The following is a 71485-nucleotide window of genomic DNA, read 5'->3' as shown; positions in this document are numbered from 1 at the left end:
TCTACATAGATGGTCCTTATCGTATCACGGCTCCTGACGTTGACATGTTTATCTGCGTGTCCTAGTCGTACGTGTGCTCCGCTCACGACCGCAGCTCTGAATTCCCTCGGTAGGTACGCAGGTAGCTCCCTCCATGCCGGTAGTCGTTGGCATGTAGTCTAGCGTCTAAGTACTAATCCATTACGGATGTGCTTGGCACTTGACAATGATCAAGCACCAAGATTTGCTTCTGTTTTAAAATTGACTCTTCAGATAAAATATGCTGCTTTCTCTCATCATGTTGTTAGTTGCTACCATGGAGTAGAGTAGAATAGATTGATTTGCACTCCAGAGTCTTCATTCGTACTCTAATTTTGGAAGTGTTTCTTTAACCGCTCGGGTGGCATGTGCTGGCTTAGTCCGAGTCCACGTATCTCCAGAGTCTTCATTCATGATTTTGCAAGTGTTTCTTTTAAACTCATGGTTCTGACATTCAGTTCTTCTCCTTGTGTGCTTGAGCAGCTCTGAACGAGGCGCTGACAGGCGAGGTCCAGCGCCTCAAGATCGCGACCATCGAGCTCGGCATCGGCGACTCCTGCTCCTCCAACGGCATGGCCCAGCAGCACAACCTCATGTTTCAGCAGCAGCAGCAGCTGCAGCAGGCTACACCCATACCATTCTACCAGCTGCAGCACCAACAGCAGCAGCAGCAGCAGCAGCAGAACGGCACAGCCAGCAAGCATGAATCAAGAGAGTGATGGCGATGATGGCAGAAGCATTTGATTGGACTAGAGAAGAAACATTGCAGATTGCAGACCCAAAGGAAAACCTTGGTTTAGAGTTGAACTGTGAATTCATGTGGTTTTATTGACTCTTTTGTTTTAATGTCGTCGTTAATAATCGTTGTTGTTTTCCAGGCAGTGAGCCCTGCCTGTACTTTCTTTTTCTTTCTTATTATGTTCATTGGTTCTGTGGATATGTTACCTTTCAGTCACCAAAACTGGTGGAGCAGTAGTTGATTAATAACATATTCTTTTGTAGAACTAGTTTCTATTTGTTGGGTATTTTCTGCCTCTTCGTCGCTTCGGAATACACCTAACATCTCTGTTCCTAAATACAAGATGTTTTGGCCTATAAGTGAATAGCGTGCGATTTCAAAAAAAAAAATGCCATGCTTTACCACATTCTTATTTAGACAAAATATGAATGCGGTAAGCATGGCATTTTAATTTTTTTTGAAATCGCACACTATTTCACTTATATTTGTTATTATCCGACTCCTACAGTTATACTATCTTCAGACAAACACCCATGGGTTTGTAGGTACTCCCTCCGTTTTTATTTACTCCAATCAGCTTTGACTGAAGTCAAACTTTTTGGAGTTTAATCAAGTTTGTAGAAAACAATACAAACATTGACAATAATAAACGTATATGGTGCAAAAATATATTCAATAGTGAATCTAATGGTATTGATTTGGTGGTGTATATGTTAACATATTTTTCTACAAACTTGATAAAGTTTATAAAAATTGACTTTAGACAAAAGCTAACATGCAAAGTAAATAAAAATGGAGGGAGTACATATAACTACTTAACTGGAGTAATAACAATTGCCATGATATTCCCTTTTAAGAATCCATAGAACGAATGTCATGGCAATGCCAAAAACTAACAACAAGAACTAGATATTTCAGATTGGACTAGTGATACAAAGAAGTCAGAAGCACAAGGAGACACAATGATAAATGCTCATAAACCGACTCAAAGGGTGCAGAAACTTAAAAATCGACATATGTACGAGGAAATCAGTTGTTTTTAGGCCTAACCCACAGAGTCCTCAACCATGGCTTCACTGTCAATATCTGCATCCCCGGCCTCGCTACCGTCCCGAGTCTCAGCATCAGACTCACTATCTTCAACGAAGTTTCCTGGAAGCTTCTTTTCAGGATCAAGAAGTCCAATCATATGATTAATAGCACGACGACCATCCGCATTAGTCTGGCTACCCGCTGAGTGGCCATCAGAGTTCACCAAACTGGTCAGGGCATCAGCTGCTGTTCTTTCCCCTGCGTCATCATCGTGTCCTTCAGAGGGGTCACCACCCACGTCTTCCGAGCAGCACGGGGACTCATTCTCCCCATTGACAGACGGTCCTGTTTCCACTGCCCAGCTACCGGCAACTTCTGAGGCCAACAGATCAGCTGTGCGAATAGTTCCATCCTGCGTGTCGTCAGGTTTGCTCGCAGAGCAGTCGCCCTCATGTTTCCCTTCAGAACACTGACCAATGCCATCTTTGAGGGTTAGGGATTGCTGTTCCTCATTAACTAGTGGCCGCCCTCCCTCTTTTGGAATCAAGTTAGATTCCTCGGTTTCTTGTTGTGCCTGCATTTCATCCTCTAGCTGCAAAGTCTCTCCCCCCATAACGCTGTTAATGGAATTATGATCATTGCAGCCAACATTACCGATTTGGCTTTCAGTCTCCAGAACTTGCTCGGTCTCTTGCTCAGGAGCTGTTGCAGTGTGGTCACCATGAGAATCAGATCCGATTTTCTCTATTGTCCTTTCTGGACTGGTGCACTCTAAGTCTTGAGTGCCCCCTTCAATTCTGGTACCACCGTCCTGCTGCTCGGTCATTTCTTCATCGGTGGAACTACGTTCACTTGCTTGGGTATTCTCTGCTGAAGCACCCGACATTGTATCTTTTGCATAGTCTACTGGCTTTGCACGGGCAACATCGGTGTTCACATTTGCTACTGGTACTTCATTGAGATCAAGACCCAGCAAGGTGCTCTCATAGTTCTCTTCGTCCTCTAAAGTTCTCTGCATAGCCTTAAGCTGTTCCTGCTGTTTCGCAAATAGAGAAGAGATCTCTTCCGTAGTTGAATAGAAAGCACGCAGTTGGGTCTCTCTGCAATTAGCAACAGAGGAAAGGGATTGTAGAAAAAGTTAGTTCCACAAGCTTGGACTCATATTGCCTATATATGATGCTGAAATTAAATGCTTACCGTAAAATAACTCTTTCTCTGGCCCCTTGATACCTACGTTTTTCAATTGATAGATCTCTCATTGTAGCAGCTACTTCAAGCTCAAGAGATGAGACCTTTGCCCACGCTTCTTCCCGAGCAGCCTGCTAACGAAGCACATGTATTATCAGATTGTAAGTAGAGGAGTGTAGCCTCTCAAACGATGAATAGAATAAATTTTTGCTGTCTGAAATATATGATACAACTTCGAACCCATGAACACCAGAGGCAAAAGCACAACAGAAAAGGAACTCTAGCCTTATGAAGAAAGCAAAAGAAAACCAATATAATTTGCTCATGTGATGAAACATCAGAGAAACAGAAAGAGTCCCATTATGTGACTGGAACATTTTTCTACCTTTTCGTTTTCAAGTTCTTTCTTGAGCTTTCGCAGTTCAGTTTCCAGATTATCAGATTTCTACAATTGCAACAGCAAGAAATAGAAAAAAAATGTTATACACAATTACAAAAGATAAAAATACTTTTCACAGATGTAAATTGTACAAAGTATAACATGTGCGGAACCTCATGATACCTTTTGACTTTTAGCAGACACGAGTTGCTCATCCTGGAGTTGAGTTTCCAGTTCTCGCACTTTTTTCTCAGATGTTACAAGGCTTTCACGAGAGTCTTCCTGCATGAGAGTGCAGCAGTTGAAGTACAGTAATGGAACGACATAACTTAATATGAATAATGCAACCAAAATAATTGTGCATACCAGCTTGGACCTCAATGCTTCCACAAGCAAACGGGTTTCCTTTTCCGATTCCTGAAAAATAATGAAACTCTATTTTAAGTATGTGATATCACGAACATGAATTAGTCACCTGAACTTTGACTAGAATTGGAAGAGGGTTAAACCTGAAGCTTGACGATAAACTCTTTCTGTTCCTTTTGTTGTTTAAGGTAAGCCTCTGTCTGTCTCTTCATTTCGTCTTGAGCCTCTGCTTGTACTTTATGCAGCGCAGATTTAAGGTCTTCTGTAGCCTTATCACGCTCCTCTATTCTTAAGTTTCTCTCCTCGCTTAGCTGTTCCTCAAGCTCACATATATTTACCTTTTGGCTGCAAGCATTTCAACTTTATATAAGTGGTGCTAGTACCAGAGCTCATACATGGCAAAAAAAACTAATTTATTTATTTTCATAAGGTTAACCCTTCATCAGCGGAACAACAAAAGTGCAGTATGGAAACTTAGAGTTGGCCTGTTCGGAACGCATTTCACAGCTTATTTGTAGGGAATATAGCAATTCCTCTGGACTTCCTCCTATCAAAATCATGATTCCTACCCAGGAGTTTTTTCACAGATTATGGAATATATGCACCCTTATGATATAGAAAGTTACAAGCAAAATCCTCTGTATTGTCAGAGTGGTGGTGCAAAAAATCGATCCAACAGCTATGAAGCTCACCTGTGAATTATCTCGTCAGCATCAGCACGTGATTGCTTAGATGCACTAAGCCTCTCATCCAGATCTTTAATGGAATTCTGCAACTCTGTGTTTAATGTACTAAGAGAATCTAGCTGTTTCTGTTTCCCCTCTAGTGCTAGCTGAAGAGATTTAGTTTGCTCGAGATAAGAACTTGATGTAGTTTCTTTGAACTCCTTTAGTTCCTGCATCATCAGATTTGCACCAAAAATTTGGTTACAGGGAAGGGCAGTCATGCGTATAATTTGATAATCATATAGTTGCTGAAAACAGATGGATAAGTTTAATCGAAAAGGGACCAAAATGTTTACATTTGAAATCGGAATACATACTAGTGTATTACATCAACAAGGCAGTAAATATAACTTGGCAACACCAACAATCTTTCTTGACATTAGAATATACAAGAGCATTATTGTCTTATTACATTGACTGAAGAAAAAATAGAAATGACCCTGTGACATGCGGTACACTCATGTATCCTCCAAAACTATAAGCAAGCAATTATCTGTGTTTGTAGATACCTTTTCATGCTGCGCTTCAGCTGTTTTGCTTTCAGCTCTCAATGTCTCAATTGTCACAACATGTGCCTCGAGTTGTTCCCTGAGCTCCTGCATGGATTTTAGCTTCATAAGATAATGGAGATACAAGGGAGATTAACTTTTGCCATCTTGAAGGAGCAAACTTACTGCATTAGATTTTTCTAGTCTTCGAATATCATCTAGTGAAACAGGACCATCAGATGAACCAATGCCCAGACCTTTTAGCCTCTTGCTTTCAGAACCAACCTCCCCTTTAGGATCAAGTACAAATGGACGGCCATATCTCAGAACATGCAGTGTAGTTGCCAAATGTGATGAGCAAACATAGGACACCATATTCCCTCTTACCTGATTTTCTTTTGAGTATGGTAGTACCATTCCCTACGCAGCTGACCGCATTAACTTCCCGATAGACAAATGCATAAGAGGCATCTGTAAAATCAATATACAAGTTAAATGGGCATCAACAGGTAATATCACTTCTATAAAATTAGAGTGTTCATGCATGCAAGAGAAACCAGAAGCATGACAGTGACAACATAATTAAGTGCACGGAAGTAAATAAGGAGGGACGGGCACAAAATGTGAGGAAACACGAAAAATGCTTATAGAGAACAGCAAGCCAGACAGCACAGACCAGGTACAGGCCAATGGATAACATACCCCAACAAAACCAACGAGGATTAGACTAGTAAAAGCGGAATAAGCAGAAACATTTTACCGTGATGAGGAGGTTGGGTAAATGATATGATGTCCCCATGATTAAGCTTGGTTGGAGGTGATCGTTTCGTAACCTTATTCCAGTTGACATATGTGCCATTCGTGCTGCACAGATACAGCAAGTTAATTTAAGAAAAGGAAATTATTGTTGTCAGATAGAGCAAGATCCAGAAGCAAAAGAAACCTCGTGTCCTTGAGGTAAACAGGCACAGGTTCATCGCGTTGCAGCTCCCCTATCACAGTGTCCTTATATATCTTGCAATGATTCCCACTGACTGCCAAAACAGAAATCCTGAAGCGCGGGTTCTCGGTCGTGCGGCCCAGAATGTGCTCGTCAGCACTCAAAAGAATGTTCATCCCCTAAGATTCCAATCAGCAAATTTATGCCTCCTCATTACAGTGGTGGTATGCATAACACAAGTAAAGGCCACTATGTCTCAACTCTCAACCATTGACTAATCAACAACATATGTCTGAGCTTATGCCAAGAAAGTTCCTTGAAGGCAAAGCTTTGCACTACGAATTAGACCAAGCCGGCTATTCGCCGCAGATACAGCTTACTAGCAGAACCAAAGCTGCTAGACTGTTACTCTAGTGGTATCAACAATTAAGCAGATAACTGTACCAGGGCCAGACATGCGAGGTAAATTCTTCACAGGTAAAGAGTACAATGCCTGTTTCTGTCCATGGACCATGGGTGGTATTGTCCATAAATAAAACAGATTAATCAGCAATGCGGACAGGAACATGGCAGAATGACAGCAATGCCGAGTACCCCACCCAAAAATAAAAAGACGAAATATTGGATTCTGGGTCTAGGGTTTAAGAATGGGAGGGAGTGGACCTCGGCGCGGAGGCGGGCCTTCTTGGAGATGGCGGTGAGGACGGCCCAGACGCCGGGCTCCGGGTTCTGCACGGGCTGGTCGGCGAACTTGCGCGCGACGGCGCGCATCTCGTCGGCGCCCACCGGCGAGGGCTTGGGCGGGGTGCAGGAGACGGGCGACTCGGCCTTGGAAGCCATCTTGGGCGTCACCAGCATATCAGGCGCGCGCGTGGGGGGCGCGGCCGGCCGGCGGCGGAAGAGCGGGCCGGGATAGCGGGGAGGGGCGGGGAAGGGGGGACGGCGGCGGCGCGAGTGGGGTGGTGGCAGTTGGTGGGCGCGGGGCCGACGGCGGAACCCCTCGGCGTGGGGGCCGCGTGGCGTGGAGTTGGGCTGGTGGGGTGCCTCGGAGAGGGCGCAGAGGGTTATGATTTGCGCGGGTGAAGGTTAAGATTAGTTGAGAGGATTTGCGGGAAGATGATGGTGACTGTGTTGTGTTTGAGAAGGAACCGAACTGATTGGGATGGTCAAGAGACACGGCGCGTTTGGCAACTGGAAATGGCGATTTAGTAATTAGTAGCAGAGACATTAAAACTGCGCAACTTTTCATCTCAGGTCATTAACATTCACAGCCGTCGGATTTTCGGTGTTAGGACACTTCCGACCGTCCGATCAAGCTCTGTTACAACGCTTTTTTTTTGCAAGGTGGGCTGGGTAGCTGCTCCCACAACAAAATTGGAGGTATGCGGTTGAGTGGGTCCCCCTCGCTCACACGAAGCCCCTTGTGGGCTAAATGTCTTGCTTTTCCACAAGAAAAATCGCAAACCATACAGCAAAGCGAAGAAAGCCGCCCCTTCCCCTCACTGACCTCACGTCTCTCTCCCACGATGTATGCGATCATCACCGCCGCAACTCCGCCAATGTAGGCCCGCTGCACATCAGGTTATCCCCATCGTCGCATCCTCACTTACGCTCTTGCGGAAACGATGGTGACCTAGGCGCTCCCTTCCCAGACAAGACCTCCTTCTCGACCTCTCCTTATCTCTACCGACCGACGAACATGTGGTCGCCGTCACAAAGCGTAAGCCGACGAGATCTTGCATTTATCCACAAAGCGCACTGTAATGCCCCTGGATCGGATCTGAGAATTTTGGGTGAGGAAGGAGAGAACAGAGTAGGTGAGGGGCAGACTTGGAGGAAGGGAAAGGAGTTCATTCATCACACGCTGCCAATCTCGTTCGGTGGTTCGTACATTTGTAGATGCCCCCTTGGGCCACCCTTACATGGCCTCTGGCCCAACGCACACACACACTGGCCCAAGGCCCACACACATGCACGTTGCAGTTTAGTTATCTGAATAACTAACTGCACTCGTTCAGTCCGCTACTGATGCATCAGTAGGCGTGACATTGTCCTCCTCTTGAGATGGAGCCCCGTCCCAGACGCCGGCTGCTGGATAGCGCTGGCGAAGAACATCATAATCTTCCCAGGTGGTGGCTGTAGGTGGCATGTTTGTCCATTGGACACGGAGTTGCACCACTGGTGCATCACCTTTCTTCATCATCCTTCGCTCCAGAATCGCCACGGGCTCTGTTTCACCGCCAGTGAGCTCTGGGACTCGTGGCAGCTCAGCGAAGACTGGAGTGTAACCTGGGGTGAAAGGCTTGAGCTGAGAGACATGAAATACCGGATGGATGCGACTGTCCGGCGGCAACTGTAGGCGATATGCCAGGGTGCCAACCCGCTCTGTCACCTCAAACGGACCGGAGAACTTGTAGAGAGCTTGCGGCACGGGCGGTTGGCGACTGTTGATTGCGCGTACGGCTGCAGCTTGAGGAGAACCTGTTCGCCGACGTCGAAGGCGCGTTCTGCGCGGTGGCGATCGGCTTGCTTCTTGAAACGAGCTTGGGCGCGCGCAAGCTGTGCGCGCAGCATCTCGGTGTGCGATGTCCAGTCCAGTTCGGGCGAGGCCGCTTGATCTTGCAGGGAGGAGCTCAGGTGCGGCAGGCCGCCCAGGTTCGGTTCCTTGCCGTACAGCGCCTTGAACGGCGAACACTTGAGCGAGGAGTGGTGAGCGGAGTTGTACCAGAATTCTGCTGCGGGAAGCCACTTGCGCCATTGCCGCGGCGTATCGTGAACTGCGCACCGCAAGTACATCTCGAGGCACTGGTTGACGCACTCCGTCTGGCCGTCCGTCTGGGGGTGGTACGCCGTGGAGTAGAGCAGTTTGGTGCCGGCAGCGGCAAGCAATTCACGCCACATGGCGCTGGTGAAGATCTTGTCGCGATCCGAGACGATGGAGTGAGGAACGCCGTGCAGCTTGATGACGTGCTCCCAGAATGCTCGGGCAACTTGAACCGCCGTGAAGGGGTGATGAAGAGGGATGAAGTGCGCATACTTGGTTAGGCGGTCGACGACAACCATGATGGCGTCAGACCCCTCGGACTTGGGCAGCCCTTCGACGAAATCCATGGTCAAATCATGCCATGGTTCGGTTGGAATTGGTAGTGGCTGAAGCTTGCTGGCGGGGTGCGAGTGCTCGTGTTTTGCATGCTGACAAACGGCGCATTGCTTGACAAAATCCTCCACGGCGCGCTTTAGGCCCGTCCAAGCAAACAGCTTCCGGACACGATGATACGTGGTCGTTGAGCCGGAGTGGCCACCGACAGCACTGTGATGCAGAGCGGTGATCAACTTGGTCTGCAGCGCAGAGTTGGCCCCGATCCACAGGCGCCCATGTTGTCGGATCACACCATTCTGAAGAGTGCGCCCTTGATCATCAGAAGTGGTGACTGCCAGCTTGGCCAGGAGTTCTTGCGATTCAGGATCGGTTTCATAGGAGTTGGCGACCTCTTGCAACCACTATGGCTGACAGACCGATAGTGCATCGAGTGTCAACAGATGCCCAACCCTGGAAAGCGCGTCAGTGGCGCCATTGTCGATGCCTTTCTTGTACCTGAAGGTGAACTGCAGACCCACCATCTTGTACATGGCCTTGTGCTGCAGCTCAGTCACCAGCTGTTGATCGCTGGGCGTGCAGAGACTCTTGTGGTCGGTGACGATTTCGAATGGAGCGCGCTGCAAATAAGGCCTCCACTTGTCGATGGCCATCATGACTGCTAAGAACTCCTTTTCATACATGGACAACTTCTGGTTCTTGATCCCCAAGGCCTTGCTGAGGTAGGCGACGGGGTGGCCATCCTGGGTGAGCACCGCGCCCACTCCCGTGTCGCACGCGTCGGTCTCGATGGCGAAGGGGCGTGAGTAATCCGGGAGCGCCAGTACTGGTGTGCTCACCATCGCTTGTTTGAGCATGTCGAACGCCTGATGGGACTTGTCGTTCCATTCAAATCCCTTCTTGGTCAGGAGCTGAGTGAGCGGCTTCGCGATGATGTCGTAATGCGGGACGAACTTGCGGTAGTAGCCCATGAGACCAAGAAATCTGCGCAGTTCAGTTGATGTGGAGGGCACTGGTCACGCTTGCATCGCTCTCGTCTTGCTTGCGTCTGTGGCTACTCCAGCCTGGGAAATGACGTGACCCAGGTACTCGATGCTCCTATGGGCGAACGAACACTTCGACGCCTTGGCGAACAACTGATGCTCGCGGAGCAGCTCGAGCGTGAGGCGCAGATGTTGTTCGTGTTCCTGCAGGTTAAAGCTGAAGACCAAGATGTCGTCAAGGAAAATGATGATGAACTTACGGACGTAGCGGCCGAATATGCTGTTCATCAGGCATTGGAAGGTGGCCGGCGCGTTGCAAAGACCAAACGGCATCACTCTGAAGTGATAGTGCCCGTGGTGGGTTTTGAATGTCGTTTTTGCTTCGTCCTCTTCGTGCATACGGATCTGATGATACCCCGTGCGTAGATCAATTTTAGAAAAGTATTTCGCTCCCGCGAGTTCATCCAGGAGCTCATCCACAATGGGCAGTGGAAATTTGTTCTTGACCGTAGCAGAATTCAGTCGACGAAAGTCAACACAGAAGCGCCAGCTCCCGTCCTTTTTCTTCACTAATAGAACTGGGGCGGCGTACAGACTCATGCTGTGTGTAATGACCCCGGACTGCAACATCTCGTGCACTTGTTGCTCGATTTCATCTTTCTGTGCTGGCGAGTACCGGTATGGTTTGGTGTTGATTGGTGTAGTGCCCGTCTCTAGGTGTATGTCGTGATCATACTGACGATGAGGAGGCAGTGACTTGGGTTCAGCAAATACATCTTGATATTCAGAGAGCACTTTCTGAATGTTGGGAGGTACTGGCTCATTGTTCACCTTAGCTGGTGCCTCAACAGTAACCAGCGCTGCCGTCCAGATGTCATTGGCGACTTCCATTCGGTGAAGTTCATAAACATCCAGTGCAGACGTGGGCGAGAGATTGGTGGTGCGAACCCCTTGCAGCTGCACCATTTTGCCTTCTGTTTCAAAGGATATCCGCTTCAGTTTCCAGTGACAGTTCATCGGACTGTGGTCCGAGAACCAATCCATGCCCAAAACTGCATCATATGCGCTCAGCTGTAGTACTCGCAGATCCGTGTGGAACGTGTGTCCTGGTACTTGCCATGCCAATTGCTTCACCATCTTGTTACAGTGCAGGCGTTGACCATTTGCTACCCGAACAGAGATGGGTGGCAGAGCTTGAGTATCGACTGCAATGCGCTGAATAAATGCCTCACTGACAAAGCTATGGGAACTGCCCGAGTCCACCAGGAGGAGCATCACTTGATCCCCAACTTGTGCACGGAGACGAACGGTGGCCGGCGCGTCTTCGCCGGAAATCGCGTGCTGCGATAGGGTACATCACTCCGGCTCGGGAGGGGCCGGCTCATCGAGCAACTGCAGCGCATGCACGGTGTCGTCCGAGAGGATCTCGCCGAAATCACCCACCTCGATCATCAGGATTTGTCCCGTGCGCTTGCACTGATGTTCACGGGAGTACTTATCGCCGCAGCAAAAACAGAGTCCATTGGCTCGCCTGAATTTGCGCAGCTGCCGCTCGCATGTGTATTCGTCTCCGCCCGGTCGTGGGGGAGGTGTTGCACGCCCTTGGTTGGAGTTGGGTGTTGCTGGCGGTGGTCTGCCCACTGAAATGATGCGCGGGCGCTACACCCTTTGCTTCTCCAGTTCGTCTTCCTGAATCCGTGCGAAAACAGCTGCCCGCGTGATGCTTGTTGGGGCTTGCAAACAGACGCCCAGTCGCAGTTCGTCTTTCAGGCCGAGAAGGAACTGGGAGATGAAGAATTGAGTGCTCAAGGTTGGATCCAAGGACAGCAGGTGATACATGGAAGTCTCAAATTGCTGACGATACTCCTGCACGCTCCCTGTCTGACGCAGCTGCACTAGCTGATGCATTTGGACTTCAAATTCTTCAGGTCCGAACTCTGCTTCCACTGCTGTTCTGAAAGCAGGCCATGTCAGAGCAGGATGCGTCTGTCGGTACGCCTGAAGCCACATCGCTGCGAGACCATCCATGTACAGGCCGGCAGTGGTGACCCAACTGTGCTGAGGCACCCAGTAGAGCTCGAAGTAAGAGAGGCAGCGCTCCAGCCAGATGCGCGGCGCGGCGCCGTCGAAACGAGGGAAGTCGTGCTTGGGCGGCTTGGTGTGGTGCTCAATGCCCCTCTCGTACGTTGTGGGCGAATTTTGCAGCAACAGCGGCGGCCCGTGGTTGACCAGGCGAGCAAACGACAATTGGGCAGCGCCCTCTGTGTAGAGCGGTGGTGGCGGGGGTGGGCGAGTTGTCGGCGGCAGAGGTGGTGGTGTAGGGTGGAAGGGGCCTGAGGTCGTCGACGTCCCTGATGCAGATGCCCCGAGGTTGCTTGCCGCGGCGGGATCGAGAGGCGGAGGGGATTTGCGGGCCTCGTCCACATCCGCTTGTGTGAGATCGATTTGCTTCGCTAAGTGCTTGAGCTCGGTGGAGACTTGGTCGTTGTAGGCGACTTGCGCTTGATGGCGCTCGTCGGTGGTCTTCTGGCTGTCGTCGAGGTGGCGGAGGATGGTCTCGAGGAGGCCCTGCATCTTGTCCGTGGTTTCCGTCATCGCATCCAGTATGCGGCGGGTTTGCGCTGACAGCTTGGACGGCGCCATGGTTGCTCGCCGGATCTGGCGAACCCCAAGTAGGATTTCGAGCGAGCGCGTCGGAGCAGCTCGCACCTATCTCGGTGGGTGTTACCGCCGGATCACGATGCAGCAGACGGCGGGGGGGGATTTTTTTGAGAAGGCTTTGATTACCAGATTGTAATGCCCCTGGATCGGATCTGAGAATTTGGGGTGAGTAAGGAGAGAACAGAGTAGGTGAGGGGCAGACTTGGAGGAAGGGAAAGGAGTTCATTCATCACACGCTACTGATCTCGTTCGGTGGTTCGTACATTTGTAGCTGCCCCCTTGGGCCACCCTTACATGGCCTCTGGCCCAATGCACACACACTGGCCCAAGGCCCACACACATGCACGTTGCAGTTTAGTTATCTGAATAACTAACTGCACTCGTTCAGTCCGCTACTGATGCATCAGTAGGCGTGACACGCACATGGTTGCACCTTTGTGGCCTCGATTCCATGTACCGCCATGACGCTCACCTCCTTGAGGTCTTCATGCCACACACAAGATGACAGATGGTGGTACCCCATGAAGGCCCATTGGGTGGTTTGATCTGTCACCTTGACTCCTCTCCATCACCGCATCATTATTGGATTTGAGACTTAAGGTCGGGTTGGATTTGTGGGTTAGTTTAGAAACTCGTGTTTTTCAAGAAGAAGACATGTACCGAAGTGTATGCTTTCATTCTATACGTTGGATATCTTCTCATTGGCATTGCCTTTGGAGACCATGCCTTCATATGTTCGCTTTGCTCATACCATTTTGTTTGGCCTCGTCAACGGGGTGGAGGAGGTCGAGACAACGGTCTCGAGTTTGCTGGTTGGATGCCGGGGCGGCGGCTCCGAGCTTCGGTGCGACAATGGCCCTATTTGGTGGGTTGTGGCTTATGCATCATGTTGGGGGCGTTCCGGGGATTCGAGGGTGGCAAGGTATGTCATGGTTGTGGGGTTTTGCATGATTGTCCCTTTATCAATCATCTGGTCTGGTCTTTTGCACGGTTGGTCCTTAATCAATCATGTGGTCGGTTTTTTTGCACGGTTGTCCCTTATCAATCGTGTGGTAGTTATGCGTGTGTGTGTGTGTGTGTGTTCGTATCAGGTTTTCGCCTGGTTATCCCTGATTAACTGGGTAATTCTCTTCTTAATGAACTGCAAGAACCCCCTACCCGTCTTGAGGTGTACTAAAAAGGACATATTTCACACTTAATATGACACTTGGATTGTTAGATTTGGTTTTTGGAGTTAGTCAGTGTTGACATAGTTCTAGATTAATGCATCAAATAAAATTTATTAATATGTTGTGCACCACATACGAAAATTGGTAATGTGCATGGACCGCAAGAGGGCTAGAAATTTTCTTAATGTGCCCTGGTTGTAGGACGACTTTATTGATGCTCTGAATAAAAGTTATGGTCTTCCAAGGTGAAAAAGACACTGAAGGCTGAAGGCCGATACATTTTGATATGGAGAACAATGCCATACAAGGTGAAATCGTCACTCCTACTTTTTAATTTAGAAGAGGTCATCTTTGTTACTGCTACTTCAGATGGATTGGTACCTCTATCATCAAAAAACCACATGAATTATCATTTATAACATTCATTCATGTAAATGCTGAAAATGCATTTGATACGCCAAATTCACATGTCTAAAGATCACATTTTGCTTGTTTTCTGTAGATGAAAGACAAAGTCAAGGAGCCTTCCGCGAGCGCCATAGGTCGGGTAAGCTTCATTTTTCTGACTAATTGTGTAGGTCATTGTTGCATAACATTGACATTGACCAAGTGTTATCCATTCGAACTTTCAGGTAAGGAAGCAACAACAATCGGATGTCAGGAGGTTTGAAAGTGCTAGTGATCGACTAGAAAGGGGGTGAATAGGTAATTTTTATGAAAGTATTCAAAACATGGAAGTTTCGAAGACAAACGATAGAAATAAACCTATTACCATGTAGCGGAAGGTAGACTACACTAGGCAAGCCATAGTCAAGTATTCAATGAAGTGAAAAGCACAAAGACTAATAGTAGCTAGGCAGTATGGATCAGGATGGAAGATAGTACGAAGCCAATCAGAACAAGCAGTCACACAGTGAAGACAGAAGGATAATGCAAACAGGCAATGACTTCACAAGGACCAACTACAAATAAAGAGATGGGAAGGATAAAACCAGTGGCTCATTGAAGACAATGATTTGTTGGACCAGTTCCAGTTGCTGTGACAACTGTACATCTGGTTAGGGAGGCTGAGATTTAACTCAGAAGACCGCGTCTTCACCTTATTCCCCTTGAGCTAAGGACACCCAGTCCTCGCCCAATCACTCTGGTAAGTCTTCAAGGTAGACTTCCAAACCTTCACAGACTTCGTTCACCAGCGATCCACAATGACTCTTGGATGCTCAGAACGCGACGCCTAACCGGCCGGAGGATTCACAGTCCTCAAGTGTAATAAGTCTTCAGATCACTCGTCTGTTACAAAGGGATTTCATTTTTTTAACTTGTTTGAACTCCATAGTTTTTCTATGTTCAAAATGCACCATTCAAAGCCACATCATCAATTTAGTACATATAGCTCTCAAGAATAGATAAGTGACCAAATTAATAGAAGTTCATCATCACATTAAAAACAAAGTACATACATAGTTCTCACTGAACAACATATAGCTCTCCAGAGCATCTAGTTAAACCATACATTGAAACTATGTAAAACCTTTCAATGCAACAACAAATGCGATCATAATCACAACCAAGATAAAAATTGATCCAACGGCATAATGATACCAAGCCTTGGTATGAATGGCATATTTTCTAATTTTTCTAATCGTCAACCACATTGCATCCATCTTGATCTTGTGACCATCGACGACATCCGCAACATGCAACTCCAATATCATCTTCTCCTCCTCAATTTTTTATTTTTTATTTCAAGTAATTATTTTATTCTTCAACTAAATTTAACCTCTCGACAATAGGGTCGGTTGGAATTTCCGGTTCAACTACCTCCTACATAAATAAAATCTATGTCAACTTGATGGGCATAATTGTCATAAACAATAAATGAATCAAATAGTTATAGAAGATAATATATACCACATCCGAATCATAGCCAGGACGAGGGCCGACGGGGGCAGATACCAAAACCATCGCACTATATAATAACAAGCAATAATAAAAGTAAGAAAATTAGACAAGTATCTATCTAAAGTAAGATTTTTTTTCTTTCAGAAGAAGATAGGAACAAGAGGCTCACCACGGTGGTGCAGGCGACGAGATCGGCGCGGGCAATCGACGGCGGTGAAGACGGGGACGGGACGTGACGGATCGCTAAACCTAGACAAATCTCGGGGAAAATGGAGCTTGGAGGTCGAGCTTCGAGAGGGAAAGCTTAACTAGCGTGAAAGATCGTGGATGTCGCCTAGAGGGGGGTGAATAGGCGCTTTAAAATAATTACGGTTTAGGCTTGAACAAATGCGGAATAAACCTAGCGGTTAATTTGTCAAACACAAAACCTACAACAACTAGGCTCACCTATGTGCACCAACAACTTATACTAAGCAAGATAAACAACTATGTGATAGCAAGATATATGACAAAAAACAATATGGCTATCACAAAGTAAAGTGCATAAGTAAAGGGCTCGGGTAAGAGATAACCGAGGCACGAGGAGACGACGATGTATCCCGAAGTTCACACCCTTGCGGATGCTAATCTCCATTTGGAGCGGTGTGGAGGCACAATGCTCCCCAAGAAGCCACTAGGGCCACCGTAATCTCCTCACGCTCTCGCACAATGCAAGATGTCGTGATTCCACTAAGGGACCCTTGAGGGCGGTCACTGAAACCGTACAAATGGCAACCCTTGGGGGCGGTCACCGAACCCGTACACTTTGGCAACCCTTGGGGGCAGTCATCGAACCCGTACACTTTGGCAACCCTTGGGGGCGGTCACCGGTACCCGTCAAATTGCTCGGGGCGATCTCCACAACCTAATTGGAGACCCCGACGCTTGCCCGGAGCTTTGCACCACAATGATTGAGCTCCAAACACCAACAACCGTCTAGGGCGCCCAAGCACCCAAGAGGAACAAGCTCAAGGGTACCAAGCACCCAAGAGTAATAAGCTTCTCAACTTGTAACTTCCACGTATCACGTGGAGAACTCAAACCGATGCACCAAATGTAATGGCAAGGGCACACGGAGTGCCCAAGTCCTTCTCTCTCTAATCCCACCGAAGCAACTAATGCTAGGGAGGAAAATGAGAGGAAGAACAAGAAAGAGAACACCAAGAACTCCAAGATCTAGATCCAAGGGGTTCCCCTCACATAGAGGAGAAAGTGATTGGTGGAAATGTGGATCTAGATCTCCTCTCTCTTTTCCCTCAAAAACTAGCAAGAATCCATGGAGGGATTGAGAGTTATCAAGCTCGAAGAAGGTCAACAATGGGGGAAGAACACAAGCTCAAAGGATCGGGTTCATTGGGGAAGAAGACCCCCTTTTATAGGAGGGGGAAAATCCAACCATTATGTGCTCAGCCCGCACACGAGCAGTACTACCGCTCCACGAGCGGTACTACCGCTCAGGCAGAAGAAACAGGGAAAGGAGCAACAAAACATGAACCTTGGGGCGGTAGTACCGCAGGAGACAGCGGTACTACCGCTGGGTTAAGCGGTACTACCGCTCCCTTCGGCGGTACTGCCGCGCAGAACAAAGGGTAAAGGAAAAGAGGGAACCGGGTGGTACTACCGCGGAGGAAGGGCGGTACTGCCGCTAAGGAGCGGTACTGCCGCACTACTGCCGCAGCGAGGTACCACACAATCCGACACAGAAAAAGACCCCTCGAATCGACGCGGTAGGGACCTGGTAAGCCAGCGGTAGTACTGTTGCGGAGTCACCGCTGGTACTACCGCTACGGAGCGGTACTACCGCTTGTGACCCCTCAGCGGTACTACCGCTGGGTACCACGATACTACCGCTGGGACCCTGACAAATGTTGGGGATCGTAGCAGAAAACAAAAAAAAATCCTAAGTTTCACCAAGATCAATCTATGGAGTCAACTAGCAATGAGAGGAGAGTGCATCTACATACCCTTGTAGATCGCGAGCGGGAGCGTTCAAGAGAACGGGGATGGTGGAGTCGTACTCGCGGTGATCCAAATCACCGATGACCAAGTGCCGAACGGATGACACCTCCGCGTTCAACACACGTACGGAGCGGATGACGTCTCCTCCTTCTTGATCCAGCAAGGGGGAAGGAGAGGTTGATGAAGATCCAGCAGCACGACGGCGTGGTGGTGGATGCAGCAGTGATCGCAGCAGGGCTTCGCCGAGCTTCTGCGAGAGGGAGAGGTGTAGCAGGGGAGAGGGAGGCGCCAAGGCTTGAGGTGTGGTTGCCCTCCCCCCCTTTATATAGGCCCCCTAGGGGGGTGCGCCGACCCTAGGAGATGGGATCTCCTAGGGGGGCGGCGGCCAAGGGGTGGAGTACCCCCCAAGGCAAGTGGAGGCGCCCCCTCCCCTAGGGTTCCCAACCCTAGGCGCATGGGGGGCCCAAGGGGGGGGGGCACCAGCCCACTATGGGATGGTTCCCCTCCCCACTTCAGCCCATGGGGCCCTCCGGGATGGGTGGCCCCACCCGGTGGACCCCCGGGACCCATCCGGTGGTCCCGGTACAATACCGGTGACCCCGAAACTTTCCCGATGGCCGAAACTACATTTCCTATATATAATTCTTCACCTCCAGACAATTTCGGAACTCCTCGTGACATCTAGGATCTCATCCGGGACTCCAAACAACTTTCGGATTACTGCATACTCATATCTATACAACCCTAGCGTCATCGAACCTTAAGTGTGTAGACCATACGGGTTCGGGAGACAAGCAAACATGACCGAGACGACTCTGTGGTCAATAACCAACAGCGGGATCTGGATACCCATGTTGGCTCCCACATGCTCCTCGATGATCTCATCGGATGAACCATGATGTCGAGGACCTAATCAATCCCGTGCTCAATTCCCTTTGTCAATCGGTACGTTACTTGCCCGAGACTCGATCGTCGGTATCCCAATACCTTGTTCAGTCTCGTTACCGGCAAGTCACTTTACTTGTACCGTAATGCATGATCCCGTGATCAACCACTTGATCACATTGAGCTCATTATGATGATGCATTACCGAGTGGGCCCAGAGATACCTCTCCGTCATACGGAGTGACAAATCCCAGTCTCGATTCGTGCCAACCCAACAGACACTTTCGGAGATACCTGTAATGTACCTTTATAGTCACCCAGTTACGTTGTGACGTTTGGCACACCCAAGGCACTCCTAAGGTATCCGGGAGTTGCACAATCTCATGGTCTAAGGAAATGATACTTGACATCCAGAAAAGCTACAGCAAACGAACTACACGATCTTTGTGCTATGCTTAGGTTTGGGTCTTGTCCATCACATCATTCTCCTAATGATGTGATCCCGTTATCAATGACATCCCCATGTCCATAGCCAGGAAACCATGACTATCTATTGATCAACGAGCTAGTCAACTAGAGGCTCACTAGGGACACATTGTGGTCTATGTATTCACACATGTATTACGATTTCCGGATAATACAATTATAGTATGAATAATAGACAATTATCATGAACAAGGAAATATAATAATCATTTTATTATTGCCTCTAGGGCATATTTCCAACAGTCTCCCACTTGCACTAGAGTCAATCATCTAGTTACATTGTGATGAATCGAACACCCATGGAATTCTGGTGTTGATCATGTTTTGCTCTAGGGAGAGGTTTAGTCAACGGATCTGCTACATTCAGGTTCGTATGTACTTTACGAATCTCTATGTCTCCATTTTGAACACTTCCACGAATGGAGTTGAAGCGACGCTTGATATGCCTGGTCTTCCTGTGAAACCTGGGCTCCTTGGCAAGGGCAATAGCTCCAGTGTTGTCACAGAAGAGAGTCATCGGGCCCGACGCATTGGGTATGACTCCTAGGTCGGTAATGAACTCCTTCACCCAGACTGCTTCGTGTGCTGCCTCCGAGGCTGCCATGTACTCCGCTTCACATGTAGATCCCGCCACAATGCTTTGCTTGCAACTACACCAGCTTACTGCCCCACCATTCAAAATATACATGTATCCGGTTTGTGACTTAGAGTCATCCAGATCTGTGTCGAAGCTAGCATCGACGTAACCCTTTACGACGAGCTCTTCGTCACCTCCATAAACGAGAAACATTTCCTTAGTCCTTTTCAGGTACTTCAGGATATTTTTGACCGCTGTCCAGGATTACTTTGGTACCTTCCTACCAAACTCACGGCAAGGTTTACATCAGGTCTGGTACACAGCATAGCATACATGATAGACCCTATGGCCGAGGCATAGGGGACGGCACTCATCTTTTCTCTATCTTCTGCCGTGGTCGGGCATTGAGCCAAGCTCAATCTCGTACCTTGAAATACAGGCAAGAACCCCTTCTTTGACTGATCCATTTTGAACTTCTTCAATATCTTGTCAAGGTACGTACTCTGTGAAAGACCAATGAGGCGTCTCGATCTATCTCTATAGATCTTGATGCCTAATATATAAGCAGCTTCTCCAAGGTCCTTCATTGAAAAACACTTGTTCAAATAGGCCTTTATGCTTTCCAAGAATTCTATATCATTTCCCATCAAAAGTATGTCATCCACATACAATATGAGAAATGCTACAGTGCTCCCACTCACTTTCTTGTAAATGCAGGCTTCTCCATAAGTCTGCATAAACCCAAACGCTTTGATCATCTCATCAAAGCGAATGTTCCAACTCCGAGATGCTTGCACCAGCCCATAAATCGAGCGTTGGAGCTTGCACACCTTGTCAGCATTCTTAGGATCGGCAAAACCTTCCAGCTGCATCATATACAATTCTTCCTTAAGGAAACCATTAAGGAATGCCGTTTTGACGTCCATTTGCCATATCTCATAATCATAGAATGCGGCAATTGCTAACATGATTCGGACGGACTTCAGCTTCGCTACGGGTGAGAAAGTCTCATCGTAGTCAACCCCTTGAACTTGTCGATAACCCTTAGCGACAAGCCGAGCTTTATAGATGGTCACATTACCATCCGCGTCTGTCTTCTTCTTAAAGATCCATTTATTTTCTATGGCTCGCCGATCAACGGGCAAGTCAGTCAAAGTCCATACTTCGTTTTCATACATGGATCCTATCTCGGATTTCATGGCTTCCAGCCATTTGTCGGAATCCGGGCCCGCCATCGCTTCTTCATAGTTTGAAGGTTCACCGTTGTCTAACAACATGATTTCCAAGACAGGGTCGCCGTACCACTCTGGTGCGGAACGTGTCCTTGTGGACCTACGAAGTTCAGTAGCAACTTGATCTGAAGTTTCATGATCATCATCAACAACTTCCTCTCTAGTCGGTGCAGGCACCTCAGGAACATTTTCTTGAGTTGTGCCACTTACCGGTTCAAGAGGTAATACTTCATCAAGTTCTACCTTCCTCCCACTTATTTCTTTCGAGAGAAACTCTTTCTCTAGAAAGGACCCATTCTTGGCAACAAAGATCTTGCCTTCAGATCTGAGGTAGAAGGTATACCCAACAGTTTCTTTAGGGTATCCTATGAAGACGCATTTTTCCGACTTGGGTTCGAGCTTTTCAGGTTGAAGTTTCTTGACATAAGCATCGCATCCCCAAACTTTTAGAAATGACAACTTAGGTTTCTTCCCAAACCATAATTCATACGGTGTCGTCTCAATGGATTTCGACGGAGCCCTATTTAAAGTGAATGCGGCACTCTCTAAAGCGTAGCCCCAAAATGATAGCGGTAAATCGGTAAGAGACATCATAGATCGCACCATATCTAATAGAGTGCGATTACGACGTTCGGACACACCATTACGCTGAGGTGTTCCAAGCGGCGTGAGTTGTGAAACTATTCCACATTTTCTTAAGTGTGTGCCAAATTCGTGACTCAAGTATTCTCCCCCACGATCTGATCGCAAGAACTTGATTTTCCTGTCACGTTGATTCTCAACCTCACTCTGAAATTCCTTGAACTTTTCAAAGGTCTCAGACTTGTGTTTCATTAAGTAGACATACCCATATCTACTCAAGTCATCAGTGAGGGTGAGAACATAACGATAGCCACCGCGAGCCTCAACACTCATTGGACCACACACATTAGTATGTATGATTTCCAATAAGTTGGTTGCTCTCTCCATTGTTCCTGAGAATGGAGTCTTGGTCATTTTACCCATGAGGCATGGTTCGCACGTGTCAAATGATTTGTAATCAAGAGACTCTAAAAGTCCATCTGCATGGAGCTTCTTCATGCGTTTGACACCTATGTGACCAAGGCGGCAGTGCCAGAAGTATGTGGGACTATCATTATCAACCTTACATCTTTTGGTATTCACACTATGAATATGTGTAGCATTACGCTCGAGATTCATTAAGAATAAACCATTCACCATCGGAGCATGACCATAAAACATATCTCTCATATAAATAGAACAACCATTATTCTCGGATTTAAATGAGTAGCCATCTCGTATTAAATGAGATCCTGATACAATGTTCATGCTCAAAGCTGGCACTAAATAACAATTATTGAGGTTTAAAACTAATCCCGTAGGTAAATGTAGAGGTAGCGTGCAGACGGCGATCACATCGACCTTGGAACCATTCCCGACGCGCATTGTCACCTCGTCCTTCGCCAGTCTCCGCTTATTCCGCAGCTCCTGCTTTAAGTTACAAATGTGAGCAACCGCACCGGTATCAAATACCCAGGAGCTACTACGAGTACTGGTAAGGTACACATCAATTACATGTATATCACATATACCTTTTGTGATGCCGGCCTTCTTGTCCGCTAAGTATTTGGGGCAGTTCCGCTTCCAGTGACCACTTCCCTTGCAATAAAAGCACTCAGTCTCGGGCTTGGGTCCATTCTTTGGCTTCTTCCCGGCATCTTGCTTACCGGGCGCGGAAACTCCCTTGCCGTCCTTCTTGAAGTTCTTTTTACCCTTGCCTTTCTTGAACTTAGTGGTTTTATTCACCATCAACACTTGATGTTCCTTTTTGACTTCTACCTCTGCTGATTTCAGCATTGCAAATACTTCAGGAATGGTCTTTTCCATCCCCTGCATATTGAAGTTCATCACGAAGCTCTTGTAGCTTGGTGGAAGCGACTGAAGGATTCTGTCAATGACCGCGTCATCCGGGAGATTAACTCCCAGCTGAGTCAAGCGGTTATGCAACCCAGACATTTTGAGTATGTGCTCACTGACAGAACTATTTTCCTCCATCTTACAGCTGAAGAACTTGTCGGAGACTTCATATCTCTCAACCCGGGCATGAGCTTGGAAAACCATTTTCAGCTCTTCGAACATCTCATATGCTCCGTGTTGCTCAAAATGCTTTTGGAGCCCCGGTTCTAAGCTGTAAAGCATGCCGCACTGAACGAGGGAGTAATCATCAGCACGTGTCTGCCAAGCGTTCATAATGTCTTGGTTCTGTGGGATGGGTGTGTCACCTAGCGGTGCTTCTAGAACATAATCTTTCTTGGCAGCTATGAGGATGATCCTCAGGTTCCGGACCCAGTCTGTATAGTTGCTGCCATCGTCTTTCAGCTTGGTTTTCTCTAGGAACGCGTTGAAGTTGAGGACAACGTTGGCCATTTGATCTACAAGACATATTGTAAAGATTTTAGACTAAGTTCATGATAATTAAGTTCATCTAATCAAATTATTCAATGAACTCCCACTTAGATAGACATCCCTCCAGTCATCTAAGTATAACATGATCCGAGTTGACTAGGCCGTGTCCGATCATCACGTGAGACGGACTAGTCAACATCGGTGACCATCTTCATGTTGATCATATCTTCTATACAACTCATGCTTGACCTTTCGGTCTTCTGTGTTCCGAGGCCATGTCTGTACATGCTAGGCTCGTCAAGTCAACCTAAGTGTATTGCGTGTGTAAATCTGTCTTACACCCGTTGTATGTGAACGTTGGAATCTATCACACCCGATCATCACGTGGTGCTTCGAAACAACGAACTGTCGCAACGGCGCACAGTTAGGGGGAACACTTTCTTGAAATTATTATGAGGGATCATCTTATTTACTACCGTCGTTCTAAGTAAACAAGATGCAAAAACATGATAAACATCACATGCAATCAAATAATAGTGACATGATATGGCCAATATCATATAGCTCCTTTGATCTCCATCTTGGGGCTCCATGATCATCTTGTCACCGGCATGACACCGTGATCTCCATCATCGTGTCTCCATGAAGTTGCTCGCCAACTATTACTTCTACTACTATGGCTAACGCTTTAGCAATAAAGTAAAGTAATTACATGACGTTTATGTTGACACGCAGGTCATAAATAAATAAAGACAACTCCTATGGCTCCTGCCGGTTTTCATACTCATCGACATGCAAGTCGTGATCCCTATTACAAGAACATGATCAATCTCATACATCGCATATATCATTCATCATTCATCACAACTTTTGGCCATATCACATCACAAAACACTTGCTGCAAAAACAAGTTAGACGTCCTCTAATTGTTGTTGCAAGTTTTTATGTGGCTGCTATAGGTTTCTAGCAAGAACGTTTCTTACCTACGCCAAAACTACAACGTGAATTGCCAATTTCTATTTACCCTTCATAAGGACCCTGTTCATTGAATCCGATCCGACTAAAGTGGGAGAGACAGACACCCGCCAGCCACCTTATGCAACTAGTGCATGTCAATCGGTGGAACCGGTCTCACGTAAGCGTACGTGTAAGGTTGGTCCGGGCCGCTTCATCCCACGATGCCGCCGAATCAAGATAAGACTAGTAACGGCAAGCAAATTGACAATATCGACGCCCACAACCACTTTGTGTTCTACTCGTGCATAGTAACTACGCATAGACCTAGCTCATGATGCCACTATTGGAGATCGTAGCAGAAAACAAAAAAATTCCTACGTTTCACCAAGATCAATCTATGGAGTCAACTAGCAACAAGAGGAGAGTGCATCTACATACCCTTGTAGATCGCGAGCGGAAGCGTTCAAGAGAACGGGGATGATGGAGTCGTACTCGCCGTGATCCAGATCATCGATGACCAAGTGCCGAACGGACGGAACCTCCGCGTTCAACACACGTACGGAGCGGATGGCGTCTCCTCCTTCTTGATCCAGCAAGGGGGAAGGAGAGGTTGATGAAGATCCAGCAGCACGACGGCGTGGTGGTGGATGCAGCAGTGATCGCAGCAGGGCTTCGCCGAGCTTCTGCGAGAGGGAGAGGTGTAGCAGGGGAGAGGGAGGCGCCAAGGCTTGAGGTGTGGTTGTCCTCCCCCCTTTATATAGGCCCCCTAGGGGGGTGCGCCGGCCCTAGGAGATGGAATCTCCTAGGGGGGGCGGCGGCCAAGGGGTGGAGTACCCCCCAAGGCAAGTGGAGGCGCCCCCTCCCCTAGGGTTCCCAACCCTAGGCGCATGGGGGCCCAAGGGGGGGCGCACCAGCCCACTATGGGCTGGTTCCCCTCCCCACTTCAGCACATGGGGCCCTCCGGGATGGGTGGCCCCACCCGGTGGACCCCGGGACCCATCCGGTGGTCTCGGTACAATACCGGTGACCCCGAAACTTTCCCGATGGCCGAAACTACACTTCCTATATATAATTCTTCACCTCCGAAAAATTCCGAAACTCCTCGTGACGTCCAGGATCTCATCCGGGACTCCGAACAACTTTCGAATTACTTCATACTCATATCTATACAACCCTAGCATCACCGAACCTTAAGTGTGTAGACCCTACGGGTTCGGGAGACAAGCAGACATGACCGAGACGACTCTGTGGTCAATAACCAACAGCGGGATCTGGATACCCATGTTGGCTCCCACATGCTCCTCGATGATCTCATCGGATGAACCACGATGTCGAGGACCTAATCAATCCCGTACTCAATTCCCTTTGTCAATCGGTACGTTACTTGCCCGAGACTCGATCGTCGGTATCCCAATACCTTGTTTAGTCTCGTTACCGGCAAGTCACTTTACTCGTACCGTAATGCATGATCCCGTGATCAACCACTTGATCACATTGAGCTCATTATGATGATGCATTACCGAGTGGGCCCAGAGATACCTCTCCGTCATACGGAGTGACAAATCCCAGTCTCGATTCGTGCCAACCCAACAGACACTTTCGGAGATACCTGTAATGTACCTTTATAGTCACCCAGTTACGTTATGACGTTTGGCACACCCAAGGCACTCCTACAGTATCCGGGAGTTGCACAATCTCATGGTCTAAGGAAATGATACTTGACGTCCAGAAAAGCTACAGCAAACGAACTACACAATCTTTGTGCTATGCTTAGGTTTGGGTCTTGTCCATCACATCATTCTCCCAATGATGTGATCCCGTTATCAATGACATCCCCATGTCCATAGCCAGGAAACCATGACTATCTGTTGATCAACGAGCTAGTCAACTAGAGGCTCACTAGGGACACATTGTGGTCTATGTATTCACACATGTATTACGATTTCCGGATAATACAATTATAGCATGAATAATAGACAATTATCATGAACAAGGAAATATAATAATCATTTTATTATTGCCTCTAGGGCATATTTCCAACAACAAAAACCACACTCAAGAAAACAAGAACTGACATAACTTCTGCATATGAGCTCCGAATTGAGCAAACTCAAGCTTGTTGGAAACAAGACGACGAGTAGCATCAAAACAGCGACAGGGAAGGTATTCCTAACAAAAATAGGAGTGAAACCTCCAACCGAGAAGAACCGGCAAAACCTTCAACATCGAAAACATCATAGAAGATGCAAGCGAACTCCGTTTTCGATGAACTCAAGCTTGTCAACAAGATGACCGTAAGCTCTAAGACTCACAAAGAGAACCAAACAAGAACCAAGAAAGATGATGCAAGGATGCAATGGTTTGAGCTCTCAACGAACGATACGATCAAGCTACCCATTGAGAGCCCCCCTTGATAGTATGGCAATCGATCCTATAACCCGGTCTCCCAACTACCATCATGAGACCGGTAAAATAGAAAACCTATCAAGGGCAAACCTTTGCCTTGCACATGGTCCACTTGAGCTAGATGATGACAATCTTGACTCCCTCAAGTTGGACCACCTTTCTTGATTGTGTTGGCTTGATGAAGACTAGTTGATTGCTCCCCCATACTCCACTATGGGTGAGCCTTTCTTCCGCACATCTTCACAGGTCCATTGTCACCACAAAGGACAACAAGCTTCAAGCATTTGATCTCTTCATGGTGCTCCACTTGAACTTGCACACCGCAACCTAACCCCACAAAGAACCCTCATGAAGACCATGGGTTAGTACACAAAGCGTAATTGACAATGCTTACCATACCATGGGATCACTTGATCCCTCTCGGTACATCTTCTACGCTTTGTGGGTTGATCATCTTGATTCACTCTTTAACTTAGTCTTGATCAACCTCTCACAAGACCAATCTTTAGGTAATTCCTTGAATAGCACCTTGGTCGACACAAACTCTCCTTGAAACCAACACATGTACTCCAAGAAAAGCCTATGGACAAAACCTTCAAATATAACTCAAGGCAACCATTAGTCCATAGAGATTGTCATCAATTACCAAAACCAAACATGGGGACACCGCATGTTCTTTCATAGCATGGCTCGGGCATTTCATCAAACACCTCATGTGCATAGGAGGTGAGCTAGAGCACCCAAATGCCCTCTCCTCGCCGGCCAGAAAAAATAGAGCACTGTGGAGTGCTCTGCTGCGGCGACGGGGTATATATAGGCAACTCATTTGTCCCGGTTTGTGGCTGGAACCGGGACTAAAGCCCAGCCTTCTGTCCCGGTTCGAGCCAAGAACCGGGACCAATGTTTGTGGGCTAGGAGCGAGGCCCATTGTGTTGGGGAACGTAGTAATTTCAAAAAATTTCCTACGCACACGCAAGATCATGATGATGCATAGCAACGAGAGGGGAGAGTGTGATCTACGTACCCTTGTAGACCGACAGCAAAAGTGTTAGCACAACGCGGTTGATGTAGTCGTACGTCTTCACGGCCCGACCGATCAAGCACCGAAACTACGGCACCTCCGAGTTCTAGCACACGTTCAGCTCGATGACGATCCCCGGACTCCGATCCAGCAAAGTGTCGGGGAAGAGTTCCGTCAGCACGACGGCGTGGTGATGATCTTGATGTACTACCATTGCAGGGCTTCGCCTAAGCACCGCTACAATATTATCGAGGACTATGGTGGAAGGGGGCACCGCACATGGCTAAGAATATGATCACGTGGATCAACTTGTGTGTCTAGGGGTGCCCCCTGCCCCCGTATATAAAGGATCAAGGGGGGAGGGTGCGGCCGGCCAGGAGAAGGGCGCGCCAGGAGGAGTCCTACTCCCACCGGGAGTAGGATTCCCCCCCTTTCCTAGTTGGAATAGGATTCGGGAGGGGGAAAGAGGAGAGAGAGAAGGAAGGGGGGCGCCGCCCCCCTCTCCTTGTCCTATGAGGACTAGGGGGGAGGGGCGCGCGGCCCAGCCCTGGCCACCTCTCCTCTCTTCCACTAAAGCCCACTAAGGCCCATATACCTCCCAGGGGGTTCCGATAACCTCCCAGTACTCCGGTAAAATCCCGATTTCACCCGGAACACTTCCGATATCCAAATATAGGCTTCCAATATATCAATCTTTATGTCTCGACCATTTAGAGACTCCTCGTCGTGTCCGTGATCACATCTGGGACTCCGAACAAACTTCGGTACATCAAAATGCATAAACTCATAATATAACTGTCATCGAAACCTTAAGCGTGCGGACCCTACGGGTTCGAGAACAATGTAGAAATGACCGAGACACGTCTCCGGTCAATAACCAATAGCGGAACCTGGATGCTCATATTGGCTCCTACATATTCTACGAAGATCTTTTATCGGTCAGACCGCATAACAACATACGTTGTTCCCTTTGTCATCGGTATGTTACTTGCCCGAGATTCGACCGTCAGTATCTCAATACCTAGTTCAATCTCATTACCTGCAAGTCTCTTTACTCGTTCTGTAATACATCATCTCACAACTAACTCATTAGTTGCAATGCTTGCAAGATTTATGTGATGTGCATTACCGAGAGGGCCCAGAGATACCTCCCCGACAATCGGAGTGACAAATCCTAATCTCGAAATACGCCAACCCAACATGTACCTTTGGAGACACCTGTAGAGCACCTTTATAATCACCCAGTTACGTTGTGACATTTGGTAGCACACAAAGTGTTCCTCCGGCAAACGGGGGTTGCATAATCTCATAGTCATGGGAACATGTATAAGTCATGAAGAAAGCAATAGCAACATACTAAACGATCAGGTGCTAAGCTAATGGAATGGGTCGTGTCAATCAGATCATTCATCTAATCATGTGATCCCGTTAATCAAATAACAACTCTTTGTCCATGGTTAGGAAACATAACCATCTTTGATTAACGAGCTAGTCAAGTAGAGGCATACTAGTGACACTCTGTTTGTCTATGTATTCACACATATATTATGTTTCCGGTTAATACAATTCTAGCATGAATAATAAACATTTATCATGATATAAGGAAATAAATAATAAATTTATTATTGCCTCTAGCGCATATTTCCTTCAATCTCCCACTTGCACTAGAGTCAATAATCTAGATTACATAGTAATGATTCTAACACCCATGGAGCCTTGGTGCTGATCATGTTTTGCTCGTGGAAGAGGCTTAGTCAACGGGTTTGCTACATTCAGATCCGTATGTATCTTGCAAATCTCTATGTCTCCCACCTGGACTAGATCCCGGATGGAATTGAAGCGTCTCTTGATGTGCTTGGTTCTGTTGTGAAATCTGGATTCCTTTGCCAAGGCAATTGCACTAGTATTGTCACAAAAGATTTTCATTGGACCCGATGCACTAGGTATGACACCTAGATCGGATATGAACTCCTTCATCCAGACTCCTTCATTTGCTGCTTGAAGCAGCTATGTATTCCGCTTCACATGTAGATCCCGCCATGACGCTTTGTTTAGAACTGCACCAACTGACAGCTCCACCGTTTAATGTAAACACGTATCCGGTTTGCGATTTAGAATCGTCCGGATCAGTTTTAAAGCTCGCATCAACGTAACCATTTACGATGAGCTTTTTTGTCACCTCCATAAATGAGAAACATATCCTTAGTCCTTTTCAGGTATTTCAGGATGTTCTTGACCGCTGTCCGGTGATCCACTCCTGGATTACTTTGGTACCTCCCTGCTAGACTTATAGCAAGGCACACATCAGGTCTGGTACACAGCATTGCATACATGATAGAGCCTATGGCTGAAGCATAGGGAACATCTTTCATTTTCTCTCTATCTTCTGCAGTGGTCGGGCATTGAGTCTTACTCAACTTCACACCTTGTAAGGCAAGAACCCTTTCTTTGCTTGATCCATTTTGAACTTCTTCAAAACTTTGGCAAGGTATGTGCTTTGTGAAAGTCCAATTAAGCGTCTTGGTCTATCTCTATAGATCTTAATGCCTAATATGTAAGCAGCTTCACCGAGGTCTTTCATTGAAAAACTCTTATTCAAGTATCCCTTTATGCTATCCAGAAATTCTATATCATTTCCAATTAGTAATATGTCATCCACATATAATATCAGAAATGCTACAGAGCTCCCACTCACTTTCTTGTAAATACAGGCTTCTCCAAAATTCTGTATAAAACCAAATGCTTTGATCACACTATCAAAGCGTTTATTCCAACTCCGAGAGGCTTGCATCAGTCCATAAATGGATCGCTGGAGCTTGCACACTTTGTTAGCTCCCTTTGGATCGACAAAACCTTCTGGCTGCATCATATACAACTCTTCTTCCAGAAATCCATTCAGGAATGCAGTTTTGATATCCATCTGCCAAATTTCATAATCATAAAATGCGGCAATTGCTAACATGGTTCGGACAGACTTAAGCATCGCTACGGGTGAGAAGGTCTCATCGTATCAATCCCTTGAACTTGCCGAAAACCTTTTGTGACAAGTCGAGCTTTGTAGACAGTAATATTACCGTCAGCGTCAGTCTTCTTCTTGAAGATCCATTTATTCTCAATTGCTTGCCGATCATTGGGAAATTCAACCAAAGTCCATACTTTGTTCTCATACATGGATCCCATCTCGGATTTCATGGCTTTAAGCCATTTTGCGGAATCTGGGCTCACCATCGCTTCTTCATAGTTCGTAGGTTCATCATGATCTAGTAGCATGACTTCCAGAACATGATTACCGTACCACTCTGGCGCGGATCTCACTCTGGTTGATCTACGAGGTTCAGTAGTATCTTGTTCTGAAGTTTCATGGTCATTATCATTAGCTTCCTCACTAATTGGTGTAGGTGTCACAGAAATAGGTTTCTATGATGTACTACTTTCCAATAAGGGAGTAGGTACAGTTACCTCATCAAGTTCTACCTTCCTCCCACTCACTTCTTTCGAGAAAAACTCCTTCTCCAGAAAGTTTCCGAATTTAGCAACAAAAGTCTTGCCTTCGGATCTGTGATAGAAGGTGTATCCAATAGTTTCCTTTGGATATCCTATGAAGACACATTTCTCCGATTTGGGTTCGAGCTTATCAGGTTGAAGCTTTTTCACATAAGCATCGCAGCCCCAAACTTTCAGAAACGACAACTTTGGTTTCTTGCCAAACCACAGTTCATAAAGCGTCGTCTCAACGGATTTTGATGGTGCCCTATTTAACGTGAATGCGGCCGTCTCTAGAGCGTATCCCCAAAACGATAGCGGTAAATCAGTAAGAGACATCATAGATCGCACCATATCTAGTAAAGTACGATTACGACGTTCGGATACACCATTACGCTGTGGTGTTCCGGGTGGCGTGAGTTGCGAAACTATTCCACATTGTTTCAAATGTACATCAAACTTGTAACTCAAATATTCTCCTCCACGATCAGATCGTAGGAATTTTATTTTCTTATTACGATGATTTTCAACTTCACTCTGAAATTCTTTGAACTTTTCAAACGTTTCAGACTTGTGTTTCATTAAGTAGATATACCCATATCTGCTTAAGTCATCTGTGAAGGTGAGAAAATAACAATATCCGCCACGAGCCTCAACATTCATTGGACCACATACATCTGTATGTATGATTTCCAACAAATCTGTTGCTCTCTCCATAGTACCGGAGAACGGTGTTTTTTGTCATCTTACCCATAAGGCACGGTTCGCAAGTACCAAGTGATTCATAATCAAGTGGTTCCAAAAGCCCATCAGTATGGAGTTTCTTCATGCGCTTTATACCGATATGACTCAAACGGCAGTGCCACAAATAAGTTGCACTATCATTATCAACTCTGCATCTTTTGGCTTCAACACTATGAATATGTGTGTCACTACTATCGAGATTTAATAAGAATAGACCACTCCTTAAGGGTGCATGACCATAAAAGATATTACTCATGTAAATAGAACAACCATTATTCTCTGATTTAAATGAATAACCGTCTCGCATCAAACAAGATCCAGATATAATGTTCATGCTTAACGCTGGCACCAAATAACAATTATTTAGGTCTAATACTAATCCCGAAGGTAGATGTAGAGGTAGCGTGCCGACTGCGATCACATCGACTTTGGAACCATTTCCCACGCGCATCGTCACCTCGTCCTTAGCCAATCTTCGCTTAATCCGTAGTCCCTGTTTTGAGTTGCAGATATTAGCAACAGAACCAGTATCAAATCCCCAGGTGCTACTGCGAGCATTAGTAAGGTACACATCAATAACATGTATATCACATATACCTTTGTTCACCTTGCCATCCTTCTTATCCGCCAAATACTTGGGGCAGTTCCGCTTCCAGTGACCAGTCTGATTGTAGTAGAAGCACTCAGTTTCAGGCTTAGGTCCAGGTTTGGGTTTCTTCTCTTGAGTAGCAACTTGCTTGCTGTTCTTTTTGAAGTTTCCCTTGTTCTTCCCTTTGCCCTTTTTCTTGAAACTCGTGGTCTTGTTGACCATCAACACTTGATGCTCCTTCTTGATTTCTACCTCCGCAGCTTTCAGCATTGCGAAGAGCTCGGGAATAGTCTTATTCATCCCTTGCATATTATAGTTCATCACGAAGCTCTTGTAGCTTGGTGGCAGTGATTGGAGAATTCTGTCAATGACGCAATCATCTGGAAGATTAATTCCCAATTGAATCAAGTGATTATTATACCCAGACATTTTGAGTATATGCTCACTGACAGAACTGTTCTCCTCCATCTTGCAGCTATAAAACTTATTGGAGGCTTCATATCTCTCAATCCGGGCATTTGCTTGAAATATTAACTTCAACTCCTGGAACATCTCATATGCTCCATGACGTTCAAAACGTCGTTGAAGTCCCGATTCTAAGCCGTAAAGCATGACACACTGAACTATCGAGTAGTCATGAGCTTTGCTCTGCCAGACGTTCATATCATCTGGTGTTGCTCCAGCAGCAGACCTGGCACCCAGCGGTGTTTCCAGGACGTAATTCTTCTGTGCAGCAATGAGGATAATCCTCAAGTTACGGACCCAGTCCGTGTAATTGCTACCATCATCTTTCAACTTTGCTTTCTCAAGGAACGCATTAAAATTCAACGGAACAACAGCACGGGCCATCTATCTACAATCAAACATAAATAAGCAAGATACTATCAGGTACTAAGTTCATGATAAATTTAGGTTCAATTAATCATATTACTTAAAGAACTCCCACTTAGATAGACATCCCTCTAATCCTCTAAGTGATTACGTGATCCAAATCAACTAAACCATGTCCGATCATCACGTGAGATGGAGTAGTTTCATTGATGAACATCACTATGTTGATCATATCTACTATATGATTCACGCTCGACCTTTCGGTCTCCGTGTTCCGAGGCCATATCTGCATATGCTTGGCTCGTCAAGTATAACCTGAGTATTCTGCGTGTGCAACTGTTTTGCACCCGTTGTATTTGAACGTAGAGCCTATCAAACCCGATCATCACGTGGTGTCTCAGCACGAAGAACTTTCGCAACGGTGCATACTCAGGGAGAACACTTCTTGGTAATTAGTGAGAGATCATATTATAATGCTACCGTCAATCAAAGCAAGATAAGATGCATAAAAGATAAACATCACATGCAATCAATATAAGTGATATGATATGGCCATCATCATCTTGTGCTTGTGATCTCCATCTTCGAAGCACCGTCGTGATCACCATCGTCACCGGCGTGACACCTTGATCTCCATCGTAGCATCGTTGTCATCTCGCTAATCTTATGCTTCCACGACTATCGCTACCACTTAGTGATAAAGTAAAGCATTACAGCGCGATTGCATTGCATACAATAAAGCGACAACCATATGGCTCCTGCCAGTTGCCGATAACTCGGTTACAAAAACATGATCATCTCATACAATAAAATTTAGCATCATGTCTTGACCATATCACATCACAACATGCCCTGCAAAAACAAGTTAGACGTCCTCTACTTTGTTGTTGCAAGTTTTATGTGGCTGCTACGAGCTTAAGCAAGAACCAATCTTACCTACGCATCAAAACCACAACGATAGTTTGTCAAGTTGGTGCTGTTTTAACCTTCGCAAGGACCGGGCGTAGCCACACTCGGTTCAACTAAAGTTGGAGAAACTGTCACCCGCTAGCCACCTTTGTGCAAAGCACGTCGGGAGAACCGGTCTCGCGTAAGCGTACGCGTAATGTCGGTCTGGGCCGCTTCATCCAACAATACCGCCGAACCAAAGTATGACATGCTGGTAAGCAGTATGACTTATATCGCCCACAACTCACTTGTGTTCTACTCGTGCATATAACATCAACACATAAAACCTAGGCTCGGATGCCACTGTTGGGGAACATAGTAATTTCAAAAAATTTCCTACGCACATGCAAGATCATGATGATGCATAGCAACGAGAGGGGAGAGTGTGATCTACGTACCCTTGTAGACCGACAGCAGAAGCGTTAGCACAACGCGGTTGATGTAGTCGTACGTCTTCACGGCCCGACCGATCAAGCACCGAAACTACGGCACCTCCAAGTTCTAGCACACGTTCAGCTCGATGACGATCCCCGGACTCCGATCTAGCAAAGTGTCGGGGAAGAGTTCCGTCAGCACGACGGCGTGGTGACGATCTTGATGTACTACCGTTGCAGGGCTTCGCCTAAGCACCAGTACAATATTATCGAGGACTATGGTGGAAGGGGGCACCGCACACGGCTAAGAATATGATCACGTGGATCAACTTGTGTGTCTAGGGGTGCCCCCTGCCCCCGTATATAAAGGATCAAGGGGGGAGGGTGCGGCCGGCCAGGAGAAGGACGCGCCAGGAGGAGTCCTACTCCCACCGGGAGTAGGATTCCCCCCCTTTCCTAGTTGGAATAGGATTCGGGAGGGGGAAAGAGGAGAGAGAGAAGGAAGGGGGGCGCCGCCCCCCTCTCCTTGTCCTATTCGGACTAGGGGGGGGGGAGGGGCGCGCGACCCAGCCCTGGCCACCTCTCCTCTCTTCCAGTAAAGCTCACTAAGGCCCATATACCTCCCGGGGGGTTCCGATAACCTCCCGGTACTCCGATAAAATCCCTATTTCACCCGGAACACTTCCGATATCCAAATATAGGCTTCCAATATATCAATCTTTATGTCTCGACCATTTCGAGACTCCTCGTCGTGTCCGTGATCACATCCGGGACTCCAAACAAACTTCGGTACATCAAAATGCATAAACTCATAATATAACTGTCATCGAAACCTTAAGCGTGCGGACCCTACGGGTTCGAGAACAATGTAGACATGACCGAGACACGTCTCCGGTCAATAACCAATAGCGGAACCTGGATGCTCATATTGGCTCCTACATATTCTACGAAGATCTTTTATCGGTCAGACCGCATAACAACATACGTTGTTCCCTTTGTCATCGGTATGTTACTTGCCCGAGATTCGATCATCGGTATCTCAATACCTAGTTCAATCTCGTTACCGGCAAGTCTCTTTACTCGTTCCATAATACATCATCTCACAACTAACTCATTAGTTGCAATGCTTGCAAGGCTTATGTGATGTGCATTACCAAGAGGGCCCAGAGATACCTCCCCGACAATCGGAGTGACAAATCCTAATCTCGAAATACGCCAACCCAACATGTACCTTTGGAGACACCTGTAGAGCACCTTTATAATCACCTAGTTACGTTGTGACGTTTGGTAGCACACAAAGTGTTCCTCCGGCAAACGGGAGTTGCATAATCTCATAGTCATAGGAACATGTATAAGTCATGAAGAAAGCAATAGCAACATACTAAACGATCGGGTGCTAAGCTAATGGAATGGGTCATGTCAATCAGATCATTCATCTAATGATGTGATCCCGTTAATCAAATAACAACTGTTTGTCCATGGTTAGGAAACATAACCATCTTTGATTAACGAGCTAGTAAAGTAGAGGCATACTAGTGACACTCCGTTTGTCTATGTATTCACACATATATTATGTTTCCGGTTAATACAATTCTAGCATGAATAATAAACATTTATCATGATATAAGGAAATAAATAATAACTTTATTATTGCCTCTAGGGCATATTTCCTTCACATTGGTCCTGGTTCGTGCCAAGAACCGGGACAAATGGGCCCAGACGAACCGGGACCAATGCCCACGCGGCCTCGGCCAGCCCCTGGGCTCACGAACCGGGACGAATGCATCCATTGGTCCCGGTTCGTGGCAGAACCGGGACTAATGGGCTGGCCGGGCCCGAACGAAAGCCCCTTTTTCTACTAGTGCCTTGCCCATGTATATAAAGGAGGGGGGAGAGGCCGGCGGCCAGGAGGGGCACGCCATGGGGGGAGTCCTACTTGGACTCCTAGTCCAAGTAGGATTCGCCCCCCCCCCCCTTTTCCTTTCTCCACCGAAGGGAATAGGAAGGAGAGGGAGAGGGAAAGGGAAGAGGGGTGCCACCCCCTCCTCCTTGTCCTATTCGAACTCCCTAGGAGGGAGGCGCGCGACCACCCCCCGCGGGCTTCCCTCTCACTCCCTTAGGCCCATGTTGGCCCAACACTTTCCCGGGGGGTTCCGGTAACCCCTCGGTACTCCGGTAAAATATCCGAATCACTCGAAACCATTTCGATGTCCAAAAACGACCTTCCAATATATGAATATTTACCTATAGGCCATTTTGAGACTCCTCATCATGTCTGTGATCTCATCTAGGACTTCGAACAAACTTTGGTCACCAAAACACATAACTCGTAGTACAAATCGTCATCGAACGTTAAGCGTGCGGACCCTTCGGGTTCGAGAACTATGTAGACATGACCGAGACACATCTCCGGTCAATAACCAATAGCAGAACCTGGATGGTCATATTGGTTCCTACATATTCTACGAAGATCTTTATAGGTCAAACCGCATAACAACATACGTCATTCCCTTTGTCATCGGTATGTTACTTGTCCGAGATTCGATCGTCGGTATCCTCATACCTAGTTCAATCTCGTTATCGGCAAGTCTCTTTACTCGTTCCGTAATGCATCATCCCACAACTAACTCATTAGTCACATTGCTTGCAAGGCTTATAGTGATGTGCATTACCGAGAGGGCCCAGAGATACCTCTCCGATACTCAGAGTGACAAATCCTAATCTTGATCTATGCCAACCCAACAAACACCTTTGGAGACACATGTAGAGCATCTTTATAATCACTCAGTTACGTTGTGACGTTTAATAGCACACAAGGTGTTTCCTCTAGTATTCGGGAGTTGCATAATCTCATAGTCAAAGGAATATGTATAAGTCATGAAGAAAGAAATGGCAATAAAACTTAACGATCATTATGCTAAGCTAATGGATGGGCCTTGTCCATCACATCATTCTCCTAATGATGTGATCACGTTCATCAAATGACAACACATGTCTATGGTTAGGAAACTTTAACCATCTTTGATTAACGAGCTAGTCAAGTAGAGGCATACTAGGAACACTTTATTTTGTCTATTTATTCACACATGTATCAAGTTTCCGGTTAATACAATTCTAGCATGAATAATAAACATTTATCATGATATAAGGAAATATAAAATAACAACTTTATTATTGCCTCTAGGGCATATTTCCTTCACATATGTTGTGGATTTATTAGTATAGTTTTTTTGTGAATGAAAATTTGTATTACTCAACCACCAAGATTACAATCAGTAGAGGCTAGTTCAACTACTACAGAGGGGCCAGAACCAATCCAAGTCATAGTTCTACCCTCAGTTCGAGCAAATTTTGTTAGGCTATCACTAACCTTATTTTATAAGCGGCTAACATGAGTAATACAATTTTCATGAAGGGACAAGTGATATCCAATATCTTTAACTAAAGAAGCATAAATGGATCTATCTTGGTCTCATCATTGGATCATCTTAACTATAACTGAAGAGTCCATCTCAATCATAATCCAAGAGATCCCTCCGTTAGATTGCCAAGGACAATCCTTCCATATAGGCACTCAACTCTGCCTCCAACGCTTCACGGCACGAGAATAAATTCCTGCAAGCAGAAAAGATGATACTACCATTGGAGTCCCGAAGTACCATACATGCTCCTGCCCTGTTATCAGCAAAAGATCCATCTGCGTTCAGTTTGACCCATCCAGCCGACGGAGCAACACGATGGACTCACGCTCTGAAGCGGTTCCTTGTAAAGCATATGGTCGTAATAAATGACAGATTTTCCTTCCACGGGGTCAATATTGGATTCACCTTGATTACTATTAAGGACTCTAGATAGCTGACGGGAAATTTCTTGGACACTTCAAGCGGAGGTGGCTTTTTTAGATGAACTCACATTCCAAATGAACCAACAATACCATAAAGTCATGAGCAGCCTGCTTCTTTCAATCTCATGTAGGGGATCCAACACTTGGAATAACCATTCCTTCCCAGTATTCATAACCTGATCGACAGTCCGAAGATGCCAAACATCTGTCATGTATTTCCAGTATTCACGAGCTCTTGGGCATCTACAAGATGGGTGGAAGTTATCCTCAGGTTCTAAACCACACACAGGGCACATACTAGTAGTCTCAAGTGTTCTCTTGTGTTTATTTTTCCAGGTTGGTAGGGAGTCCGAAACAACACGCCATGCAAAAGTTCGAACTGTAGGTGGCACTTCAGCAGACCAAATGTTCTTCCACAGCACCCTTCGGCCATCTGGAGCTAAACTTGAGGCCGTGTCAATGGCTCTATTTGCTTCTTCGAAAGCGAAATCATATGCACTTTTTACAAAAAAAGACCAAGTTTGCCCGCCCCCAAGCCAAAGTATCCGCATCATGCCTTGGAGATGCTCTAATTTTCAGAATCTCACTCACATCGCAAGGCAGAAAATAGCTGGCCAGTAGATCCATGTTCCATGACCCATTGTCATTTAGGACCTCAGAAACAAAGCGAATACGATAGTGTCGTTGAGGAGATATTGGTTTAAAAGAATGTGGTCTTGAACTCGGAATCTAGTTATCCCTCCATACCCTTATACTTGATCCAATACCAACCCTCCACACGAGGCCTTTCTTGAGCAACCGAAGACATAAGTGATTGCTTGACACGAAGATGAGGCATTGCCCGAAAAACTTTATCTTCAAGTTTGCCTTCGGGGTAATACCTGGATTTAAGCAACCGGATGCAAAGGCTATTCGACCTATCAATAAGTCTCCATGCTTGGTGCCCTAGGAGTGCTTGGTTGAAGAGCCTATAATCACGAAAACCAAGTCCGCCTTTGCATTTGGTTTGAAGCAAATATCCCATGCCTTCCAATGTACTTTCCCGCGCCCTCTTTTAGACCCCCAATAAAAGTTCCTAACCATTCTCGTTAGGTCATCACAAACAGAAAAAAGAAGCTTATAAACACCCATAATGTAAGTTGGGTACAACTTGGGCCACTGACTTAATTAAAACCTCTCTGCCAGGTTGTGCAAGCCACCCATCTCCTTATTGGATTAACCTCTTCGTGAGACTTGCTTGCAAATTTTGGAAGCACCCCTTAGTCATACACCCTTCTGGAGTATGGAGCCCAAGTATTTCTCTTCAAACGCTGGCATAGTGACATTTAACACAGCCCTAACATCCTCCTAGTTGGCGATCAGGCATTCTTGGCCAAACATAATTGAACATTTGTTAAAATTCAGACTTTGTCCCGTGGCACTTCCATATAAGTCGAACACCCCCTTTACCTTTACTGCTTGATCATGGGTAGCTTCAAAAAAATAACAATGTATCATCCACAAATAGCAAATGTGAGATCCCAGGTGCTGTACGACAAATTTTGATGGGAATGATATTTCGAACATTAACCTCATGTTTCAAGATGGAAGATAGACCGGCAACAACAAATAAGAATAAGAACGGTGATAGTGGGTCACCTTGCCGTAGCCCTCGCGACGGGTGCAAACAAATCGAAGAGGGTTCCATTTAATTTAACTGAATACCTCATCGATGTGGCACACGCCATTATGCAGTCCACCCAATGATGAGAGAAACCCAACTTTTGCATCATTTGCTTCAAGTCTTCCCAATAAACTCTATCATATGCTTTTGACATATCTAACTTGTATGCACAAAAAACTCTTTGACGGACGCGGGGGGCTACGACCGTGGTCGCTGGGAGCGGGAGATAGATAGAATGAGGGCAGGATTGTGAAAATACGCTGGGCCACTTGTTTTTCATTTCCTGAAGCTGACATTAGAAAAGGAAGCGCGAAAGGGAATTAACAGTGATATGTACTCCTACTAGTAGTTGTAGTTTTCTGGAGCAGATATCGTGGTCGATTCAGGCCGTTTGATGGAATGGCATGGCATGCATGCCAATTGTCAAGAGACGCATCAAGCTCGGCAGAGAAAGAGAAAGGAAGCTCTCGACAGAGACGTTAGCATACCATAATGTCTCTTCTTTTTAATCAAACCCTGAGCCGAGTTGAGCCGAGCTGCAAGTGTGGCAGTCAGTGGCGCCCATGATTTGTGAGGATGATTACCGTTCTCTCTGGCTCTGGGGTTTGTAACGGAATCATTGCCGACAGAAAGGCACGCGGCTTCCAACGAAAAGCGCGCCGCCTCTGGTCCACGCCACCACTCCGGCTGCCTCCCTCCCTGCCGGTTAAACTATCCGGCCACCGCGCGCGCCGTGCATAATAAACAGCCACTGGAGACTGGACCAACCAAGGTTACCGATCGGCGTGGGCACTTATACGTTACACACTCTTGATAATTGCTGGATCGGCGTACATGCCGGTACGTGCGCGGTACTGGCACGACGGGCGCACGCAACCACCACCTAATCATCGTCATACCGAGGCATGTGTACCAGCACGTACACGCGTGTCGTGGCGTACGCAATGCAATGTAATGTACCGTACCCACGCCTGCTGCTGCATGCTTAACGACGGACGGAGCAACGTCGCGGCCGCCGTGCTGCGCTCCGCTCCAACGAAACGAAGGAGCAAAAAAGAGTGGGGAACAGCGGTCCGGACAGCGACGGAGCCCGCGTGCCGCCGATCGCCAGCGAGCCGGAGGAGGAGATTCCCCCACACCCACCCACCTCCTATCTGCTGCTATGCCCTGCCGCCCATGCGCGGCCAGCGATCCACCCGGTTCCCCACCCAAACCTGCGCTTTGCCTTTGCAGTCGCGACGCGCCTGGATGAACAATCCTCGTCTGCCTTTCAAAAAAAAAAAAAAACAATCCTCGTCTGGGCCACACGCGCACCACGCCTCGCCGCCCTTTTCCCAACCCGATCTCCCCCATCATCATCTCACCTCCCCTCACCCTAGGCTTGGAGGTTTGACCCCTCCCTCGCCCCGGAAAGAAAGCAGTTTTTCCGCCTAGATTTCAGCATTTTCCCAGGTAAACCCCCGCGTACCCCGTCCCGGCGCTGTGCTGCGCACCGGACCAACCCGACCGGACCGACGTCAAGCGTCAGGCCATCGCCCGGCCGGCGCGCAAGTACTGGGGAAGTGGCAGTTGGTTCGCCGTGGCACCCGCACATTAACGCGCGCCACCCACCGCCACCTACTCACCGGTTAACCCCCTCCCTTTCTTTCTTTGGACTATACTTAGACCTCATCACTCCCACTGTCCACCGGAGCCGATCCTCGCCCGGACCCCGGAGGAGGAGCTAATGCGCGCCGTGCCGCCGCCGTTGCTCTCGCGATGACCCCCGCCCGCCGATCCCTCGCGCCGCTGGCGCTGCTGGCTCTGGCAGTGCTGCTGCATTGGGCCGCGCCGCGGGCGCTGGTGGAGGCGGCGACGCCGGCGGAGCGGCGGATCCTGCTGGACTTCAAGTCCGCCATCACCGCGGACCCGGACGGCGCGCTCGCGTCCTGGAAGCCCTCGGGCGACCCGTGCGCGGACTTCGCGGGGGTCTCCTGCGACCCGGCCACGGGCGCCGTGCAGCGGCTGCGCCTCCACGGCGCCGGCCTGGCGGGCACCCTCGCGCCGTCGCTGGCGCGCCTCCCCGCGCTCGAGTCCGTCTCGCTCTTCGGGAACGCGCTCTCCGGCGGGATCCCGCCGGGCTACGCCTCCCTGGCGCCCACGCTCCACAAGCTCAACCTCAGCCGCAACGCGCTGTCGGGCGAGATCCCGCCCTTCCTCGGCGCCTTCCCCTGGCTCCGCCTGCTCGACCTCTCCTACAACGCCTTCTCCGGCGAGATCCCGCCGGGGCTCTTCGACCCCTGCCCCCGCCTCCGCTACGTCTCGCTCGCGCACAACGCGCTCCGGGGCGCCGTCCCGCCCGGCATCGCCAACTGCTCCCGCCTCGCCGGCTTCGACCTCTCCTACAACCGCCTCTCCGGCGAGCTCCCCGACCAGCTCTGCGCGCCGCCGGAGATGAACTACATCTCCGTCCGAAGCAACGAGCTCTCCGGCGGCATCGCCGGCAAGCTCGACGCCTGCCGCAGCATCGACCTGTTCGACGTCGGGAGCAACCGCTTCTCCGGCGCCGCGCCGTTCGGCCTCCTGGGCCTCGCCAACATCACCTACTTCAACGTCTCCTCCAACGCCTTCGACGGCGAAATCCTCAACATTGCCACCTGCGGCAGCAAGTTTTTATACTTCGACGCGTCGGGGAACCGGCTCGCCGGCCCGGTTCCGGAGAGCGTGGTGAATTGCCGCAACCTGAGGGTGCTGGATTTGGGGGCGAATGCTCTTGCCGGAGACATACCACCAGTGATCGGGACATTGCGGTCGCTTTCCGAGCTCAGGCTCGCCGGCAACACAGGCATTACCGGTTCAATTCCCGCCGAGCTTGGAGGAATTGAGATGCTTGTCACACTCGACCTTGCCGGCCTTATGCTCACCGGAGACATCCCGGTGTCCCTGAGCAAATGCCAGTTCCTGCTTGAGCTGTGAGTGTTCGTTCAGTACTCAATTTCATCCAATTCGTCCAATGCTTTGATGCATGATGACTAACTGAACTGAATCATTGCAGGAATTTGTCTGGCAACAAATTGCAGGGAGTGATCCCGGACACCCTCAACAACCTGACTTACCTCAGGATGCTCGATCTTCACAAGAACCAACTCGACGGGGGCATTCCGGTGTCGCTTGCTCAGCTCACCAACCTTGATCTGCTAGACCTCTCAGAGAATAGACTGACTGGGCCAATCCCCTCAGAACTTGGGAACCTCTCTAAGCTGACACATTTCAACGTGTCCTTCAACGGTCTCTCCGGCATCATACCTTCTGCTCCGGTCTTGCAGAATTTCGGCAGCACAGCCTTCATGGGAAACCCATTACTATGTGGATCACCATTGAACAATCTGTGTGGTGGACAGCGAGCAAGACGATTGTCAGTCGCTATCATAATCGTCATTGTCGCTGCAGCGCTCATACTTATTGGGGTCTGCATTGTCTGTGCTATGAACATTAGGGCCTATACAATGAGGAGTAAGGAGGAGCAGGAAGGGAAGGAGGACGAAGAGGTGCTGGTCTCCGAGAGCATATCCGTCGGATCTCCAGGCCAAACTGCCATCATTGGAAAGTTGGTGCTCTTCACCAAGAGCCTGCCTTCAAGGTATGAAGATTGGGAGGAAGGAACCAAGGCACTGGTTGACAAAGACTGCCTTGTTGGTGGAGGGTCAGTTGGCACGGTGTACAAGGCCACCTTTGAGAATGGGTTGTCCATTGCCGTGAAGAAACTGGAGACACTCGGAAGTTTGACAAACCAGGATGAGTTTGAGCATGAGATGGGGCAGCTTGGTAACCTCAACCACCCCAATCTGGTCACATTCCAGGGTTACTACTGGTCGTCCTCGATGCAATTGATCCTGTCGGAGTTTGTGACCAAAGGGAGCTTGTATGACCACCTCCATGGGAACCGTCGTCGCGCGTTTTCCAGAAGTAGCAGCGGAGGTGAGCTCTCCTGGGATCGGAGGTTTAAGATTGCACTTGGAACGGCGCGTGCACTCGCATATCTTCACCATGACTGCCGACCACAAGTCTTGCATCTCAACATCAAGTCTTCAAACATAATGATAGATGAAGAATATGAAGCCAAGCTGTCTGACTATGGATTTAGAAAGCTGTTGCCTATTCTAGGTAGCTTTGAAGTGAGCAGATCTTATGCTGCCATCGGGTCCATTGCCCCGGAGCTAGCATCCCCGAGCTTGAGATACAGTGATAAGAGCGATGTATTTAGCTTTGGGGTGGTGTTGCTTGAGATTGTGACAGGGCGGAAGCCAGTGGAGAGCCCTGGGGCTGCTATACATGTGATTTTGCGCGACTATGTCAGAGAGACACTGGAGGATGGTACTAAATCGGACTGCTTCGATCGGAGCCTGAGGGGATTCATTGAAGCCGAGTTGGTCCAAGTGCTCAAACTAGGCCTGGTATGCACTTCCAACACACCATCAAGCCGACCAAGCATGGCGGAGGTGGTGCAGTTCTTGGAATCTGTTAGGACTAATTCTTGATGTTCTGCTATCTGGAACATAGTAGCAGAATAGGATGTTAAAACAGGAAAAGGGTTTTCTGATTTTTTTAACAGATGAAGATCACATTTCTTCTTTAATTCTTTATTATTATTATTGTGGCCCCAGTCCTTTTGTAAATGTGTTTAGATTTGTCTGCTCATTATCTATACTTTTTTTTAGATCTGTTTGCTGAATAAATGGCTATTTTGGTCGAATCACTAATTCCTCAGGATCTCCTCTTACTAATTTTGTACCAAGTAGATATCCTCCTTTTATCTATGCATGCATGCAAAATGCCAATGCAAGAGCGACCGCTCTGATTGGGAAATGGGAACCTTTTATCTTCATGGTCAGACCTAAACACTCCTTTTATTTGTGGGATCCAAAGAGGAGTTGTTATTGTCCAATGGTGTATCAACTTTTATCAAGCTTGTAGCTGCAGGTTCAGCAAAGGGAACAGTTGAACTAACATTTTTGAAGCAGGGGCAGCTCATCTAACCCACAATATCCTTCCCTACATATACCAGCACTAAATACAAGATTTGCAGCAGTCCAGATTTCATCCCCAACCCACCAATACATTCCAAATGGCCGAGGAGTTCGAGCTGCCTGAATTCAACCCGAGGGAGCGCGCCAAGCAGCAGATTTCGGTGCCATTTCTGTGGGAGGTGAAGCCCGGCGCGCCGAAGAGGGACTGGGCGATCTCCACCAAGCCATCACCCACAGTCTTCTCATGTCCATCCCCGGCCAAGCTTGTTGTCAGCGTGCCATTCCAGTGGGAAGAGAAGCCTGGGAAGCCCCTACAAGACATGTCACGCTTCCATGCACCGTCCGATCGTCATGCCGGCTTTTCGGTATCTCCTTACTCACTGAACCCTTTTGTGGCCGAAGATGATGAGGAGTACACGCTGGGGTTCGACCTGGAAGCGTTCGGGTTTCCCGACGACAGCAAGGCGTCCACCGGCGCCGCGGATTATGCGGACGGGTCGAGCCGCCATGGCGCCTGGTACTCGTTCTCAGAGTCGGAGGACTACAGCAACTCGAGCGGGAACACCTCTGCCCGGGAGTCCCAGTTCCCCCGGGCGCCGTCGGAGCGGAGCTGGGAGGTGGCCAACGATGATGACCATGAGCTGACCACCAACCGGCAGAGCCCTCTGAGGAGCGCCTTCACGCTGGAGGAGCTCATGATGCTGAGCCGCAAGCTGGGCGGCGGGCAAGGGTTCCCGGCCGATGTCAGGAAGAAGAGCCTCTCCCCCTCGCTCTCCTCCGTGGTAATAATGCCGTACACACTTCACACTTCTACACTGAGCTTTGCTTGATTAGTAGTACATCTGCACCAGTTAATAGTTAATTGGACAGACTACACTGTGCCCCCAACTGCTCCTGTTAATGGGCAGTGATTTGTTTGTCTGTCCCTCATGTTGCTCTGCTGTTCTTTCCAGGAGCTCATCAAGAAGTTTTTAATTGTGTGTTCTTAGTGAGTGGGCGGCTCCGTGGCTGCTGCGGGCACATGGGCGAGCTGTACCGTGTGCGCATGTGCGTGTGGGTGTGAGGTCTGAGTGAGATCCCTGCATCTGATTGATCGGGGAAGAAGCTCTGCGAGGCTGGATTGCTTGCTTGCTTGCTGGGAAGTAGAAGCCTACTTACTAGCTGGCCTGCGTGCTGGTGCTGTACTGTTGTGTTGTGTCTCCGAAGGAAGGAATCTTGTACTCTTTTCCCGGTGTTTGTTTCAAGATAAACAAACGCTGGATTTCTTTCTGTATCAGGTTGCTGTTGCTTCTTGTATATGTGGAGATTCTGCTTCTTGTTCATTTGTGCATCTGTTTGTTTGAGACGGAGCAACAAAGATTTTGTGGTGGATTATTTTGCAACTAGCTCGATCTGTTTTGTTAAGTAGAATGTATATATACATGCACATGCACATGGTGAGGAAAAGGAAGATAACCAAGTTCTCGTTCATATTCAGGAATCTTTTCTGTGTGCAGCCCAATGCTAACTTGTAGTGGGAATTTTTAGTAGGATATATGAGGGAAATGATGATAAAAAAAGGTGATCCAGACACAAGGCTGTTGGAATTTGGAAGAAATATAAAGATGGAGATAATAAAAACATGACAAAAATATCGCTAGAAGGAGGGCTCGAACCTCCGACCTTGTGGTTAACAGCCACACGCTCTAGCCAACTGAGCTATTCCAGCTTTGGTAGCTATAGCACCAGAGACTTATTAATAGTATATTGATCTATGTCTACCGAACAAGAAAGTTGCTAGGACACTACTTGACACGGGCGCATGTGCATGACCGCACCCGCTGACACAAAATTGCACTGGCCATTGCCACGGGCACGAAGCATTTTGAATTCTCCCTCAAATCTTCATAACTCCCTAAAAATCATTATTTTAATTTATCTAAATAGTCCTTTCCCTAAAAAATTTAACTCCTCAAAACATCGAGGGTAAGGCATCTCCAGGTCTTGATAATTCGATAACGCCAACTCATTAGCATTGTACAAACCATAACTACATTGCATACATACTATAATACGTACCAAATCGACGTCAAACTAGCCCTTGGATCGATCTACATACTAGTACATGCTAAATACTACGTAGCTCTATTTACCATGGAGGCGGTTAAGGCCCTGTTCGGTAATCACCTGCTCCTGGAATCTGCGGAGCGAGAAAACTGCAACTCCGATGTTTTAAACTGCAGCTCCGCCAACTCCTCTCCCAGAGTTATGGAACAGAGTGATACCGAACAACGCCTAAGATACTCATCAAACTTTAAACCGAAGCCGCTGTCCTAGTCGAAGGATGAGTTGAAAGCGGATGGGACATCGATCACCCCACGGGAGGCGGCGATCTCGTTGTCTTGACGGTGGCTAGACCAGATGGCTTCTTCTCCTTCTCCTTGTCCTCTGAATCATCTAGCAGCTCGTTGAGCTCACTGTAGTATGCGTTGTTCTCAGCGTCATGGCGAGCGAGCTTGGCGCGGTTGTCTTAGACCGCACACTCATCTTGGATGGATCCAAATAACGCCGTGTCGATAGTGATGTACTCGTGGTCGATGCACTCGGCCTCCCGGTGCTCTTCCGTCACCTTGTCCTCCAGCTCTTCCGCTCGAGGGACTATACCCCCATTTTCCAGGGAGCGAGCTTCAATGGAGGCGGCGTCGCCCAGGTCCCAAAGAGGCGGACAACGACGACATCATAGTCACACGCCGTCTCCTCTGTCGTGTTGAAAGTCCTAAGCCATTGGCGGCCGAAGTCCTTGCAACCAATCAAAATGTTATTTTCAAAAGCATCTTGGTGCTTTTTTCACGTTCTCCATGAATGTCATCCAATGATGAAACTTTGCAATCAATCAAAACGTTTGCCAATGTTTTTTTTATCTTTTTCAATTCTACTCTTCACCCGAGCTCACATGAACTCGGGATCAGAACAACACTTTCGGTCCAGCAAGTGAAGGATACTTTAGAGGTACAAAAGCTATATTTTTAGGGGCTATACGTTTTATGAGAGCAAGATAGTGCTTAACTCCCTAAAACATACTTTATCTCCTCAAATGTAGCTGTTAAGGGATATGCTAGAGATGCCCTAACTCCTTAAAAGAGCTACTTCCTACTCAAATTTTAGCAGGATAGGCACCCCTCATAAACCGACAAACCTACCCATGCAGCGCCTCATTTTTGGGGGGCTAAAAACTCAGCCACCTCTCACCTCCTCCCTAACAGCACCTTAGATCTTCCCGTCCTCCTTAACGACCCCTGTGCACCCTGATCTCCCCATACCTTCTTTCGTCCTGATACGTCTCCAACGTATCTATAATTTTTGATTGCTCCATGCTATATTATCTACTGTTTGAACATTATTAGGCTTTATTTTCCACTTTTATATTATTTTTTGAATAACCTATTAACCGGAGGCCCAGCCCAGAATTGCTGTTTTTTTGCCTATTTTAGGGTTTCGAAGAAAAGGAATATCAAACGGAGTCCAAACGGAATGAAACCTTCGGAAACGTGATTTTCTCATCAGATAAGATCCAGGAGACTTGGACCCTCTATCAAGAAAGCCACGAGGCGGTCACGAGGGTGGAGGGCGCGCCCCCTGCCTTGTGGGCCCCTCGAAGCTCCACCGACGTACTTCTTCCTCCTATATATATCGACGTACCCCCAAACGATCGGGGACGGAGCCAAAAACCTAATTCCACCGCCGCAACTATTTGTATCCATGAGATCCCATCTTGGGGCCTGTTCTGGAGTTTCGCTGGAGGGGGCATCGATCACGGAGGGCTTCTACATCATCATCCAAGCCTCTCCGATGAAGTGTGAGTAGTTTACTTCAGACCTACGGGTCCATAGTTAGTAGCTAGATGGCTTCTTCTCTCTTTTTGGATCTCAATACACTGTTCTCCCCCTCTCTCGTGGAGATCTATTCGATGTAATCTTCTTTTTGCGGTGTGTTTGTTGAGACCGATGAATTGTGGGTTTATGATCAAGTCTATCTATGAATAGTATTTGAATCTTCTCTGAATTCTTTTATGTATAATTGGTTATGACGGTGTCCTGGACTAGGGGGTACTCACCACGTCGTCTCCCGATCTATTAGATTGGGCCGAGGACCCCCATGGCCGTATACTCATGGGCCAGTTCGGACAACTGCCGCATACATGGAAGATTCCACAAGACTTGGTGATCAAGACAAGGACTCCTCCCCACCGGCGTATTCGGCTAGGACTCTTGTTATCCTAGGCCTGTGGTGCATTATATAAACCGAGGCCAGGCTAGTCGATAAACAATATATATATACAATCATACCATAGGCTAGCTTCTAGGGTTTAGCCTCTCTGATCTCGTGGTAGATCTACTCTTGTACATATCATTAATATTAATCAAGCAGGACGTAGGGTTTTACCTCCATCAAGAGGGCCCGAACCTGGGTAAAACATTGTGTCTCCTGCCTCCTGTTACCATCCGGCCTAGACGCATAGTTCGGGACCCCCTATCCGAGATCCGCCGATTTTGACACCGACATTGGTGCTTTCATTGAGAGTTCCGCTGTGTGATCGGCAAAGGGATCAATGGCTCGCCCGCTGGTCAACTGCGACGCCGACATCTTCGTCGCCGGCTCAACTGGTCACCTTGGCTCGACCGAGGACCGTGCTCCATCTCCGATCGTCATATTTGGACGGGAGCCTTCTTCAACATCAACTCCGATCTCTATCATGATCATAGAGGAGTCATCCATGGAGCTCGAGGGCTCAACGTCAACATTGCCCTCGGGCGACCGTGCTGTTTTTATGGACAGCGAACTTGTATTCGCCGTCACCACCTCCTCGAGCGTCGATTTGACGATTGCTTTGATTGAATAGTGCGGAATTACGTCTACAACAGCCATGCAAAATTTCGTCGAGTTCCGATGGAGGAATCTCCGACAATCTACGATATACCGGAGCCCTGTCAAATCTGGACGGGAATCTGGACGAGTTTAGGGCGTGGTCTCCAGAACCCATCTCGGAGGTACTTTGGAAGATCCAACCGTTCATCTACTGCAGAATTCCCATATCTACCACCCTTCCAAATTTCAGCTCGATCCGACGGTTCAAACTCCGGGAACCTTCCGATGAGTGGACCAATTTTCGGATCCGTTTTCTGCGCGAATACGGATCCGACCCGAATTCATGTTTTTTTTATGAACGTGATATTGGACAACCTTTTTAGAGGAATTCTCTTCTAGGGTATTGTGCGTTGTTTTTAAACACGTGCCCGTAAAATTTTAAGCCTCCCATGAGGTCATCTTCATCATCATGCTGGTGTCAAACCAGTCCGGCAATATTGCTCCAAGGCTGCCGACCTGCGCTAGACACGGAGTCACTTTGTTGAGCCGAGCTCAACTTCTTCGGATCATCATCTCGGCAAGCCGAACAAGAGTCCGGCATCACGAAGGATAAATCATCACCAACATCGCCGCCCCACAGATTACACGGAGCGGGCATACCGGCATCGCCGCACGGTCACTTCATCAAGCCGGCATCGACCATGTCACGACCTGCATCGGCAGAGCCGCACTATTGCTTCTTCAAGCTGGTGTCCATCATGCCGACCTACTTCGACTCATCGGCTGACATCGAGGCTTCAACATCTCAGCTGGACCGGGGGCTTCGCCATCTCTTCACCAACCTACTTCGGAGACTTCGGCGTCACTAGCCGACCAGCTCCGTCATGTTAGCTGGACTGAGGGCTTTGCCTCGGCAAGCCAACCTTTGCCAGCATCGCCATGCCGTCGCTTTATCGCCCATCAGGCAATGGGTGTGCGGATCGAGTCCCAATTTTGGGAATCACCTTTTTTCGGATTGCTACAACGGGAAAGTATCTAGTGCTCCCAGGCTTGGGGTGCTCCCGGTGCTCCAAATGTCCGAAAAACATTTTTAAAATGTTCAAAAAATTCTGAAAAAAATGCGGTAGATCGACGGAACATCGATGTCTCTTGTCACAAAATTTCAAATCAAAATTCGAAACATTGCTCGAGATACAAAAATGACTAATTTTTGTACATAACATAAGTTGGGCTTTAGTTTTGGCCCATTATCACATTGATGTCAAATTTGTCATTTTTGTATCTCGAGCAATGTTTCGAATTTTGATTTGAAATTTTGTGACAAGAGACATCGATGTTCCGTCGATGCACTGCATTTTTTTCAGAATTCTTTGAGCATTTTAAAAAATGATTTTCGCATCGGAGCACCGGGAGCACCCTAGGCCTGGGAGCACTAGATACTTTCCAACAAATAAACCAGGTGCTATTAATCCTACTATTTTTTGCTTGTTTGGACTCATTTTCTCAATGAATTATTACTCTGGTTTGTCCATCATATGTACGCAGGTCTATATGGTGGCCGCATTAACGAGGCCACATGGTGGTTCGGTCACTTTCTGTATATAGTCCGGCGAATGCCGCATTCGGAACTCGGACCGACCTGTGAATTCAGGCTTTACCACGCCTTTACCGCATCACGCCGACGCCCGGCATCGACATTGACTTCGGCGCCAGGCCATATTTCTTTTATTACTCACTTTGCATAAAATATTTATTATGCAATGATTTTTTTAATTACTATTATTACTATTATCTCCGGTTTGCACTATTTTTTGTGCACAAGAAAATGATCCGGGGACTTCGGCGTCACTCTGCCGGTCTGCATTGACCGTGCTATGTCACCACTTCGGCGTGTCGAGCTCTCTGCTCCGCCACCTCGGGACCGTCTTGGGGGATGGAACCTTGTCCCACATAAATCTCGGACCGTGTCATCAATGCCGAACATATTAACTAGCTAAGTCGCTTTCATGCTCAAAGTTTTAATTTTTAACTTGTGTTCGGTTCGACCAAACATTATACTTTTTTCAAAAAAAAGTTGCTTGTAAAAAATCTCCTTGTCAAAACTTTGTTTGTGGCATGGAAATTCAAATACCCCGTTTACTTGGGGGCTTCCTTCATGAAGCTTTTTCCTCTTGCATATGATTATACTTGTACGGCTTCGTTCCTTGTTCGTGTATTACGCCACAATATGCACCATATTGACTTAAGCGATTTGCAAGCTGGGTTGCCTGGCTCCTGTGCTTACCCCTACGTTCCCGATTGTTCGACTAGGGAGTAAAGGGAGCACCTCTGCGATTGTCACGACCGGGTCCTCCGAGCTCTGACCTCAGACTAGGTGAAGCCGAAAGCTAGCGCTCTTATTGTTTTCAATCATGGTCGGCACACAACGGAACTCATGAGTACAAAAAATCTATTGCACAAGTCTCATAGCAATAATGAGCACCGAAGAAAGGTATCGGTGGGGGTACTATTTTCTTCGAAGATGCTTCTTACACTTCGTCTGTAATATAGCATAACTTCCCTGAGCGCGCTTTGTCTGTTACAACATTATGGCACGGTTGCCTGGTTATTGGAAACACTGTCGATATTCTCGACAGGTGGAGTACATAACACTTTTCGGTCCTTGACCGAAGAGGGAGAAGCCGACGGTCGGTTAAGACACGTTTAAAGTTCGGTTGAACAGAGATATGATATAAGTACTTCGGTACATACAATCATTATACATAAAATTCTTTTACCCAAGTCACTTGGGGGCTCTTAAAATTTATATGAGCTATTTTATAGTAAATGTGTTTTCTTCTTGGTCGTTGCAAAGTCTTTTTCTATCGCTCCTTTTTCGACGTGAGTGTGTGGTCAATAGCCAGATAACCCATTTTTTCTCTAGTGACCGCTCGAGTTTAGTCGCTAAACTGGTCTAACGAGAAGCACTCCGCCTTCGGGATAGGAGGCTGCAGCCGTAGGCTGACCCGCTTGAAGTCTTGAGATCGGATGTGTAATATTAATGCATGATAGAAGCACAATTTTTTCCCCAATTTTCGGATTGGCACCGAACACTTGATCTTGTTCGGACGTCAAGTTTTTACTGACGTTTTTTGGTTTTCCAAGCTTATGGAACTTTTAAACCATTTGTGTGTTTCCATCACAAGTCTCACAGTGCAACGCCGGACACCTTGAGAGATTCGGCAAAAACATTATCGGATATTGCTATATATGCATCGGTTTCGAATTGTGTCTTCGGTCAATAGTTGGGTTGCCCGGCTCCTGCACTTGCTTCCTATGTTCCGCTTTGTTTGGCTAGGTGTGCAAAGGGAGAACCACTACGATTGTGCTTCCAGCTCACATGGTTAAGCACCTCAGTGGAGAAAGCCAAAAACTGACTGTCACAATAAGCGTAAACTGGTCAGCGATCCGATGACTGTGTTAAATGACGGGCCATTCATAACAATGGCCGAAGTGTTTACGGCTTGATCTCGACTGTAGCCGAACACTACCGGAGGCTATTAATTGGCCTCCCAAACTAAATCCTCGATATTTTGCTCTTACATTAGAGCTGAGGTTTCGTGATCATGCTTAGCATGACAACCCAAAGAAAGGAACCGATAGCGGGACTATTTTCTTTGGAAGACATTTCTTATGTTAAACAGTAATATAAAATATCTCTCGCGTACCTTTGTTTATAAAACCGTATGGCCAGATTGCCTTGTTTGTCGTAAATCTTTGCCCTCATAAAGGCTTTATAAAGTAGGACAAACACTCCTCGGCTACTAGCTGAGGAGGTGGAAGCCGATGGTCGGTCAACAAAGTTTTGTACAATGCGAGTCCGAGAATTAATGACGTAAAGTACTTGGATACATAGAGTCATTACACATAATTTGTGATTTTACTATGGATATCGATCCTTAATTCGGCCACCCGTGCCCGCATTAAGGCTCGGGGGCTATTGGGCTTCGTGCTTATTATTTACAAATATTAAAGGGGCACATCGATCCCCTGATCTGGTGTTGCCACCCGACCAGTGTCTCGGGGGCTACTGCATTGCCTGTCCAATGCAGAAAATTTTATGTGCAATATAGTTTCCGAGGAGATTTTGATCCTCAGGTTGGTCGGCCGCACCCAACCTGAGTCTCGAGGACTGAGCACGCCGCTTTTAGTGTCCAGAAGTATTCTGCCGAGCTAGGACTTGATTCTCAGGACGATTTTTCAAATCAACCTGAGTCTCAGCGGGTATTAGGATCAGCGGTCTTAAGTCATCCTTCAGGTGCATCTCGGGTTTTAGACCGATACACACCTTGAGGGCTACTGGCTAGATATCTCGACAGAGAATAAATTGCACCAATAAAAAATATTGACAAAAAATCGGCCCATAGTCGGGGTGGTGCACCACCTCGGAAGCAGTCCGGCATAAAGTTCGGGCGCTAGTGGCTGGCTCCATAGAGGGCATTTCCGGCATTAAGCTCAGCTAAACTCCTTCAACTTTTTTGTACCAAGATGATCTATGACATCTTGGATATAGTCCGGCATTGGAGCTCGGATACATTTTGGCGTTGGAGCTTGGACACAGTCCGGCGTTGGAGCTCGGATACATTTCGGCGTTGGAGCTCGGAAGTAGTCTGGCATTGGTGCTCGGCTGCAAAAGATACCTCGAATGCAGTCCAACGTTGGAGCTCAGACGCAAGAGGACACTGCCTCCCGGGAACAACTTCAAAACCCGATGTGTGGCATAAAAATAACAAGGCATTGCTAAAGGCCGGAAACTTAAAGGGGCTCCTCGGATACCCGACGTATAAACTTGTCGAATGCATTTCGGCGATCCTCAAGATCGAAGATGAGAAGATTTGTTGAACCAGTTTTCAAGACCGACAACCGAAGATGAAGAATAGTTCGGAAGAATCGAGGAGCATCCCTAACTTGAAGACCGGTTCAGGGGGCTACTGACGGTGTCCTGAACTAGGGGGTACTCACCACGTCATCTCTCGATCTATTAGATTGGGCCGAGGACCCCCATGGCCGTATACTCATGGGCCAGTTCGGACAACTGCCGCATACATGGAAGATTCCACAAGACTTGGTGATTAAGACAAGGACTCCTTCCCACCGGCGTATTCGGCTAGGACTCTTGTTATCCTAGGCCTCTGGTGCATTATATAAACCGAGGCCAGGCTAGTCGATAAACAATATACATACAATCATACCATAGGCTAGCTTCTAGGGTTTAGCCTCTCTAATCTCGTGGTAGATCTACTCTTGTACTACCCATATCATCAATATTAATCAAGCAGGACGTAGGGTTTTACCTCCATCAAGAGGGCCCAAACCTGGGTAAAACATTGTGTCTCCTGCCTCCTGTTACCATCCGGCCTAGACGCACAGTTCGGGACCCCCTACCCGAGATCTGCCGGTTTTGACATCGACAGGTTATCTTTGCAAGTCTCTTTGAATTATCAGTTTGGTTTGCCCTACTAGATTGGTTGTTCTTGCCATGGGAGAAGTGCTTAGCTTTGGGTTCAATCTTGCGGTGTCCTTTCCCAGTGACAGAAGGGGTAGCAAGGCACGTATTGTATCGTTGCCATCGAGGATAACAAGATGTTTTTTTATCATATTGCATGAAACTATCCCTCTACATCATGTCATCTTACTTAAGGCGTTACTCTGTTTTTAACTTAATACTCTAGATGCATGCTGGATAGCGGTCGATGAGTGGAGTAATAGTAGTAGATGCAGGTAGGAGTCGGTCTACTTGTTTCGGACGTGATGCCTATATACATGATCATACCTAGATATTCTCATAACTATGCTCAATTCTGTCAATTGCTCAATAGTAATTTGTTCACCCACCATAGAATACTTATACTCTTGAGAGAAGCCACTAGTGAAATCGATGCCCCCCGGGTCTCTTTCTCATCATATCAATCTCCATCACTTTATTATTGCTTTGTTATTACTTTGCCTTTTAATTGTCACTTTGCATCTCTATACCAAAAATACCAAAAATATTATTTATCATCTCTATCAGATCTCACTTTCGTAAGTGACCGTGAAGGGATTGACAACCCCTAAGCGCATTGGTTGCATTGAGCTATTGTTTTTGTGTAGGTACAGGGGACTCGAGCGTAGCCTCCTACTGGATTAATACCTTGGTTCTCAAAAACTGAGGGAAATACTTACGCTACTTTGCTGCATCATCCTCTCCTCTTCGGGGAAATCCAACGCAATGCTCAAGAGGTAGCAAGAAGAATTTTTGGCGCCGTTGCCGGGGAGTCTACGCAAAAGTCAACATACCAAGTACCCATCACAATCCCTATCTCCCGCATTACATTATTTGCCATTTGCCTCTCGTTTCCTCTCCCCCAATTCACCCTTACCGTTTTATTCGCCCTCTCTCTCTCTATCCTCCCTCTCTTTCTCTATTTGTCTTTTTGCCCGTTTGCCTTTTTGTTTGCTTGTGTGTTAGTTTGCTTGTTTGTCGCGATGGCTCAAGATAATACTAAATTGTGTGACTTCACCAATACCAACAACAATGATTTCCTTAGCACTCCGATTGCTCCTCTTACCGATGCTGAATCTTGTGAAATTAATACTGCTTTGCTGAATCTTGTCATGAAAGATCCGTTCTCCGTCCTTCCTAGTGAAGATGCCGCTACCCATCTTAATAGCTTCGTTGATTTGTGTGACATGCAAAAGAAGAAAGATGCTGATAATGATATTGTTAAATTGAAGCTATTTCCTTTTTCTCTTAGAGATCATGCTAAAGCTTGGTTTTCATTTTTGCCTAAACATAGTATTGATTCATGGAACAAGTGCAAAGATGCTTTTATCTCTAAGTATTTTCCTCCCGCTAAGATCATCTCTCTTAGAAACGATATTATGAATTTTAAGTAACTTGATCATGAACATATTGCACAAGCTTGGGAGAGAATGAAATTAATGATACGTAATTGCCCTACTCATGGTTTAAATTTGTGGATGATTATACAAATTTTTTATGCCGGATTGAATTTTGCTTCTAGAAATCTTTTAGATTCGGCCGCGGGAGGCACTTTTATGGACACTTTAGGAGAAGCTACTAAACTCCTAGATAATATTATGGTTAATTATTCTCAATGGCATATTGAAAGATCTACTAATAAAAAGGTGCACGCGATAGAAGAAATTAATGTTTTGGGTGGAAAGATGGATGAACTTATGAAATTATTTGCTAATAAGAGTGTTTCTTCTGATCCTAATGATGTGCCTTTGTCTACTTTGATTGAGAATAATAATGAATCTATGGATGTGAATTTTGTTGGTAGGAACAATTTTGTAACAACGCGTATAGAGGAAATTTCAACCCTAGGCCTTATCCTAGTAATCCCTCTAATAATTATGGTAATTCCTACAACAATTCTTATGGAAATTATAATAAGATACCCTCTGATTTTTAATCTAATATTAAAGAATTTATTTCTTCGCAAAATAATTTTAATGCTATGGTTGAAGAAAAATTGCTTAAGATTGATGATTTGGCTAGGAACGTTGATAGAATTGCTCTTGATGTTGATTCTTTGAAACTTAGATCTATTCCACCTAAGCATGATATCAATGAGTCTCTCAAAGCCATGAGAATTTCCATTAACGAGTGCAAAGAAAGAACCGCTAGGATGCGTGCTAAGAAAGATGCCTTTATAAAAGCGTGTTCTTCTAGTTCCTATGAAAATAATGATGAAGATCTAAAAGTTATTGATGTGTCCCCTATTAAATCTTTGTTTTGCAATATGAATCTTGATAATGATGGGACTGAATATGATCCACCTTACCTAGAAGGCATTCTAAGAATGCTGAATCTTTTGATCTTGATGCTAAATTTGATAAAAGTGGGATTGAAGAAATTAAAACCCTAGATGTTGCTAAACCCACTATTATGGATTTCAAGGAATGTAACTATGAAAATTGCTCTTTGATTGATTGTATTTCCTTGTTGCAATCCGTGCTAAATTCTCCTCACGCTTGTAGTCAAAATAAAGCGTTTACTAAACATATCGTTGATGCCTTGATGCAATCTTATGAAGAGAAACTTGAATTAGAAGTTTCTATCCCTAGAAAACTTTATGATGAGTGGGAACCAACTATTAAAATTAAAATTAAAGATCATGAGTTTTATGCTTTATGTGATTTGGGTGCTAGTGTCTCTACTATTCCAAAAAACTTTGTGTGATTTGCTAGATTTCCGTAATTTTGATGATTGCTCTCTAAACTTGCATCTTGCGGATTCCACTATTAAGAAACCTATGGGAAGAATTAATGATGTTCTTATTGTTGCAAATAGGAATTATGTGCCTGTAGATTTTATCATTCTTGATATAGATTGCAATCCTTCTTGCCCTATTATTCTCGGTAGACCTTTCCTTAGAACGGTTGGTGCAATTATTGATATGAAGGAAGGGAATATTAGATTCCAATTTCCATTAAAAAAGGGCATGGAACACTTCCCTAGAAAGAAAATAAAATTACCATATGAATCTATCATGAGAGCCACTTATGGATTGCCTACCAAAGATGGCAATACCTAGATCTATTCTTGCTTGTAATGCCTAGCTAGGGGCATTAAACAATAGCGCTTGTTGGGAGGCAACCCAATTTTATTTTTATTCCTTGCTTTTTTGCTCCTGTTTAGTAATAAATAAATTATTTAGCCTCTGTTTTGGTTGTGTTTTTTGTGTTTAATTAGTGTTTGTTCCAAGTAGAACCGTTGGGAAGACTTGGGGAAAGTCTTGTTGAACTTGCTATAAAAAATAGAAACTTTAGCGCTCACGAGAACTGCTGTCATTTTTATTTGGAGAGTGATATTTAGTTAATTCTTTTTGCAGATGATTCATAGATAAATTCCTCACGGCCAGCAATTTATTTTAGAAGTTTTGGGGTTCCAGATCTTGCGCTTGTCAGCGTTCTAGGAACGGGGGTCCCCAGACTTGCATGCCTGCGGCCTGCGGTGTGGCTCAGGTGGGGGCCCAGCGCGGCCCACCTTCATCAGTTCAAGCTCAAGACCCTCACGAGGGGCCAAGCCTCATGGGGCGGACAACAAGAAGCTTCCTCAGAGGTAGCCTCATCAGGCAGGCTCACGAGGAAGCGGAGAGATCAAGGCAGGGGTACCTCGCGAGGAGCCCATGACGCAAGCCATGACGATCGAGACCAGGCGGGCGCCAGGCGGACGCCGGCCTGCGCAGTGTCCTTTTTTCCCCTTTGGTGCAAAGGGGGCAAGCACAGTCCAAGGCATCGGGGAAAGGTTACCATTCCGGTACAATAAGACCAAGACCAGCAGAGCGGCAGGACGAAGGTCATCGTGGAGCCCAAGACAGCGTCATCACCAGTGCTTTTGGCAGCCGAAGACCACCTTTGGTCAGGATAACTTGTACTATATGTTCCCCTTCAAAATGGCCAATTGTTGGCGCCCTTCCCGCTCATTATTTGGGGAGAGGCCCAGGGCCTCTATAAATAGGGCTAGCCACCACAGAAGGAAAGAGACACGCAGGGGGGATGAAAGAGAGACGGCTAGAGATCTGATAGAACCCTAGCAGAGAGAGAGAGAGAGAGAGAGAGAGAGAGGCGACTGAACTCACCCAAGCAGTTCATCGCACCAGCTGAAGAACACCTCTCGCGAGGCTGTTCTTCCCTTGTACTATTCATTATCAGCCCCCGAGGCAATCCACCACACCACACACTGGAGTAGGGTATTACACCACAACGGTGGCCCGAACCAGTATAAACCTTGTGTCCCTTGTGTTGTTCATTGTTTCTAGCTTAGATCACGCAAGGAGATTAGACGTAGATCGGTAGGGGAGAGATCTCCGCGCGCACCCCAGTGTTCAAACCTCAAGGGTCTGTCGAAACCTGAAATCCGACATTTGGCGCGCCAGGTAGGTGTGCGTCGGAATCCTTCTTCCTCCGCATCACGTTCCGTTGCCTCGCCGTTCAGATGTCAAGCGACCCGGTAGCCAATGCCGACCGCTGGGCAGCGTGGCCCGCCCACGCCATGGCACCAGCCCAGGGCGACCTCAACCTTGCGCCTCAGGCAGCCCGCGCTCCGCAGGGCGCGAGCGACGCGGCCAGACGCCGCCTGCCCTCACACCACGGCAGGTGCGGGCTGCAGCAAGGGCCTCAGACCACGCCGCGGCCACAATGCCATACACCCGACGGGTGCAAGCGAGTTCCAGGGCCGCGCTCACGGTGGCCCGAGAGCTGCTACGGTGCCGACTGCTGGAGGGCGGCCGCGACGTGTTGTTGGAGCGAGTAGCTGAGCTCCTGGACGCCGCCGCCTCAGGAACACCTCCTTTCTGCGTCCAGCTGCCACCCCAGACCCAAGGCGGGCCGCATGGCGGCATCGTGCACGCGCACGCGTCTTCCAGTGGACTCCAGGGCCCGTCCAACGCCAACACCTCCGCCGATACCGGGCGACAAGTCATGCCAGCCCCCTCTCAGGCCAGCGAAGGGGTGCATGCCGCGACCTTCGGCCTCGGCGGACCGCCGCGCCATCACCCCCAAGACGGCGCTCCAAGCCAGGCTACGTGGCATGCAGGGCGCTATGGCGAGGCGCATGGGGCGGCGACCCCGGAAGCTTATGTGCCCCGCATGGTGGATCAGGGGTGCGCACTGGAGGAAGATCATGGCTCATTCCTCGGGCCAGGCTGGGGCGAGGAGATGCCAGAAGTTGAGCTTTTTCAGGAACCCCAGGAGAGCCTCGACAACCGCACCGGCGGCGGCAACTATCGGGTACCACTCATCGCTTAGGAGCAAGTTTATGCTAATCATGGGTCGCAGGAGATACAGGTCGCCGCAGCAGGTGGCTGCCCCAATTCTGCAGCCTCATACCCCTCGGGAGGAGGGCGCAGGGGGCTGCAGGAGAGGGGCCGAGATTCAAGTTCGTCCCCGCGGCGGTCGGAGCAAGGCGTTCTCAGGAGGTAGGCCCCCTGCTGGGGAGGTGCCCCAGGGCCTGCCCCCGGCAGGGGACCCATGGTCGTCGGGGGAACGCTGGCGACCGCTCTACCTCATTGGCGTCGTCCTGGTTTCCGGTCGCCGTCGATGGCGGCAGAGTGAGGCACAATGCGGGGTCCTCATCTGGCGATATGAAGCAAGGTCGGTACCTATGAAGAAGGCCCAGTGCCTGTGAAGCTCGCCGCCCGTGACACTCTCACGTAATAATGAGTGGGGTTGTACACGCCCCGGAGTCTCCGGAGAGCCGCCCTCGGGCCTCGGGGGCTCCCGCCCACGCCCAGTGGCAGCACTTAGCTCCACGCTGGTGAGAAGACGTCGAAGACTAGACTAGGTGCCGGACGCGGCCTTTTGCTTTTGCCTTTCCCTGTTGACAAAGTTCTTCGATTTGGATTTAAGTTGGATTTGAGCTCAATGCTTGCGTGTGTTTGGGGGAAGGGGTGTTTAGTCTCGTTCGAGCAGTCTCTTGTGTTCTGGTTTCGGCTTTGCGTCCCAAGTTAGCATCGGCTGCCCCCTCGCGAGCCCCTCGCGAGCCGGGCCGGGCCAGGCACGTTTACAACCAGGACCGCCGTTACCGCACCCTTTCCGGAGGTTTTCATCGTGGAATCTACAAGTTAATTAGAAGACACCCGAGGTGCGGCGGCCCCCGTAGGCCCGCTCGGGACTCGTCGGGGTCAGAAGGTACACAAGTCAGCTGACCCATCACCGGGCCAGCGGCTAATTTCACACGCAACGTTATACTTACCAGGGTAATAATTGCAAACCTTTACATGAGGGGCTTCCCCTCCCAAAATGCTCTTACATTCTTTGGGGCCAAGCCCAAACCTTCTTCGTGCAGGATAAACAGAAGTGACATGCGGTCGGTCGGACATATCACTCACCGCGTCTTCTTGGGCATCCTCGGAGGCATCGCTGGCGTCGTTGACATTGCCGCCTCCGCCGCCAGCATCTCCGCCAGCGTCAGGCTTGTCCACAACATCACCTTCATTGGCGGCCACGACCATGCCTTCATCATCAGACACAAAAGGCCCTGACGAGGGCGTCCACATTATCCTCCACACCCACAACACCAACGAATGTCAAGAGCTCAGGGCCGTGAGAGATGGACGTGTCGGCCGACGCCCCGAGCGCAACGACAGGGGCTATGGCCGAGGAGGAGGAAGAGGTGGCGGACGATGGGAAGACCGTGGCCCTCGCCAAGTGGCGAGACCGACCTCGCGAGGATCGCTGGCAGGACCAGCCTCGCGAGGGAGGCTGGAGAGATCAGCCTCGTGAGGATCGCCCGCACGGCAACGCAGGTATTCCTCCTTTGCCGCCACCGCCAAGGAGGAACGAAGACTAACATCAAGACGAGGGAGCTGGGGGCTTCTAGGAGCCGCGCGCAATCGCTTGCATCTTGGGTGGCGCGCAGGCCCCAGCCTCACAACGCATCTTCAAGCAGTTTGCTCGCGAGGTGAATGCAGTCCTCCCCAAGCTTGAGGCCACGCGCCCTCTCAGGTGGTCTGCGTGCGCCATCACGTTCAGCTCAGCGAATCAGCTCAAGTGCGCGGCAACGGCCGGAGTCCTCCTGATGCTTTGCTCCCCAGACATCAGCAACGTGCAGGTCACCAGGACCCTCATTGATGGCGGAGCAGGACTCAGCGTCCTGTCCGTCGAGACGTTCGACAATCTCCAAGTGCCGTACGATCAGCTTCAGCCAACCAAGCCCTTCTCAGGAGTCACTGATGGTTCCACTGTTCCGATAGGGCAGGTTCGCCTTCCAGTCACCTTTGGGCAGCGCAACAACTACCGCACCAAGCTCATCGACTTCGACGTCGCCCACATCCGTCTGCCATACAACGCCATTCTTACGTACCCAACCCTGGCCAAGTTCATGGCAGTGACTCACCATGGGTACAATGTCCTCAAGATGCCAGGAAGTAGCGGAGTCATCACCGTACCCTGTGAAGAAAGGGACGCAGTGTGTTCACTTGAGCGCGTGTTCCAAGCCGCAGCAATCAAAGACCCGGACCATAGAAATGGAAGACTTCCCGAGGCGACCCTTAAGAAGAAGAAGGTTTCGCCTGGCCCAAGCCATAAGGAGGCAGGCGCCTTTGGAGGTGTTGCGTCAGGATCTGCGCCCAATCAGGGAGCGCCACCCTCTCTCGCATAGGAAGGCGCGCCCGGCGCCCTCCTCAGGCAGGGCTTGGGGGCTCTTTCTTGGAGAGCCACCGACCTTGCCAAGGTCGCGAGGGAGGCGCTCGGGCACCACTTGGAGGGGTGTTTCCAGGCACGTTTCCCTCAGGAAGGTACAAGGCAAGGAAAACCAAACCCTCAAGAGTTCATCGCAAGAAACACCCAGGAGCTACAGGAATCGAGAGTCGTGCGTGGCGGCCGCCGCCTGCCCACCGTAACCCCACATCCAGGCGAGGATGGTGGGCTGCGCGTCTGCATTGATGTGCCAGGGCTCAACCGAGCCGCGTCTCTGGAGCACCTCTTGAAAGTGCGTTATATCGACTAGAGGGGGGGGGTGAATAGGCGATTTTTATGAAAGTCTTCAAAACATGGAAGCTATGAAGACAAACGATAGAAATAAACCTATTACCCTGCAGCGGAAGGTAGACTACACTAGGCAAGCCATAGTCAAGTATTCAATAGAGTGAAAGCACAATGACTAATAGCAGCAATGCAGTATGGATCAGGTAGGAAGATATTGTGAAGCCACACAGAACATGCAGTCACTCAGTGAAGACAAAAGATAGTGCGAACATATAATGACTTCACAAGGAGTAACAGTAAGTAAAGGGAAGGGAAGATGAAACTAGTGACTCGCTGAAGACAATGATTCGTTGGACCAGTTCTAGTTGCTGTGACAACTGTACGTCTGGTTAGGGCGGCTAGGTATTTAAACCTTAGGACACACAGTCCCGGACACCCAGTCCTGAACGCGCATCTCAGGACACCCAGTCCTCACCGTATTCCCCTTGAGCTAAGGTCACACAGACCTCGCCCAATCACTCTGGTAAGTCTTCAAGGTAGACTCCCAAACCTTCAGAGACTTCGTTCACCGGCAATCCACAATGTCTCTTGGATGCTCAGAACGCAACGCCTAACCAGCTGGAGGATGCACAGTCCTCAAGTGTAATAAGTCTTCAGATCACACAGACAAGAAGACTTAAGTGATGCCTAATTCTCTTTGGCTCTAGGTGGTTAGGGCTTTATCCTCGCAAGGAATTCTCTCTCAAAGGCTTCGAGGTGGGTTGCTCTCAAACGACAAAAGCCGTACTATGAATTTGAGCAGCCAACCGTTTATGGTTGTAGGGGGTGGGCTATTTATAGCCACTTGGCAACCCGACCTGATTTGTCTGAAATGACCCTGGGTCACTAAGGAACTGACACGTGTTCCAACGGTCAGATTTCAAACTCACACGGCAACTTTACTTGAGCTACAAGCAAAGCTGACTTGTCCGACTCTGGACAAGATTCTCTCTCAAAGTCTTCACTCGAAGACATAGGTTTTGTTTAAGCATCACTTCAGTCATTCTGACTAGTTCTCTTGGACCCCACTTAACAGTACGGTGGTTCCTATGACTCAACATAGAAGAAAAAAGAACTACGAAAGATCTAAGTCTTCGAGCTCCATAGGCTTCATGCGGTGTCTTCTCTTGTCATAGTCTTCAATGTGAATATCTTCTTATACCACCTTTGGCTTCAATGTCTTCATACATTTTTAGGGGTCATCTCTGGTAGGAAAACCGAATCAATGAGGGACTTCTACCTATGTTATCCTGCAATTCTCACAAACACATTAGTCCCTCAACTAGGTTTGTCGTCAATACTCCAAAACCAACTTGGGGTGGCACTAGATGCACTTACAATCTCCCCCTTTTTGGTGATTGATGACAAACTAGTTGAATTTTTCAACGGGGAATATAATCTGTGAAATTTTAAAGGATAAGGAATTGTCTTCATAAGTTGCAAGGGCTCCCCCTAAAGATGTGCATATAAGTAATTTGCTTTTGGACTGCAAATGCACATGGCAGGTTGTACTTGTGGAGATCCACTCCAACTTATGATGACAATCCACTATGCATGTGAAAGTATATGAAGATAATGACATGCATAATGGAAAATGGACGTCTGCAAAATGATCTAAGTGCGGAATTTATCGTCGCACATGCGGAATTTATCATCGCAACACAAGGTGGCAAATAAGTAGCAGACGACCATCGAGTTTAAGTGCTACAACTCAAAGAACCAAATGTAGCAAAACGAGAGTTGTAAGCACGAAGCAAAATATAAAGCACCCGCCCATATGGACCCACTTGAAGACTATCAAACTCATATGCTTCTCCCTCTTTTGTCAGTAAGGACCAAAAAGGTTTGAAGACATAGAGCATCTACTCATTCCCATGAGGAGTAGGTGAAGCAGCAGGGTCGTTGGTGGTGTTTGGCGGTGCAGAAGAGCTTGGAGCAGAGTCGAAGCGTGCTGAAGGAGGTGGCAGTGAAGTAGCATCGTCTTCATCCTCGATCACTCTGGCATTCACAGTTGCAGCAGAGGAAGAGAACTCAGAGTCTTCAAGGGATGGAGTTCGTCGCAGCACTGCCCTTCGAGGAGGTGTGGAGTCAAACTTGAATCGCTCAGTGAAGCCGTCCTCTTGAAGATCATCTTCAGAACACATCAGCGTCAGCCCTTTCCATGTGTGGCGAGAGGTTTCATGGGCAACAAAAGCATTCTTGGTGGCAAGATTGCGAATGCGATTAACATCCACTAAGAGGCTTTGCATTTGACGCTTCAGCCAGTCATGATGCCTATCCTGTTTCTGATGAAGATCCACAAGAAGCTCTCGGTCGTTGAGAACACGAGTGCGCTTCTTGGGTCGTGGAGCAGTTGTACTGTCAGTGGCTTCAGTGAGAGCAGGATGCGGTGCACGTGTAGTGCCAGCCAAAGGATACACACGAGTTACGGCTTCAACGCCTTCAACATTCTGAGAAAAACTTTGATGCTCTGCATTCTGAAGACTGAGAGGTTCCTTGGCAGGCTCAGGATAGATGGCTTCAATAGACATATCCACATCAGGCAAAAAGATCCGATGATTGCGGGCCGAGGGCTGATATGAGATAGCGGAGTGAAGTTTGATCAGCCGCATCACCCAAGGGGCGTAGAACTTCAAACCAAACAGATCAGAGCCAAATGCAGCAAGTTGGCGAATGAAGAAATCCTGTGTATTGAAGCATTTTCCATGAAGAATGTAGAAGACCAAAGTCTTCATTGCACCTTCTAGCTTGGCATGGGGAGAATGTCCTTTGATTGGCCAGAGAGTTCGCCTTATGATGTGATAAATGGTTCTTGGCAGATACTCAAGGTCTTCAACGAAGAACTCCATGGGATAAGCAACATCTTGGGGCAATGGCTTCATCATGCTGAGCATTTGACTCATATTAGGTTTAGTCTTCTGAAAGATGCTCTCAATAGCTTCACTATGAAGCTGACAGCCATGCTCGTAGAGATCGCCAGGAGTGGGCAAACCAGTGAGCTCAATGATGTCAAAGGCTTTGGCTTCATGATGAATGTTTCCTGTCATCCACTCCAGGACCCAAGTCTTCGGATCTCTGCTATACCCGCGGATGTGAAGTGTGGCATAGAATTGGAGCAGCAACTCTTCATTCCAATGCTCTTGGTCAGTGACGAACGGCAGCAGTCCAACCTCTTTGAAGCAATCCAGAGCTTCTTCCAGACAGGGCAGACCAGCTATTGCTTCAATGTCAAGGCGCTTGTGTGGGAAGATGCGACCTTGGTTGTAAAGAACGCATGAGTAATAGCTTCGCTGCGGATAACTCCAGAACCGACCAGATGATATTCTTTCCCTAGAGTAGGGGTTCCTGGAGCTGTTAAAGAATGTGTTGTCTTCTCTAAAGTCATTGATATTGAGGGAGCCAGGTGCTGATGCCGGACCTAGGAACCTTGGAAATCTTGGGATTGGCTTGTGTACCTGAGGCTTGTGCTCAACATGATAGTCGAACTGGGGACCGACAGCAGACTCAGGAACAGAAGCGGCGGGATCAGTGGCTTCGCTGACTTCTGGTGCTTTTGTTGGTGAGGGCTCCACATTAGCTTCAGCCATGACAGCGTCAGTGGCTTCAGTGGTGTTGGTGGTGGCAGCCTCAAGATGTTCAACCTTCACTTGATGAGTAGGAGGGTCGGTCACGATCACGTTCTCCTCGAGAACCGCTTCTTGGTGGGATAGGGGAGTGGCAACTTGTGGGACTTCTTCTTCCGCGGCTGATGCAGCCGGATTGTCTTCAGCAGAGACTTGAGGCCTTGGACCTTTGCGAAGCCTGCGCAATGCGGTTGACACCTATGGAGTTGCTGTTGGATGGGCCTCAAAGTCTTCATTCTCTTGTGGGCGATCCGCCCATGAAGCATCCTGTGCAATTGGCGTTAGTGGACGACCAATGCTGATGAGTTTGCTGTGCGTTAGCACAGGCAATGATACCTGTTGGTGTTCTAGCTGAGGAAGGGCTGCATCATCTTCAACATGGTCATGGTGACCAATGTCTTCAGCAGCGATGGGATCAGCTGCTGGAAAGTCTTCAGCTTCATGAGCCTCTGTGAAAGCAGGCTCATGGACAGTCAATTGATGTTCTTGTGGATCAGCGTTGGGGTGAACCATGGAAATGGGTTCAACAATCAAGGGCTCTATGGGAGCAGCCAGTTCCTGCTTGGTCTTTCTTTTCTTCTTGGCGGGGGTAGTAGCAGAGGCTTCATGATGTTTTCTCTTCCTTGCTTCAGCCTCAGCAGTCCTGGTCTTCTTCAGTTCTGAAGCGGTTGACCTGGCCTTTGGCTTCGGGCCAGTCATGCTAGTTGGGAAGACAAGGGGATTTGCCTCCTGCCATGGTGCTTCAGGTTCAGCCATAGCGGGCTTCTTCTGCTTCTTGGCAGCCATCCTGGGGTCGATGCCAGGACGCCCAAGGGCCTTGCGCTTCCCAGCCTCATTGTAGGCTTGCACACACCTATCAGCTAGGACCTTCATGCACTCTGCACATTTCTTTAGAAAGGCTTCCTTGAGCTCGTGCAGCATAATCTTGAAATTCTTCACGTCTTGCACGCTGAGCTTGGCCATATGCTTCTTGAACTGAGATTTCTCAAAGTCAATCTTCTGCTTCAGTTCAACAATGCGCTGGGCGATAGCTAACTCTGAAGCAATGGCGCCATGGAAGGCCACACTGAGGCCAATGGGTAGTTGGAGATCATCGAAGCTGATGTTTGGCGTGTCAAACCATTCATCAATGAAGTTGTGAATGATTGTTACATCAAAGAGAGGCAGATCATTGAAGATTTCTGCTTCTTCTTTGCTCTTGATGAGTTGCTCAAGAGCGTCATCTGCAAGATCTTCATCACTTGACAGATCAATGGCATCATTGCGCAGAATGGCAGCAGCTGTTAGCTCTTGGCCAGTGTGTGGCAGAGGCATCTTGACCTTCTGGTGCTTGGAGATGCGTGATAAATCTTCAGACTGCACACTGTCTTTAGGAGGTGCAGTTGCCAGTGGCTTCGCCCGTGAGATTTTTGGTGAAGGGGCAGGCTTTGAAGCTTTAGGCTTCTTCAACTTCTTTGGCTTCGGCACTGCAGGCTCTTCATCTGATTTAGCATCAGCTGCAGGCTCATTCACTACAGTCCCTTGAACCAAGATATGGGTGATGAGACCTTCAAGGTTGTAGAAAGGACCGACGACATTGGGTTCTGCATCATGTGTGCCATCAGCCCTTGGAGCAGAAGGACCAGGGTTGAAGTCTAGTCCCAATGTCTTCTTGTTTTGCTTCGCTGAGTTCTGGGCAAACTGAAAGTTGCGCTTGATGAAGCTATGTACCTAGGATAGGGGCATGGACCTGTCCTAAGTACCCTACCCAAGGACATCCCTAGAAGAAGTCACCTTTCAATCGACTTGGAGGTATCCCACTCGACAGCAAGACACTCGACCACGAAGCAATCACTCGACCAAATTCCAACCACTCGACTGCAGGAGATCTAAAGTCACCCTGCACGCAAACGGTCGGTCATTAAGTAGCTTTTCTGGTCATCATAGCACTTTATTAGGGGCGTTACTAGTAACCCCCAATCTTAATGTACTTTAATCCTTGCATTACTGAGGGCTGGAGGGGCCTGGCGAACTCTATATAAGACACCCCCTCCTCAGTATCAAGGGGGGCACCCCTGTTATTCATACACACATAATTCAGTCGACCGCCTCCGGGCACCATGACGTAGGGCTGTTACTTCCTCCGAGAAGGGCCTGAACTCGTAATCCTCGTGTGCTTACAACTCCTCCATAGCTAAGATCTAGCCTCTCCATACGTACCCCCCTACATCACTGTCAGAGTTAGAACCACGACAGTTGGCGCCCACCGTGGGGCGAGGAGTCTTAGCGCCTAGTTTGAGAAGTTGCGATTTTTTCCGATCTCCTTGATCATGGTTTCGGGCGGAGCTTTGGTGGAGGGCCGCGAGATCCATCTCGACGCGTTCACGTTCATCGCCGACGACTCCGCTTGGCTTCAGGAGGCTCCACTCGACGTTGACGCGCTCCCCGTCCGCGGGGCGACGCACTTTCGCGCATGCGTCCATGGTGTCCTCCTGCGGCAGCCGTCGACCCAGTATCGGTCGGCTCCCGTGGCATCTCCCCGCCCTGTTTCTCATCGGCGCAAGCGCTCCGGTCGGTCGAGGCTTCAAAGGTGGGTGAGGCATGCGGTGGCCCGCCAGTCGGCCACCCCACAAGTCGCGGCAATCGAGCCCGACGAATTCCTCTACGGCCTGTTCGACTGGCTCCACAGAGACCGCATTTGAATGCGACAGCAGTGACCCAGCTGCAGAGGTTCTGGTGATCGATGGGCCACACAGTCCTCCCGGTTTCCCCCGCGCTGACGGAGGCGCGGATGGGGGCGACCCGTCGCGTCCTCACGAGGAGTATCTCCCTGAGCCTCTCACGTCGTTGCAGCGGGAGGAGCTTCGCCGCCGGAACATGGATGCACTCCACACTCCTATCATTGGAGAAACCCCCGAGGCCCGAGCCTTGGAGGACGCGTGCTTGGCTAACTTGGCCGAGCGCACTCGACTGGAGAATCTCCAGCGAATACTTGACGAGCGAGCGCGTCAACGGGCTCCAGAATCCAGTCAATGTCAACTCTTTCTGCCCCCGCAGGTATATCGTACTCCGATTTAGAATTTGGCGGCTGTGGCCCGTATAGCAGAGTCGATTCAGCCCTCCCAGTCAGAGGCTGGCAGAGGCTTGTTGCAAATCAGAGCATTGCTCCGGGCAGCGGGAGACCAGAATTCCGCTGTTTCTCAGTCGCGGAACAGGATCCACAGTCGATCCGTTGCAGCGGATACAGTCTAGTCGGCTCACAGCCCAAGATCGCCTCCGAGGCGTGAGGGACGTGGAGACAGGCGTGATCAGTACAGAAGGAATGAGCAGTATGATCACCGATTCGATCGTGATGATCGACGTTGAGTGCCAACCCCTCCCCAAGGAGTGGATCATATGTGCCTCGACAGTAGGTTGACAGACGCCCTCATAGTGTTGGGCGGAGAATTCCAGTCGACCCCAGGGAACCAGGCTTTGATGCGAGATCCATTCTCGTTCAAGGTTTGGTCGACAGGAATAGAGCTCAGCGAGAATGCCACGATAGAGATGCGCCTACCTTTAGCAAAGTACATGTTTTAGGGCCGGAGTGTTTCAGTCGAGCCATCAGAGCCGCTGTAATTCCTCCCAACTTCAGGTTGGCGACTGGAGTTAGTAAGTTCACCGGTGAGTCCAAGCCCGATACTTGGCTCGAAGATTACCGAGTGGCTGTCCAGATTGGCGGTGGGAACGATGAGGTAGCCATGAAGCACCTGCCTCTCATGTTAGAAGGCTCGGCCAAAGCGTAGCTGAATCAGTTAGCACCCAGCAGCATTTACACTTGGGAGGATCTCTCCCGAGTGTTTGCACCACATTTGAAGGAACATGCAAGCGACCTGCAGGCCTTACGGAATTGCGGTCTTGCATGCAGAAACCAAATGAAACTCTGAGGGATTACATCCAGAGGTGGATCACATTGCATCACACAGTTGAAAATGTACCAGATCATCAAGCAGTTTGTGCCTTTAAAGAAGGCGTTAAGTATAGAGAATTGAATATGAAGTTCGGTCGAACCGGAGAGATGTCTCTGAATCGGATGATGGAGATTGCCACCAAATACGCTAATGGTGAAGATGAGGATCGACTCCGGAGTGGCAAGCATAAAGCAGTCGCCCAGGAAACCAGAGGAAATTCCAGTCGGAAACAGAAGCGGAAGCCGAGCCAGCCGCTCCTGGGGAGGCCCTGGCCGTAACCCAGGGAAAATTTAAGGGAAAACCCAAAGGACCTTGGAACCCCAAGAAAGTTAAAGACCAAGATGGAAATGATGTTTTGGATCTACCGTGTCACATCCATACCAAGAAAGATGAGGAGGGTAAACTCATTTACCCAATGCATACCACTCGACAGT

At 48.1% G+C, this 71485-nt stretch overlaps 4 protein-coding genes and 1 non-coding gene across 6 annotated transcripts in view; 3 read left to right on the top strand and 2 right to left on the bottom strand.

The window, feature by feature from the left end:
- The window catches only part of LOC119300389 (bZIP transcription factor 18-like), a 2358-nt gene extending 1315 nt beyond the window's left edge, over positions 1-1043 (top strand). The window contains exon 4 of the mRNA XM_037577365.1: positions 502-1043. Coding sequence (XP_037433262.1) covers positions 502-737 — 236 coding nt within the window. The 3' untranslated portion in view covers positions 738-1043. The remainder of the gene's footprint in view (positions 1-501) is intronic.
- Positions 1044-1565: 522 nt separating this feature from the next.
- On the bottom strand, positions 1566-6920 carry LOC119303933 (myosin-14-like). 2 transcript variants are annotated; one of them, XM_037581092.1, is made up of 13 exons: positions 6539-6920; positions 5879-6054; positions 5696-5799; positions 5323-5406; positions 5122-5225; positions 4957-5043; positions 4415-4617; positions 3866-4067; positions 3723-3773; positions 3540-3638; positions 3363-3422; positions 2987-3111; positions 1566-2889 (listed from the first exon to the last, which is right to left on the bottom strand). In XM_037581092.1, exons 1-13 carry the CDS (start codon positions 6731-6733, stop codon positions 1803-1805), a joined length of 2577 nt encoding a protein of 858 aa, XP_037436989.1. In that variant the 5' UTR covers positions 6734-6920; the 3' UTR covers positions 1566-1802. The 2 variants fall into 2 exon arrangements, with proteins under 2 accessions (XP_037436989.1, XP_037436990.1); XM_037581093.1 differs by having other exon boundaries at positions 2987-3108.
- Positions 6921-41532: 34612 nt separating this feature from the next.
- Positions 41533-44862, top strand: LOC119303931 (probable LRR receptor-like serine/threonine-protein kinase At1g12460). Its single transcript, XM_037581089.1, has 2 exons — positions 41533-43081; positions 43165-44862. Exons 1-2 carry the CDS (start codon positions 41889-41891, stop codon positions 44645-44647), a joined length of 2676 nt encoding a protein of 891 aa, XP_037436986.1. The 5' UTR covers positions 41533-41888; the 3' UTR covers positions 44648-44862.
- Positions 44863-44971: 109 nt separating this feature from the next.
- LOC119303932 lies at positions 44972-46521 on the top strand. Its single transcript, XM_037581090.1, has 2 exons — positions 44972-45918; positions 46090-46521. The coding sequence occupies exons 1-2, from the start codon at positions 45235-45237 to the stop codon at positions 46123-46125; spliced, it is 720 nt and encodes a 239-aa protein (XP_037436987.1). The 5' UTR covers positions 44972-45234; the 3' UTR covers positions 46126-46521.
- A 249-nt stretch (positions 46522-46770) lies between these two features.
- TRNAN-GUU lies at positions 46771-46844 on the bottom strand. The gene has a single exon. It is a non-coding gene; the product is annotated as a tRNA-Asn (tRNA).
- Positions 46845-71485: the final 24641 nt, after the last annotated feature.

This window comes from Triticum dicoccoides, chromosome 5A (assembly GCF_002162155.2).
Source record: "Triticum dicoccoides isolate Atlit2015 ecotype Zavitan chromosome 5A, WEW_v2.0, whole genome shotgun sequence".
NCBI lineage: Eukaryota > Viridiplantae > Streptophyta > Magnoliopsida > Poales > Poaceae > Triticum > Triticum dicoccoides.
This window is presented reverse-complemented; position numbering and strand designations above follow the sequence as displayed.

Coding starts and splice junctions, on each gene's coding strand:
- LOC119303933 (XM_037581092.1), bottom strand. CDS start 6,733: ATGCTGGTGACGCCCAAGATGGCTTCCAAGGCCGAGTCGCCCGTCTCC. Junction 5,407..5,695: donor TACCCAACCTCCTCATCACG/GTAAAATGTTTC, acceptor TTGATTTTACAG/ATGCCTCTTATGCATTTGTC. Junction 3,423..3,539: donor TGTCTGCTAAAAGTCAAAAG/GTATCATGAGGT, acceptor TTGCAATTGTAG/AAATCTGATAATCTGGAAAC.
- LOC119303931 (XM_037581089.1), top strand. CDS start 41,889: ATGACCCCCGCCCGCCGATCCCTCGCGCCGCTGGCGCTGCTGGCTCTG. Junction 43,082..43,164: donor TGCCAGTTCCTGCTTGAGCT/GTGAGTGTTCGT, acceptor GAATCATTGCAG/GAATTTGTCTGGCAACAAAT.
- LOC119303932 (XM_037581090.1), top strand. CDS start 45,235: ATGGCCGAGGAGTTCGAGCTGCCTGAATTCAACCCGAGGGAGCGCGCC. Junction 45,919..46,089: donor CCCCCTCGCTCTCCTCCGTG/GTAATAATGCCG, acceptor TGTTCTTTCCAG/GAGCTCATCAAGAAGTTTTT.